The following is a 72,089-nucleotide window of genomic DNA, read 5'->3' as shown; positions in this document are numbered from 1 at the left end:
CAGCTCATTATTATGATTATTATTATTATTTATTCATTATTGACTCTTGTTACTAGTTAGTGCTGGTTTATACTAGTTTATACTAGTTAGTGCTGGTTTATACTGGTTTATACTAGTTAGTGCTGTTTTATACTAGTTAGTGTTGGTTTATACTAGTTAGTGCTGTTTTATACTAGTTAGTGCTGTTTTATACTAGTTAGTGTTAGTTTATACTAGTTAGTGCTGTTTTATACTAGTTAGTGTTGGTTTATACTGGTTCTGAAGGTCGCAAGATTTGGATTATCTTTTGGCATTTTTGCTACACCCCTGTTTCGGATTTCTCTGTACTCCACTACTGGATTTGACTCCTACACCGACTCTACAGCGCAGCGATGATGAACTTCGGGGGAGGAGCCGAGCCTCAGCACCCGGATGTGGATCCCGAGCCCGGATGGAGCGGACTGTACGACCCCTGGGACGGTGAGTTACTGAGTTTCCTCTTTTTCACTTAAGTATAAAGTCTTTTAAACACCGCGTTATTACAAAAAACCACAATCAGGAATATCGTTTTATATGATTAGATGGTTTTGAGAAATTCTGTTCGGCTAATCTTTATTCGGCTAATCGCTTTACGTACACGATCAGTATGCTAAAGCTAGCGGACAAAATGGCAGACTCCAGTGAAACGAGCAGGGAAGAAGAAAACAGTGTTCATGTTTTCAGATATGTTAACATCAGCTTTTCATAAAAGTCCCAATGTTTACTTAACGTTTGTTAAAGTTTACTAAGTCAAGCCGAGGAGTATTAGCAAAGATTAGCTAGACGGCTAGTTAGCATGTAGCTAAGTAATTGTTTTTCAGTGTTTATAGTTTTTTTTTTTGATGGAGTGAATAGAATAAGTTAAAATACTTACAATAACATGAAGTAACTTATTATTTTAAGGATTTTTCATTGTCCGTGTTTGTCGAGTTGTTAAAGCGGAGAGAGAAAGGGGCTGTGAGGAAAGGCAGCTAGCTGAACAAAACCAATCGGTACAAATAAATGGAGCTAGTGTGGCAATGTAGAGTGCAGCTTAGGCAAAAATATCAAGCTGTTTGTTTCAATTCTGTTCAGCAAGGTTTTGTTTCTAGCTGTCGTGAATAAAATAGTTAGGAGTAGTGTAATTTACGATAAAGGGCGAATTTTTGAGAGGAGACACAATTGGACTCAAAGGGGATGTGAACCACTGGAGTAAGAAAGTGCTAAAGTAATAGACTGTAATAGAAATGTATTTTAATCTGCATTTTTTGGGGGAAGATATTTTTAAGCATTGAAATAAGTGCACAGTGTGACTAACAGTGAAGCCGTGATACTGGAAGAGCCCTGTATAACACCTATAAATGCAGCTAAAATGTAAATACTGTAAATGTAAATAAAATAGTTTTTAATGCACTGTTATAGGAAGATTACAGTAATATAACTTGTGTAAATACTTCTTGTTTTGATAGTGAGGCTTTCCTGCTGTATAAAACATACACAGTGCTATTAAAATAAAACCCCATCTCCTTTGAGGAGGCCACCACCTTCAGGGAGTCCACAGCCTTCAACAGTTCCTTTGCCCCAGCCTTATTTCAATATCGATATCCACAACATTGTGGCTGGTATGTACTATGCTCCTGCCACAATGATAACTCCTGTCCCACGCCAGGGCATAAGGAGGAGGCGGGACGAAGAGGATGGCAATCAAGAAGCCCCTCTGAGTAGACGGCAGCATGTGGATCCTGATGGGGAGATGGAGTTCATCAGGATGCCTGGACTTGAGGATTTAGAGAGTTTAATCAGTCACATGTACAGTGAATTTACACAAGCTACTAATGCTACAATTAGTCTGTTTCTTCACAAATTAACTAGCTAACTAACTCACAGGTTTATTAACTTTTAAGCATTAGAAAGAAAGGAGAGAAAAATTTACAAGGTCTCTCTCTCTCTCTCTCTCTCTCTCTCTCTCTCTCTCTACTACCTTATAAATTTGGCCATTTTAATGTTTTACATTTAACAGAAAATATTAGTTGTAATTAAAATTACATGAAACTAATTTATTGCAGAAGCTGTGGATTTGCTGGGAGAATCGTCAGATACTCCCTCAGTCCTCCAGGTATGTGTCAGTAAAATATTTTAACTACATTTGAAACGTGTAGGCTGCTTTTGTCTAAGTGTGTGTGTGTGTGTGTGTGTGTGTGTGTCTTAAGGTTGTTGAGCCAATCCTGCCGCAGCTACCCACAGAAACTCACTCCACATCTTCAGCTGTTGTTCTGGTAACCAAACCTGTCATTTATTTACTAAATCTGATCTCTGGATTTTCCAAGTGACAGAATGTTTGAAAGTGTTAGTGTGAAACTGCTATGATAAAAAACACTGATGATCCTCATCTTCTACTTTTCACAGCCCCTCAGTGCTGGTGAGCTGAACAGCACCTGCTGTAATGTTGAGTACAACACTGCAGACTCCTCCAACTCCCAGTCTGGGGTATTGTACAGTGCTGCAGCTGAGATACAAACACACACACATCCTTCTTTACAAGTTCTAATGTTTAGTTTCTCTATTTCTAGGCCGTGGACGTTAAGGGATACTTCCTCGGGATGATAAGGGGTCCTGAGAGTGGATTTGCTGGTTTAAAACCACCAAGACGCGCTACTTTGACCAGCTGGTAATCACCATATTTGTTACTCTGATGAAGAGCATTGATATTAATGATTATTAGATGAACACTTTTGAGAAGTAGATCTTGAGTTTCAGCTAATTGTCATTTGCAGGGATTCCCTTATCAGACCACCATCGAGGACCATTTCACTGTCATACAGGTGAGGGATTATCTGTTGTGGCGTCACAAAACTTTTGTTAGTTGCAGTGACTAATTGTGTTCACTTCAAATTGTTCTCTTAAGGCTGAATATGGGAAGGTTACAGAGCTCCTTTCCTGTAACCGGGTGGAAACCATCATGGAGCCACTTGAGGATTATGTGGTAAATTTATTGCAATGTCATGAAGTCTTTATTGTAGATAGTAACTCTTGGAATTTTGTACACATATGGGTCTGCAGTGTTTTTATATATTTTTTTAATTTAACAGCAAACCTTTAAAAAGGTGTCCTGCACGTTCCTGCATGTGGCTAAAGATGGTCAGGTGAACACCTCCACCTGGGAGCAGGAGCAGGTTGACTCTCCCCACAGTGATTCAGAGGAACAGTACGACTCTGAGGTAATTCTGTGTTTCAGACCTGATGTGTATCTACAGATGCTGCTATTCCCCTGAATGGGAGGCTGTAACATTTACTGTGTGAGTTTTAATGATTTATTGCTAATGTGTCTTGCAGGAGAGTGAGGAGAGCCTTAGCCAAGAGGAGATGGAGGTGCCCTTTACTTGGTACGCTTCTCTTCACAGTTTAATGGTATAAAGGAGTAATGTATGTTTAATACACTAAGCATGTAAATCTTTTGTTTCTTAGGGACCATCTTACAGAGAGAGGGGTAACTGATATCGGCCTGAAGCTGCATGCTCTCCGTGAGGCGTTCGCTGTGAGTAAAACCTTTGTTTAGCTGCTGTTTTTGCTCAGGGGAAGTTCACTCTGCTTTAACTTATATTATGTGCTGTCTTATATTCAGCTTCATCTTACCTGCATCCACAATCAGAACTTCTTGTTCGTTATGGGGAAGAAGATTGTGATGCGTCTGGCAGCAGTTAACAACCAGGTGACTTCAGAATGATGATAGACTGTTTCCTTGTGCAAAATACTTTCAGTTACTGGGCTTGAAAATGATGTAGTTGTCAAACAAATGTGGTAATGAGTAATTAAGGAATAATAATTAAAATAACAAGCATCAAAAGCTAATTTTATAACAATCACAGCCTGCTAAAAAAGGACACTTGGACATTTTGGATATTAATGGACATTTTGTGGAAGCTCTGAGCAATGTCCTTCCTTCTACCAAATTCCTCTTTTCTTCCTTCTGTTCCATTTCTTTTCCCTCACTTCTTTTCTATACATTGCTCAAGCTCTCCACACGTAAGTAGAAATTAATTTTATTCTTATTTTTGATGAGCTTAATATTAAAGTATACTCTTTTCTTCCCTACAGGTCTGTAGAGTGAACCCAGCACCCAAGGAGTAGTTTTAATATCCCTCATCCCTCATAGAGCGTCCCTTATCAATCTATCCCTCTATCCTTGTCTATATAGATAACTGCTAATAGTAATTAGTATAAATAGTAGCTGCAAATAATATTGTTGTAAATAAACTTATAGTTGTATAGTGTTTATATAGTTTACTTTAATAAATGTTTTCATTTGCTCCTATTACCGTCTCATTCTGATTATTTTTAGTCATCAGTATGTCTACTGTATAACTGCAATAGTGTGAATGAGAGTACATTCCTACACACCATAAAGTCTGATCATCTTTATTTGCACTGACCTTCATCAGTGATGCTGCCACTGCTGGAGCCACCACTACTTTTAGAACATGGTTGGGAAGAAGCAGAAGACAGGGTTTCACCAATTAGAGGTTTAGGAGACAATTAGACACATATTAAGACTATTTGTACAGTCCCCTCTGAAAATACTCAATTGTTTTTTTTTATACTTTGAATACAATTTGCCTTTAAGTTCCAAAAAAGTATATAAGGCTATAGACCAGAATTCTCAGATTTCATTTCCAGATATTTACATCTAGATGTGTAAACAACAACCTGTTATTTGAAATCTCTTATTTTTTCCACAATCAAAATACTGGACATGTGACTGGTGTGTCCTGTTGCACAGATGTCCTGTGCTGACTGAATGAATGTTACTGATACTGAACAATTGGGAGAGCTGGTACAGTTCACAAAGTCTCAGAATGATTTTGCTCTCTGGTCAGCTCTCCTCATTTCTCTAGCTGGTCATTTAAACTCAGTAAAGATGACCGTTTTGCCTAGATTTCTGTATTTATTTCAGTGTGTTCAACATTTTCTCTCTAAGAGTCATTTCGGGCTCTGTGATTGGGTCCCAGCTTGTGTCAGTATTGAAGAGGGTTCTTGCTCCCCGGCCTGACCAGTTGCACTACTGTGTGGTCCTCTTACTGCCGTCTCACGTTTTCCTAAAAGTAATTCCCTTGTCCAGCAATTATTATGAATTTGGTCCCAGAATTTTGATCCATAACTTTTTTTGGCTATAAATCTTTAAATGTTTTTCCACTGTGACAAAGAAACAGATCAAGCCTTGTCCTTTGGTTGCACTTATCGGACTTCCTCCGAGTGTCACAGGTTTGTCCGGATGTTCTGTATAACTGTATATATATAATCAGAAAGAGGACATCCTTAAAAAAGAGAGATTTGATTTGAAACCTGAACTGCTATCAGGTCCATGCTGAACACCTTCTGACCAATCCAAATCAAGTATAAATTTTAATCTCAATACTGCACATAATTATCAAATAAAAGTCTATCAAGCTGTTATCCAAAAGTCTGAAATAATGTTTCTCTTAAGCGTTTTAATTCAAATCCATATTTTGGTGTGATTTATACACAAGGGTTTGTCCATTCTGACTTTTGGACGCTTTATTATGTCCATTTTATGATGAAACAGGAAAAGACTTTGAAAATCATTTGTCATTTTCTGATCATGTTAAATATCAACACAACTAGACTGAAATATACAGGTAAGATATGCAACTAATTGTAACATGAACAGAGCAAGATATAAACTGATATCTACTGGTTTCCTGTCAGGGTTGTGGACTGTTTTCTGCCCACTAGAGGCCCCCACTGCCTTTTTGTTGGTGTCCAGTCTCTGTCATTATGTCTAATAGGTGTCTCCTGTGCTTTGTTTAGGTTTGTGTATTTAAGTCACCCTTTTCCTCCACAAATACTTTGCTTAGTGTTTCCTGTACCTTGATTAAGTCTAGGTCAGCCGTGTGCTCTGTTTTATGGCCTTGTCCTTAAAAGACTTTGTGCATCTGGTATAGTTCTTTGTTTTGATTGATTGACAAGTGCTCTTTTGAATGCCTTATGGATTTATTTTGTGGACTAATTAGAATGACTTTTTGGAAGTATTGACTTTGTTTTTTGATTAGACTCCTGTGAACCTTTTGTATGCTTTTGGATTAACCTTGTGGATTTTGGGGATTTATTCTTTGGAACTACTGTCAAGTCTTTTGAGCTGACTTGGATTTGTTTTGTGGATTATTTGACCTGCATTATTATCTAATTAAAGATAAGTAAACATTTCTCCAGAACTGTGATCTGGTTATCTGCATTTGTGTTCAGCCCCCTTTGATTGTGTTCAAGTTTTCTCACTAGTCCTGCCCTCACTCGCCGCCATAACCTACTGTTCCTTCATTGGACCACTTTTGATAGATACTGACTACTGCAGACTGGGAACATGCCCCAAGAGCTGCAGATTTGGAGATGCTCTGATCCAGTTGTATAGCCATCACAATTTGGGCCTTCTCCACACCCTCATCCATTTTTTCTGCCTCTAACACATTAACTTTGAGGACAAAATGTTCACTTGCTGTTTAATATATCCCACCCACTAACAAGTGCCATGATGGGGAGATAATCAGTGTTATTCACTTTGTCTGTCATTGAATAAAAAAATAAAATAAAATATATATGTATGTATTCATTCAGAGATCTAGTGGAGATACTTCTATGGGTCAGGGCTGCAGGGCTGTTTTGGCAGCAAAAGGAGGACTAACAATATTAGGCAGGTGGTCATAATGTTATGGCTGAAAAGTTATATTTGTGTGTATATATATATATATATATATATACACACACACACACACTGTAGACTGTACATAACTGCAGAAAGGACATTGTTCATATCACACTCTTCGGTGTTTAGAATAATTTATAATCACACTCTCCGGTGTCACCCAAATGAGGATGGGATCCCTTTAGAGTCTGGTTCCTCTTAAGGTTTCTTCCTCATACCATCTAAGGGAGTTTTTCCTTGCCACAGTCGCCACAGGCTTGCTCACTAGGGATGATTTTGTCTAATCTCTAGGACTTTTTACACTATGTTTTTTGTTTCTTATGTTCTGTAAAGCTGCTTTGAGACAATGTTCATTGTTAAAAGCGCTATACAAATAAAAATGAATTGAATTGAATAGAATATGAATGCAGCCAGTCCATGGTTTGTACCACTCAAAGGACACAAGATTATGAAGAAGGGAAGCATCTTTCCTTCTAGCTGGTCACCAGATTTCCATGTAAGCCAGTCCTTTGCATGCAATGTTTTGACTTTGGCTCCCAGACAGTGTGGTGTAAATATATCATGGCCTTTTTTCTTGTCAAATAAGGATGTGGAGACACACTGGTGGATCAGAGAAATATAATATCTGGATTATTTATTTATTTGATATGATTTGAAGTACTATTATAACAAGCGATTAATTATAGAGCCATCATTTGAAAAAATTATTCATCCGTTACTTGTGAATCAAGCATGTGACTTAAATACACAAACCTAAACAAAGCACAGGAGACACCTATTAGACATAATGACAGAGACTGGACACCAACAAAAAGGCAGTGGGGGCTTTTAGTGGCCAGAAAACAGTCCACAACCCTGACAGGAAACCAGTAGATATCAGTTTATATCTTGCTCTGTTCATGTTACAATTAGTTGCATATCTTACCTGTATATATACAGTTATACAAAGCAAAAAATAGTCTATGTCAAATATGTACAGAAGAAACTGAATTTGATTTTAGAGACTAACTAACTAAATATAATCACAATCGTTTACATCAGCAAACAAAACATTAATATAAATTATGTATACACAGTGCACATACTTGATCAAGCCACAATTATAAGGACATCCTAATGATTAGACTGACCAACTATAGAAGAAGAATTCACATAATCAGAAAAAATAATAAATATAGCTGCAAGCAGCAATGACGGGCCCTCACACTATGGGCCCAATATTGTATTGTATTACTAAATTTATTGCTATACGTTATAGATTGATATATATGATGATATTATGATAATATTATTAATATTATACTAATATAATTTACATCATACTATTTTTCTTTTCCTGAAGTGTATATACATTTTTGGTTGACTCTGTATATATGAATTGTGAAAATGAAGCCATATTGTAAAGAAATTAAAATAAATGGGAAAGAGCCTCTAGTGGACATAGTCTAGTACTGCAGGAGTCAGGCCAAAACCATGTCCAGTCAATGGACTGATAAATGTAAACATTTGTTGTGAGCCGTTAGATCATCACAAAATCATGAAACTAAGCAGAATTACTCACAACCAGTTGTTCTTTCTATGTAAAATGTTTTGAAACATTAGGACTTTCCACTGTTAAGATAAAAGAACATTAATTTTTTTCTATTATGTCCTCACAATAGCAACATCATTCACAATATCACAAATTCCTTCACAGTTCCACATCAGCCATGTCCTGACATTATTCTGACTGATTTTCAACCAAATCAGGTGAAAATAAGGGAAAACATTAGAGATTTCTAAAAGTGACACACTTCCTGCTGCCAGTTGGTGGCGCTATGACCGAGACTCACAGTAGTCATGTCCCTGTGATCAGCTTTCTTCTGTTAACATAAAGTTGAGGTTTGATGTACATCACTCAATATACACCAAAGTTATTAGCCACTTCCTGTTTCCTTTTATTCGCCATAAGTTCAAGGGCTCCTCACGGCTGAACCGTTTGAGATATCAAAAATCCCTTATCAATTTTAGATCCTCAATATCTTCAGATCATATTGGACCCTGTTTGGTCAAAATCATACAAATCCCCTAGGAGGAGTATATCAAATTCCATTGATTCCAGTGCGTTTTTCAAACATCCCAAAATAACTGAGTTCCTGTTAAGCAGATCCCATGACAGGTGGATGAACGTCATTTAACTCAATGAGATCTAAATGTATACTGGGTCTCATGCATATATGTTCAAGTGAAGATGAGCTGTGCAGCTATATTTCTGACAAAGTTCCAGGGGGCGCTGTGACAGCCCTGTGCCACGCCCGGTGACCAGTCACACTGGACTTTCTCATAAACATGTACACTCTCTATGGGAAATATTTGGAACATTAGGCCTTTCCACTCGTAAGATATGAGAAGATTCATTTTCTTCTATTATGTTCTCATGTAAATCGTCACCATAGTAACACGATTCAAGGTATCAAAAATTCCTTCACAGTTTCACATCAGCCATGTCTTGTCATTATTCTGACTGATTTTGAACCAAACCAGGTGAAAGTAAGGGACAAAATATTAGAGATTTCAAAAAGTGACACACTTCCTGCTGCCAGTTGGTGGCGCTATGACCGAGACTCACAGTTGTCATATCAGTGTGATCAGCTTTCAATGCTTAACATAAGGTTTCGTGTAGATCACATAATGTACACAGAAGTTATTAGCCACTTCCTGTTTTGTTTTATTCGCCATAAGTTTAAGGGCTTCTCACGGCTGAACCGTTTGAGATCAAAAATCACTCATCAATTTTGCATTATCAATGTCTTGAGATCATATTAGCCTGGGTTTGGTGGCGGTTGTATCAATGTCTTGAGATCATATTAGCCTGGGTTTGGTGGCGGTTGTATCAATGTCTTGATCATATTAGCCTGGGTTTGGTGGCGGTTGTATCAATGTTAGAGATCATATTAGCCTGGGTTTGGTGGCGGTTGTATCAATGTCTTGAGATCATATTAGCCTGGGTTTGGTGGCGGTTGTATCAATGTCTTGAGATCATATTAGCCTGGGTTTGGTGGCGGTTGTATCAATGTCTTGAGATCATATTAGCCTGGGTTTGGTGGCGGTTGTATCAATGTCTTGAGATCATATTAGCCTGGGTTTGGTGGCGGTTGTATCAATTCTCTAGGAGGAGGATATCAAATTCCATTGGGTGCGTTTTGCAAACAACTCAAAATAACTGACTTCCTGTGGATTAGACTTAATGACATGCAGTGTGAAAGTTGTTCAGGTCAATGAGATCTAAGTGTGTACCAAGTTGTACATGGATTTTTGCAGCCTCTGTTTCTAGCCATCAGCCAGTGGGACGTGGACATCAGGGAGCCTGAGGCAGAGCGGCTCTTTTTAAGGCTTTCTGTAAGGGAGGAACTTTTTCTAATGCCATGAGATACGTTCTAAAGAACCTGCTTTAAATTCTCTGATCAATCTCTTCAGTATCATGCTGGAAATGTGTGTGTGTTTGTGTTTGTACAGAATATGCTGACAGTGCTGCTTGAGGACCTTTTCTATCAGCCTCTGGAGCTTTACAGAGATCCAGCAGCTTTAGCCTCTGCAGTGCTGAGCATCGTGAAGCAGCGTGTACAGGAGATGATGAAGACCATAGAGAGAGTCTGAGCAACATTCACACCCCTTTAACACACACACGCACACTTCTCTATCCCATTTGTCTTAAAGAGTGATCAGGACACAAATCTATTATTTGCTATTAGATATTTTAACTTTTATTAGATATTTAAGCTTTTATTAGATATTTTAACTTTTATTAGATATTTAAGCTTTTATTAGATATTTAAACTTATCTACATTTTTTTAGTGTTCATTGTGTGGAGTTTTCCTCTTAGTATTCTGATTATCTCTCACAGTCCAGTGATGTGTGGTAGGTTGATTGGCATCTATAAATTGTCCAAAGTGTGTGAATGTGTGTGTGTGTGACTGTTCCCTGTGTTGGGTTGGCACCCTGTTTAGGGTGTCCCCTGGTCCCCTTGGATAGGATCAGGCTCCCATTGACCCTGTGTAGGATAAACAGTTCAGAAAATGGATGGAAGGAAGATTCATACAAAGTAAAGAGTTTTATATACACCAATCAGCCATATGAACACTGACAGGTGACGTGAATAAGACTGATTATCTCCTCATCATGGCACCTGTTAGTGAACATTTTGTCCTTGCTGACCCCTGTGCACTGCCAAAAGCGCCAACAATGAGCACGTGGGCATCAGAACTGGACCAGGGAGCAATGGAAGAAGTTGGCCTGGTCTGATGAATCACGTTTTCTTTTACATCATGTGGATGGCTGGGTGTGTGTGTGTGTGTGTGTGTGTGTTGCTTACCTGAGGAATACATGGAACCAGGATGCACTATGGGAAGAAGGCAAGCCGGAGAAGGCAGTGTCATGCTTTGGGCAGTGTACTGCTGGGAAACCTTGGGTCCTGCCATCCATGTGGATGTTACTTTGAAACGTACCACCTACCTAAGCATTGTTGCAGACCATGTACACTCTTTCATGGTAACAGTGTTTCCTGATGTCTGTGGCCTCTTTCAGCAGGATAATGCACTGTGACACAAAGCAATAATGGTTCAGGAATGGTTTGATGACCACAACAACCAGTTTGAGATGTTGACTTGGCCTCCAAATTCCCCAGATCTCAATCCACTCGAGCATCTGTGGGATGTGCTGGACAAACAAGTCTGATCCATGGAGCTTACAGGACTTAAAGGAACTGCTGCTAACATCTTGGTGCCAGATACCACAGCACACCTTCAGGGATTTAGTGGAGTCCATGCCTTGATGGGTCAGGGCTGTTTTGGCAGCAAAAGGCAAATGGGGGACCAACACGATATTAGGCAGGACCAACACAATATTAGGCAGGTGTATATATATATATATATACAGTGAACTCCATTTCACCACACAAACCCTCCTGTTCTCACCTACTCCTGGTTTAAGCAGAGTCCAGCTGCAGACACACTGCTGACAACAGGCCAGAATTACAGCATCAGCTACATCAGCTCCCAGCACAGTGGACTGTACTACTGCACTGCTCACAACCAGCTGGGAAACCACACCTCTACACCAACACACCTGGATGTGTTATAAACCTGCCTTAATGTACTTACACAAAACAATATTTATATATACAAACATGGAGGGGAAAGAAAGTACACCCTCCTTCAATAACAATAACCTCAATTTGCCAGACAGTGTCCTTCACGTCCACTCCACCCATTTCAAGTACGTGATAAAATTGTTACCTAAAACTTTTATTCTAGTTTCAGTCACTTTCCAGTGAAGTTAATGACCTTAAGTCTTCAATGGGAAATCGTTTTGGACTTACATGGTCAGCCTTTCTACAGGCCTGGTCTCTCAACAAATTTGCAAGGGACAGACATTTTATTTTTGTCATTTTCTTTATTTTACTGAATTACTTCCAACATTCAAAACTGATTTTTTTATGTTTGTTAGTGAGAAGGTCATTTTATGTGAGTTTGTAGGCTTTCAAGTAAACTGCCACTCTGTGATAGCAAAAGGGGGACCAACCCAATATTAGGCAGGTGGTCGTAATGTTATGGCTGATTGTGTATGTATGTGTGTGTGTATATATATATATATATTTATATATATATATATATATATATATATATATATATATATATATATATATATATATATATATATATATATATATATGTAACAGGCAAAATATTGTGTTGGTCCCCCTTTTGCTGCCAAAACAGCCCTGACCCGTTGAGGCATGGACTCCACTAGATCCCTGAAGGTGTGTTGTATCTGGCACCAAGATGTTAGCAGCAGATCCTTTAAGTCCTGTAACCTTGTAACCTATATTCACTGTTTATATCCAGCTGTATCCTCAAGAAAACAAACAATTGGATATATTCCAGTTATAATAATCTATCTATCTATCTATCTATCTATCTATCTATCTATCTATCTATCTATCTATCTATCTATCTATCTATCTATCTATCTATCTATCTATCTATCTATCTATCTATCCCAAACAGAATGTTAAATTTACAGCGCAATAAAAAAAAATCTGAATTTTAACTGCAATGAAATGCTCAGAGGGCTAAAAGATTATCTGTGTCATCCAATCATAGGAGTCAGAGTGAGACTAAATCTGTAATAGGATGTTCATCAAACGGATGTGGATGTGACGGTCAGTTGTCTCAAAATCTGGACAAAAATACTTTTTTCCGTATTTTGTATATGCCTTGTTAGTACCTTGCTTATATTTATTCCCTGTTTATCCTTCCATTTTCTATACCTGCTTTATTCCTAATTAGGGTCACAGGGATCTGCTGGAGCCTATCCCAGCACACATTGGGCAAAAGGCAGGGGTACACCCTGGACATGTCACCAGTCCATCACATATAGACAGACAACCACACACACACAGGCAATTTAGAATTACCAAACAACCATGTTTTTGGACTGTGGGAGGAAACTGGAGAACCCTGAGTAAACATGCAAACGCCACACAGAAAGGCCCCTGCCTGTTTAATGAAATGAAAGAAAATGAAATCCATCAGTCCAGTTGTTTGGAGTGAGACACAGGATCTATTAGACCTGTGTAGAAATGTTAAGTTAAAACAATAGAAATCACTTTAATCATCTGTACAGTTTGACCAATCAGACTGACACTAACAGCTCTGCTGTTCTAACACTTCTAACAGTAAGGCATGTGACATGTACCCAGTGTATACACTCACCTTACCTCTATCTATCTATCTATCTATCTATCTATCTATCTATCTATCTATCTATCTATCTATCTATCTATCTATCTATCTATCTATCTATCTATCTATCTCTACACACTAACATCTATCTGCAATATAGACATGTGATATTTCCAAACGCTCAGCACAATAAGGTGAACAAGGTTACATGTACACTGATGACATCACGTGACGTCACGTGTGTGCCAACCACAAAATTATGCAGAATCACAAAATTTCTGCAACATACACATGTGACATATCAAAACATTCAGTGCAATGAAGGGAAGTGCATGGCGTGTATCCTGGTGTTGTGACGTGACATGATGATATTTTATTATGATGATGGATTTTCTGCATTTGTCATTACTATTCCATGGAGATGAATCCACTACTCCATGTAAAATGGTGTTAGAATTTCAGTCTATAATCAGACTTTTCTACAGGCTCGGTATCTCAACAAATTTGCAAAGGACAGACATTTTATTTTTGTCATTTTCTTTATTTTACTGAATTACTTCCAACATTCAATTCAACATTCATTGTTAGTGAGAAGGTCATTTTATGTGTTTGTAGTCTTTCAAGTAAATAATAATATTTTATTTTAAACTGCCACTCTGTGATAGCAAAAGGGGGACTATATTAGGCAGGTGGTCATAATGTTATGGCTGATCGGTGTAGCAGAACTCCATGATGCGCATTTTGAAGACATCACTTGCACTTATCCATTTGCCTTCAAAAATATTGGCACCCTCTCTGTACACATGCCTCCAAAAGTATAGGCACCCTATCTACCCCCTGGTATACAACATTTTTGGTGCCCTATCTGACCACCCACCTCCAAAAGTATTGGGATGCTGTCTGTCTGCTTGGGGACGAGTTTTGCCAGGGCAAGCACCACTCACATTTTCTTCAGGAAATGTAATTTATTCTTTTTTTTCTTTTAGGGCATTTACTGATGTCTTGTGCTGAATTATATTCATTGCGGCTGTGACTGGCTATGCAGTCCTTGGTGGGGCAGGTAAGATACAGTAGGAAATTACTTTTGCATTCTACTAAAACCCTAAACAGAACTGAGGTGCAAATGTTTTATGTGCATTAAAATGTTCATGGTTTTTAATCACTTATCTCAGTTTTGTTCAACAGCTTGGCTTTTTGGAAACCCCCAGTACATCATTCATGAGCAGAACTCTGCTGGAGGGTTTTGTGGAATTGGATCCAATATGTAAGTCTCTCGGAGTAGCTTATAGCTTTTTACAGATACAAAAGTGAACAGCTAGTGTATTTACTATTATATAAGTTAAAAACAACAATTTAAATAAAACAAAAGAAAACCATTAAAACATGTTAATCAGGTTTATGTGTGGGTGCAAAGCCTCATCTGTGTTTCTGTATATAACAGAAAGTTATATATTTAAGTTATATATTTAAAGTTATATATTTAAGTTATATATTTCTCTATATAACCAAAGCTACAGTACCATTGACCTCTTCAACTTAAATCGTTCTTAAGCTTCTTGATGAACTGAGGAGAACTCTCTTTTGGCTTATTTTCTCTCTCGGTGTCTGTGAGTGTCAGTCCCAGTGTCAGTAGAACTAATCATGTAGTGTATCCGGGTTGCAGGATTTTTTCATTTATTTGTTTGTTTATTTTTTTATTTAAAAAGCACAGAAGGTATCATTTGGGTATGAATCAGATCGTCTCTCGATATAGTGTCAAAAAAGACTACAACTATTCCAATCATGTCTAAATCAAAAGCCACTGCACCAGGCCAGAGGGGGCGCCAGAACGCATATCACAACATGTAGCAGCTCCGTTTAGCTCCTGGCCCAGGTGCGTGGGGTGCTGTGATCGTATAGTGGTTAGTACTCTGTGTTGTGGCTGCAGCAACCCTGGTTCGAATCTGGGTCACGGTCACTGGGCCGTGGGCTTTTCCATATCACTGTTGAACGCTAGGCATGGCTTTTGACCTCTGGCCGTTTTTCACTTGAAAAGCATAAGCAGGTATGACCCCGCTCCCCTTAAAGCTCACGTGGGCCAGTGGCGCAATGGATAACGCGTCTGACTACGGATCAGAAGATTCTAGGTTCGACTCCTGGCTGGCTCGGCTGCCTTTTAAGAGCCCAGAGGTGTGCCCCAAACTCCAGCTGCCGAATTGCCCTCCCATATGGTCTAGCGGTCAGGATTCCTGGTTTTCACCCAGGCGGCCCGGGTTCAACTCCCAGTATGGGAACGTGACTTTATTGGAGCTTGCCGCAGAGCTGGCAAGGAGTTCACCAAATCGCTCAGTTAATAACAGCCGGGAACGCTTCCTCAACAGAAACCAAAAACGTAGCGAGCCAATCGAATCTCTCACAATTTTATCGTTCTCCGCTAATCGCAACAATGGCCCGCCCACAGCAATCAATGGATCGTGCGCGCTAATGACGTGTCATTCAAGTCAAATGTATTTGCATAATTACAGTGTGGCACAGTAGCGGATTACAAACAAATTACTGCGTCAGGTTTTTTTGTTTTTTCATGTTTTTTTCAGTGTGGGATTTACCTTTTTATTTTAATAACTTTGTTTAACCTTTATTTTAGTAGGTTTGTATTTATCTTTAACGGTTGTTGTTTACACATCTAGATGTAAATATCTGGAAATGAAATCTGAGAATTCTGGTCTATAGCCTTATATACTTTTTTGGAACTTAAAGCCAAATTGTCTTCAAAGTATAAAAAAAACATTTGAGTATTTTCAGAGGGGACTGTACAAATAGTCTTAATAAGTGAGCGAGTGTGTATCTCTGATAGAAACTACTATATATTAACTGTACCAAGTCAGTGTGTTTTATGAGTATTGTTCATTTCCATCAATCTAACCTAACACTAGCCTACAATCTCCACAGAAGGTTGATCTGAAAAAGAGACCTCAGTCTGGGAATTCCTCCACATCTAAGAGTACATCCCCTACCCTGACTCCATCGCCATCCCCAACTCCTAAGCCTCTAATTGGTGAAACCCTGTCTTCTGCTTCTTCCCAACCATGTTCTAAAAGTAGTGGTGGCTCCAGCAGTGGCAGCATCACTGATGAAGGTCAGTGCAAATAAAGATGATCAGACTTTATGGTGTGTAGGAATGTACTCTCATTCACACTATTGCAGTTTACCAGTCTCTAACATACAAAAGCCAATATGGTTCTGGACCATGAACGTAGACACGGTATTCAGAAATGAACACATCTATCTACAAAATACATAGACCACCCTGAGCAAATTGTGTCAAGACATAGAGCAGGGTAAAGGTATAAACCATATCTAAGGTGTTGAATGTTCCAAGGAGCACAGTGGGTTCTATCATTGTGGAAACATGTTTGGAATCAACAGGATATCCAGCCAAACTCAGTAACCAGGTTAGAATGGCTTTGATCAGAGAGAAAACAAAAGCCCACTGACAACTTTAACAGCTTTAGAAGTCCTCTGCAGAAAAGGGAGAACTTGCTGGAAGTACAGCCATCTCAGAAGTTCTCCATCAGTAAGAGCTTTATGTTGGAATAGCTAAATGAAAACTGCTGCTGAATATAAGCACTGCTCAATATTTGGGCACTACCACTGTTATTGTGAAGCATGGTGTTGGCAGGAGTACTTCTCAGTGGCAGGAGGGGAAAGACGGGTCAGAATTAAGGGAAGGATGAATGCAGCCGAAATACAGAGAGGTTCTTAAAGAAAACTTGCTCCACAGTGGACACAGATTTTAGAGCCTCAGATTTTAAGACAAGGTTTAACCTTTCAGAACGACAACATGAAAATATCCAAGACGACCCTGGAGTGGCTTTGGAACAAGTTTCTAAATGTCCTTAAATGGCCCAACCAAATCCCAGACCACATAGGACTTCAGTGAAGCAACATGAAGATGGCAGTTACACCTGTAGCCTGTAGAGTCTTGTCAAAGTAGACTTAGAGCTGTACTCAGTAAATTGTGCACAAATCATATGTGATTTTTTCCTCTCTGTAAATTACCTGTATTGTTTTATTTACAGGTAGACATGGAGGCCTTTTTGACTCTGACTGATGGAGATCTGCAGGAGCTGGGGATTAAAACAGACGGGCCCAGACAACAGATTCTGGCAGCCATTTCTGAACTTAATGCTGGAAAGGTGTGTTTTTTAAAAACTGCTAGTCAGCGTTGTCTAATCTGGTCCCATGTTTATAGACGGTTTTGTTATAATATCATATGAATTTCAGGGAAGAGAAAGACAGATACTGCAGGAAACTATCCACAATTTCCAGTCATCTTTTGGGAGTAGCGCAGCATCCTGCAGGTTATTCACATTTTGAGTATTAAACACAAGATATAATAGATATAAGATATAAATTAAACATTATATAGATTGTAAATTTTCACATTTTTTGCAGAATCTTTGTGTACTTATTGCCATTTCACTGTATCTGGAAGCTCTAATATACTTTATATTTATTTTCTTATACTCCAGTTTGGGCAAGACATCAGCTGCATTCCTTTAACAAAAGGTAACACTTTTGGCCAGATGAGGGACTGGAGAATGGTGCCAACTCACTTCAAGACTGATCGTACCCAAAGCAAATGAGAAGTCACAAAGGACCTCACACGTTATTCTGCATAAGGGACCGCATCTTAGAATAATGCATACAAGCATTGACATAGGGTCGCATATTGGATGTGTCTATTTTGCCATCCAATTTGTGGTGTTTAATGTATTGCTAAGTTTGGGCATGATGACAAATAACTGTCTCAGATGATATGATGTACACCGATCAGCCATAACATTAAAACCACTTGCCTAATACTGTGTAAGGCCCTATCGATACAAAAACAGCTCAGACCTTTCAAAGCTTGGAGTCTACAAGAGCTTTGAAGTATGCTGTGGAATCTGGCACCAGCAGTATCTACAAGCACAGGTAATAAATAAAATAAGAAGGAATATAACAAAAAATACTAAAATACCCCAATTTAAGGGTACAAAAATATAACAAAAAATATACAAAAATATAAAGTATAAAATATACAAAAAAAAATAAAAAGTGAAGCGCAAACTTACATTTCACTGAAACGCAAAATAAAAGCAGCGTCGCAAATACATTTAAGTCATTTATATTTTGCAACTCTTTATTTTTTGTTTTAAAAACTTATTTTTTTCTAGCAAATTTCATTTTTGCGTTTGCAAAACTTTATTTTCTTTTGCAACACATGAATTCTTTTGCGAATATATGTGGCATTGAATTGACTCCATAGGGGTTCCATTTCCAGTCTCACGTGAGAACTCTGACATTTTGTTTGAATCAGATTGAATGCTACACTAGATAGTTGTGCAGTGTGAAAGCAACAGTGATCCGATGACTGTGAAAATCGTGCAGTGTGAACCCGGCATAACACCAACAATAAATCGCCTCTACTCACAAGGAATATCTGAGAGTCTGCAGCCTGTATTAGCTTAGTTGTCTGTGCCTTAGACCTCCATTGTTGTCCAAAAATCAATATAAACATAACAGCCACACCGGTTAATGTGTTTCCTAATCCCAAAATGTTTGGTGGAGCAATTTTTAAAAAAAACATTACCCTAAATACTCAGAATCACCATAACTGAAGTAAGCAAGTGCAAAAGAGCGCTATAGAAAGTTATAGCAATTATGAGCATTTTTCAATAAATAAATGTCATTCAGTGGAGCAGTGTGTCTGTCTGATGTGCTTTTAATCATTTTTTAACAACAATCGAGACAATCCATTCTTCATTTTAGTCTATGTGTAAGGATTGCTGAAAATATGATTAGTCCCGACTGACCTTTCTGACCTGCTTTCCTTTCTCGAATTTGCTAGAAACATGTGATTTTTTGTTCCCACAACATTTGTTGACCTCCAAGATGCATGCATCACAAGGTACAAGTACCACATGAGGTCACGGAGGTCAAACCATAATGCTTGCCTATGTCAATGCATGGCTGATCTCCCGCCGTGACTGTAAACTACTTGGTGTCCACAAGCCACTGAAACAAAGGAGCTTCCAGGCTGAGGTTGCAACTAGCCTTATTCTCCTGCATTCCCAAAGGGGCCGTCTATCACTCAACACCACAACTCCACCACCACCTCCCAAGAAAGTTCATGTTGGAGTTCCAGATGATGTTCATGTGGACCAGGTTGCACACTGGCCTGTGAAGTGTGGTCGTTGCAAATTCTGCAAAATCAATGCAACCACCACCCTCTGTGAGAAATGTGATGTGCGTCTTAGTTTCACTGAGGAAAGAAATTGCTTCAAATGTTTCCATTTGGCCTAGGTTATTGCCACATAAACAAATTTCATGGGGTTTCATGAGAAATGGGTCCGGCTACTTAATGCCCATTGTGACATATATGTAACATTACAGATCCCTGACAGTAGGGGGTGGTATTTTGAAGAAAAAAAAGTTGAGAAATGTGTTATTTGGCATCTATTTAATCTGTGTTATGTCCCCCATCATTTTCCCTGAAGGAGAAAGGGGTCTGGGTTCTTATGGGTTAAGGCACAGTGAACTCTATAATGTGTGCTTTAATTGTCTCTGTATTCCACAGTTTTACATTTCTACACAAACAAAAAGTTTAAGTCCACATCCTCAGATGCAAAATGTAAAATACTGCAAAATGTAAAATAATAGTTACCCACAAAAACAGGATCAAAATGTGGAGGTGAAAAGAAACTGCGCAAGATCGAAGCATGCTATCATATCTGTAAAATACGAGCCTGATGATGGAACTGCTGATTGCAGAAGCAAAATGAATTCTGAGGAGTATAGAAACATCAACTAAAGTTCAGGAAAAATGCCTCCAAACTAAAAACTTCAAAACTAAAAACTGGGAAATTCTTGTGAGAAAAAGTCAGTCACTTGATCTGAAACCTTAAGAAAAAAAGGGGGACTAGCAATAAATGCATGATATGGAGAAAATTGTGGACATGGCTGTAAATCATGAGCATCCCCTTCTAAATAATAAAACTGCTTGAAGCCCAAACTGGAGAAAGAAACAGAGTTCAGTTTTATTTATTTATTTTTTATTTACTGTACTTTAATGTACTTTTGTTAAGAAACTAGAAAGTACTAAAAACACACAAATTAAATCACTCTAGTGTTTCACTAACAGTGTTTTGGAATGACTGAAAGACAATAAGCATTCCTTTCCATTTTAAACATCTAACCAACCTTCATTTTCATGAACAGGATTTTTATTTATTTATTTATTTTGGAAAACACCTTAAAGACTACTGATATTATAAACTATTTCTTCTTAAAGAGTAACCTTGAGAGTTCAGAGTAACTGCATTATAAATGATGTGCTACAGTGGTGTGATTTGGTGTAAACTGTAAATCCACATTTTTAGTCCTCTACAATTTAGATTTTCAGATTTTTCTCTCAAGATTTCAGACTTTTTATACACAACTGTGCTCTGGATGCTTAAATGTAAATGTGCAATTCCCCAAATGTTACAGATTTTTCTACATTTTGGAAACAAACTTTAAAAGACTATAAATATCTGAATTTTGTGGGATGTTATTTGTCATTTTTCACATTTTAGTAAACCAAAGTTTCTGAAGTTCTTTAAAAAGGATTTGTATATGAGTGAAAAGTTCATTTAGTGTTGTGTTGCTTTTTAAAGGAAAATTATATAGACATACTGATGACTAAAAATAATCAGAATGAGACGGTAATAGGAGCAAATGAAAATATTTATTAAAGTAAACTATATAAACACTATACAACTATAAGTTTATTTACAACAATATTATTTGCAGCTACTATTTATACTAATTACTATTAGCAGTTATCTATATAGACAAGGATAGAGGGATAGATTGATAAGGGACGCTCTATGAGGGATGAGGGATATTAAAACTACTCCTTGGGTGCTGGGTTCACTCTACAGACCTGTAGGGAAGAAAAGAGTATACTTTAATATTAAGTTCATCAAAAACAAGAATTAAATTAATTTCTACTTACGTGTGGAGAGCTTGAGCAATGTATAGAAAAGAAGTGAGGGAAAAGAAATGGAACAGAAGAAAGAAAAGAGGAATTTGGTAGAAGGAAGGACATTGCTCAGAGCTTCCACAAAATGTCCATCATCTTCTGGACACTCTGTCTGAGGAAAGGTCTCAGTTTGCTGGCTAAGGCTGCTGGGTCTTGGTAGAACTCCGGGGGCTGAGTAAACAGCACTTCAGCGAGATCTGTAAGCTGATCCTATAGACAAATTACATCATCACTGTCACAATCCAACATAGTGTCACTGAGTTTAGGATACAATACTGAGAATTTGTGGATCACAGCATCAGAAGATATTAGACACTTACAGTAAGCACTTTAAAGTAGGTCCTTGCTGCAGGCTTCCACACGTCTACCTCCCACATGCTGATGAGCGCAAACAGGCGCTCCAAGAATCCTCCCTTAAGCTTTAGGAAAGAAAGACGACAAGCTCCATTAATATCATGTCATATCAGGGTTAACAACATGGAAAAATAAAATGAGATGAAATAAACCATGTTCTGAAACTACATTCAAGCATGGCTTTTAAATCTCCTGATAAGACTCTTACTGTCTCAGGTATTGAGCTGTTTGTAAAATAGCCGAATAGAAGCAGCTCGAAAAAGATGTCCAGGAAGTTGTAGTGGTAGACCTGCACAGAAGAGAAAAGTTACAAGAAGAAATTAGCTTTACATAATGGAGTCCTGTTTTCTATCACATCAAAATCTTTTAGATTTAAACATTTGTCATGTTACACAAGCATTTATAAGCTTACATAGGACCCGGAGAGCTCTGCTGCAATCCAGTCCTGATAAGAAGGAGTCTTCAGGAAACGAATCAGAGCCTCGTAGTCCAGCTGTACACGACCTGCATCCTGTTAAAACAAACAAACAAAATAATCACTTTGGCTTCAGTTTTTTTAACGTGGAAACTCATTTTAAACCCTAAAATGAAGCAGTATGTAAGCCTCAGCATGTCCAGTACTTTACTAAAGATACACAGATGATGTATGACATGGGCCAAATGTCCAACTACTGCATATCCCAGAGCCCTCTTCATTATGTACATTTTATTTTAATATTTATCCTAAGAATGTCCTTTTTTTAGCAGGCTGTGATTGTTATAAAATTAGCTTTTGATGCTTGTTATTTTAATTATTATTCCTTAATTACTCATATTACCCTTCTGGAAGAATGGTCAAAAATTCCCATAAACACACTCCTAAACCTTGTGGACAGCCTTCCCAGAAGAGTTGAAGCTGTTATAGCTGCAAAGGGTGGACCGACGTCATATTGAACCCTATGGATTAGGAATGGGATGTCACTTAATTTCTTATGCGAGTCAAGGCAGGTGAGCGAATACTTTTGGCAATATAGTGTATGTATATATTCATTCAGAGATCTAGTGAAGACCACACCTCTATGGGTCAGGGCTGCAGGGCTCTTTTGGCAGCAAAAGGAGGACTAACAATATTAGACAGGTGGTCATAATGGAATGGCTTAAAAGTTTATGCATGTGTATACACCACTGTTCAAAAGTTTTAGAACACCCCAATTTTTACAGTTTTTTATTGAAAATTATTCAGTTTAATGTCTCATTGCACTCTGAAATGAAAGCATAGTACAAATAAGCAACTGGAGTTAAAAAAGAAATCATGGAATCAATTTATAGACCAAAATGTATTCTAAACCTTTGACTCATCGAAGTAGCCACCTTTGGCAGATATAACAGCTGAACACACTCGTGGCATTCTTTCTACAATAGAAATGAAATATTCTTCAGAAAGTTCTTCCCAAATCTGTTGCAGAAGTTTCCATAAATGTGTGGCACTTGGTTGCTTTGCTTTCACTCTTCTGTCCAGTTCATCCCAAACCAGCTCCATGGGGTTTAAGTCTGGAGACTGTGCTGGCCACTCCATGTTTTCAAGCTTACCATCTTGTTCTTTTTTCCTGAGGTAGTTCTGGCATAGCTTGGACTTATGTTTTGGGTCATTATCTTGCTGTAGGATGAACCCCTGACCAACTAGGTGCATACCAGAGGGTATTGCATGGCGCTGCAGAATGCTGTGGTAGCCGTTTTGGTTCAGGGTGCCTCTCACTCTGTACAAGTCACCGACCCTGGATCCAGCAAAACAGCCCCAGACCATCACACTTCCTCCTCCATGTTTGACAGTTGATGCCACACACTGTGGAACCATCCTTTCGCCTACTCGACGGCGTACAAAGATCCTGCATGATGAACTGAAGATTTCAAATTTTGATTCATCAGTCCATAATACCTTCTTCCAGTCTTCAGTAGTCCAATGGCGGCGTTTCATGGCCCAGGCAAGCCTCTTTGTCTTATTCTGACGTCTTAGTAATGGCTTTCTTGCTGCAACTCGTCCTGTCAAACCTGCAGCTCAAAGTCTTCTCTTCACAGTTGAAACTGAGACTTGCTTACTACGACCACTATCAAGCTGTGCTTGAAGCTGTTGTCCTGTGAGCTGCCTATCACGCAAGCTGTTCACTCTCAGAAATTTGTCCTCTGACTCAGTTGTGGCTTTGGGTCTGCCAGACCTCTTCCTGTCAGAGTTTGCCCCAGTTTCTGAGTGCCTTTTGATGGTGAAGGAAACTGTACTCACTGACACCTTGACTTTCTTTGCAATTTCTCTGTAGGAAAGACCTACATTTTTAAGTGTTATGATGGTCTGTCTCTCTTCCGTTGTTAATTGCCTTTTTCTCGCCATTTTTGTAGCGACACGCTACTTTCTGCAGTACAATACTGTTCAACTGATGCTCACGAGGGTATGGTACCACAGTGTGTTCCAACACTGCTTTTATGCAGACAGAGGGGGTTGTAAGTAATCCAGAAAAGTTGGAACACCTGTAGGAATTAGTAGCACCAGCTTTCAAGGCTTGATCAACCTCCATTGCTGCAGAACAGCTTTAAATTGTTAACCATTTTGTGTTCCCTGAAAAAGGCCTTTTTGTATAATTCTGAAATGTACATTATTTTTCAGTTTTGGGGAACCTTACCTTTTTTTTAATCTCTGGCAGTTCACCACTTACCTTTGTACCATTTCAAGCTATTCATTGGACTTGAACGACTTGAATTGCAATAAATAACTGGAATAATTGGGGTGTTCTAAAACTTTTGACCGGTAGTGTATGTGTATGTGTATATACACACTTTACTGTGCAAACAGTGTGTATGTGTAAAAATAAGAATTACTAAGAAAGAAAAGCTCAGATATTTAGAGACAGACCTTTTTTATTTATATATCTATTATATAAGTCAGTATGAGTGAGAGTGAGGGGAATCACCTAGTCCCACCCCCTGTGAGGAGTCCATCCCCTCTGTACACCATCATGGCACCTGTTAGGGGGTGGGATTAGACAGCAAGTAAACAATTTTGTCCTCAAAGCTGATGTGTTAGATGCAGAAAAATGGGCGAGCGTATGGAGAAGGGCCAAATTGTGATGGCTATATGACTGGATCAGAGCATCTCCAAAACTGCAGCTGTTGGGGCATGTTCCCAGTCTGCAGTAGTCAGTATCTATCAAAAGTGGTCCAATGAAGGAACATAGGGTTATGGCAGCGACTGAGGGCAGGACTAGTGAGAAAACTTGAACACATTCAAAGGGGGCTGAACACAAATGCAGATAACCAGATCACAGTTCTGGAGAAATGTTTACTTATCTTTAATTAGATAATAATGCAGGTCAAATAATCCACAAAACAAATCCAACAAGTCAGCTCAAAAGACTTGACAGTAGTTCCAAAGAATAAATCCCCAAAATCCACAAGGTTAATCCAAAAGCATACAAAAGGTTCACAGGAGTCTAATCAAAAAACAAAGTCAATACTTCCAAAAAGTCATTCTAATTAGTCCACAAAATAAATCCATAAGGCATTCAAAAGAGCACTTGTCAATCAATCAAAACAAAGAACTACACCAGATGCACAAAGTCTTTTAAGGACAAGGCCATAAAACAGAGCACACGGCTGACCTAGACTTAATCAAGGTACAGGAAACACTAAGCAAAGTATTTGTGGAGGAAAAGGGTGACTTAAATACACAAACCTAAACAAAGCACAGGAGACACCTATTAGACATAATGACAGAGACTGGACACCAACAAAAAGGCAGTGGGGGCCTCTAGTGACCAGAAAACAGTCCACAACCCTGACAGGAAACCAGTAGATATCAGTTTATATCTTGCTCTGTTCATGTTACAATTAGTTGCATATCTTACCTGTATATTTCAGTCTAGTTGTGTTGATATTTAACATGATCAGAAAATGACAGATGATTTTCAAAGTCTTTTCCTGTTTCTTCATAAAATGGACATAATAAAGCGTCCAAAAGTCAGAATGGACAAACCCATGTGTATAAATCACACCAAAATATGGATTTGAATTAAAACACTTAAGAGAAACATTATTTCAGACTTTTGGATAACAGCTGGATAGACTTTTATTTGATAATTATGTGCAGTATTGAGATTAACATTTATACTTGATTTGGATTGGTCAGAAGGTGTTCAGCATGGACCTGATAGCAGTTCAGGTTTCAAATCAAATCTCTCTTTTTTAAAGAATGTCCTCTTTCTGATTATATATATACAGTTATACAAACCAAAAAATAGTGTATGTCAAATATGTACAGAAGAAACTGAATTTGAGTTTAGAGACTAACTAACTAACTATAATCACAATCGTTTACATCAGCAAACAAAACATTAATATAAATTATGTATACACAGGCCAGAGGGGCGCCAGAACGCATATCACAACATGTAGCAGCTCCTTTTACCTGCTGGACCAGGTGCATGGGATGCCGTGATCGTATAGTGGTTAGTACTCTGCGTTGTGGCCGCAGCAACCCCGGTTCGAATCCGGGTCACGGCATTGGCTTTTCCACATCACCGTTGAACGCTAGGCATGGCTTTTGACCGCTGGCTGTTTGTCACTTGAAAAGCATAAAAAGGTAGGACCCCGCTCCCCTTAAAACTCACATGGGCCAGTGGCGCAATGGATAACGCGTCTGACTACGGATCAGAAAATTCTAGGTTCGACTCCTGGCTGGCTCGGCTTCCTTTTAAGAGCCCAGAGGTGTGCCACAAACTCCAGCTGCCGAATTGCTGGCAGAGTAACACCTCCCGCAATCCCTGAAATGCGGAGAGTCCTGTACTGGGAGTTACGCTGGTTTTCTGCACCAGGAACACCAGCCCACGCTCTGTCTAGCAGCTGATTTTCCGCTGGATTGCCAGCTCGAGTAGCTGGATGTTCGGTCAGCGCTGGCCGATTTTGTGCTCTGCAATGCAAGGTTCCCATACAAAGCTCTGGATGATACCGCGCTGGAGCTCAAACTGCTTGGTGGTCGAGTAAAATGCTGATCTCAACTCTCCTGGGGCGCCCTCCCATATGGTCTAGCGGTCAGGATTCCTGGTTTTCAACCAGGTGGCCCAGGGTTTGACTCCCAGTATGGGAACGTGACTTTATTGGATTGCCCGCAGAACTGGCAAGGAGTTCACCAAATCGCTGAGTTAATAACGGCTGGGAACGCTTCCTCAACGGAAACCAAAAACGATCACTGATTGCAGCCAGCAGCATGTTGGTGTTGTGTTCATTTCGATTCACTGCACAAAACATTACATAACTGATTTGTCATCACTTATTTATTTGTAGGCTCCCCCTAAGGCTCCCATGGGCCAGTGGTGCTACCTGAAGAACGATAGTCTGGGTCAGCCGGCCAATCACAGCTCACCCGGGAAATCTTTCTCGCCCAATCACATCGGCCCGTTACATCTTTCGTCCCCAATCCCTGCGCTGAAAAGATGGACAGACAATGATGGCCGCGCCCATAGCGAGCCAATCGAATCTCTCGCAATTTTATCGTTCTCCGCTAATCGCAACAATGGCCCGCCCACGGCAATCGATGGATCTTGCACGCTAATGATGTGTCATTCAAGTCAAATGTATTCGCATAATTACAGTGTCATCCATCAATCTAACCTAACACTAGCCTACAATCTCCACAGACGGTTGATCTGAAAAAGAGACCTCAGTCTGGGAATTCCTCCACATCTAAGAGTACATCCCCTACCCTGACTCCATCGCCATCCCCAACTCCTAAGCCTCTAATTGGTGAAACCCTGTCTTCTGCTTCTTCCCAACCATGTTCTAAAAGTAGTGGTGGCTCCAGCAGTGGCAGCATCACTGATGAAGGTCAGTGCAAATAAAGATGATCAGACTTTATGGTGTGTAGGAATGTACTCTCATTCACACTATTGCAGTTATACAGTAGACATACTGATGACTAAAAATAATCAGAATGAGACGGTAATAGGAGCAAATGAAAACATTTATTAAAGTAAACTATATAAACACTATACAACTATAAGTTTATTTACAACAATATTATTTGCAGCTACTATTTATACTAATTACTATTAGAATAAGAATGTCCTTTTTTAGCAGGCTGTGATTGTTATAAAATTAGCTTTTGATGCTTGTTATTTTAATTATTATTCCTTAATTACTCATTACCACATTTGTTTGACAACTACATCATTTTCAAGCCCAGTAACTGAAAGTGTTTTGCACAAGGAAACAGTCCATCATCATTCTGAAGTCACCTGGTTGTTAACTGCTGCCAGACGCATCACAATCTTCTTCCCCATAACGAACAAGAAGTTGATTGTGGATGCAGGTAAGATGAATCTGAATATAAGACAGCACATAATATAAGCTAAAGCAGAGTGAACTTCCACTGAGCAAAAACAGCAGCTAAACAAAGGTTTTACTCACAGCGAACGCCTCACGGAGAGCATGCAGCTTCAGGCCGATATCAGTTACCCCTCTCTCTGTAAGATGGTCCCTAAGAAACAAAAGATTTACATGCTTAGTGTATTAAACATACATTACTCCTTTATACCATTAAACTGTGAAGAGAAGCGTACCAAGTAAAGGGCACCTCCATCTCCTCTTGGCTAAGGCTCTCCTCACTCTCCTGCAAGACACATTAGCAATAAATCATTAAAACTCACACAGTAAATGTTACAGCCTCCCATTCAGGGGAATAGCAGCATCTGTAGATACACATCAGGTCTGAAACACAGAATTACCTCAGAGTCGTACTGTTCCTCTGAATCACTGTGGGGAGAGTCAACCTGCTCCTGCTCCCAGGTGGAGGTGTTCACCTGACCATCTTTAGCCACATGCAGGAACGTGCAGGACACCTTTTTAAAGGTTTGCTGTTAAATTAAAAAATATATAAAAATGAACACTGCAGACCCATATGTGTACAAAATTCCAAGAGTTACTATCTACAATAAAGACTTCATGACATTGCAATAAATTTACCACATAATCCTCAAGTGGCTCCATGATGGTTTCCACCCGGTTACAGGAAAGGAGCTCTGTAACCTTCCCATATTCAGGCTTAAGAGAACAATTTGAAGTGAACACAATTAGTCACTGCAACTAACAAAAGTTTTGTGACGCCACAACAGATAATCCCTCACCTGTATGCCAGTGAAATGGTCCTCGATGGTGGTCTGATAAGGGAATCCCTGCAAATGACAATTAGCTGAAACTCAAGATCTACTTCTCAAAAGTGTTCATCTAATAATCATTAATATCAATTCTCTTCATCAGAGTAACAAAGATGGTGATTACCAGCTGGTCGAAGTAGTGCGTCTTGGTGGTTTTAAACCAGCAAAAACCACTCTCAGGACCCCTTATCATCCCGAGGAAGTATCCCTTAACGTCCACTGCCTAGAAATAGAGAAACTAAACATTAGAACTTGTAAAGAAGGATGTGTGTGTGTTTGTATCTCAGCTGCAGCACTGTACAATACCCCAGACTGGGAGTTGGAGGAGTCTGCAGTGTTGTACTCAACATTACAGCAGGTGCTGTTCAGCTCACCAGCACTGAGGGGCTGTGAAAAGTAGAAGATGAGGATCATCAGTGTTTTTTATCATAGCAGTTTCACACTAACACTTTCAAACATTCTGTCACTTGGAAAATCCAGAGATCAGATTTAGTAAATAAATGACAGGTTTGGTTACCAGAACAACAGCTGAAGATGTGGAGTGAGTTTCTGTGGGTAGCTGCGGCAGGATTGGCTCAACAACCTTAAGACACAGACACACACACACACACAGACACACACACACATACACACACACACACAGACAAAAGCAGCCTACACGTTTCAAATGTAGTTAAAATATTTTACTGACACATACCTGGAGGACTGAGGGAGTATCTGATGATTCTCCCAGCAAATCCACAGCTTCTCCAATAAATTAGTTTCATGTAAGTTTAATAACTAATATTTTCTGTTAAATGTAAAACATTAAAATGGCCAAATTTATAAGGTAGTAGAGAGAGAGAGAGAGAGAGAGAGAGAGACCTTGTAAATTTTTCTCTCCTTTCTTTCTAATGCTTAAAAGTTAATAAACCTGTGAGTTAGTTAGCTAGTTAATTTGTGAAGAAACAGACTAATTGTAGCATTAGTAGCTTGTGTAAATTCACTGTACATGTGACTGATTAAACTCTCTAAATCCTCAAGTCCAGGCATCCTGATGAACTCCATCTCCCCATCAGGATCCACACGCTGCCATCTACTCAGAGGGGCTTCTTGATTGCCATCCTCTTCGTCCCACCTCCTCCTTATGCCCTGGCGTGGGACAGGAGTTATCATTGTGGCAGGAGCATAGTACATACCAGCCACAATGTTGTGGATGTCGATATTGAAATAAGGCTGGGGCAAAGGAACTGTTGAAGGCTGTGGACTCCCTGAAGGTGGTGGCCTCCTCAAAGGGGATGGGGTCCGGAGAGGGGATGGACTGCTCACAGGGGATGGGGTCCTGAGAGGAGAGAGGCCTCTCACAGGTGGGGATGGGCTTCTATCAGGGGACAGGTTCCTCGTTGACACCTCATGTTCACCACCATCTCCAGCTTCATTTTGCTGAGCAGGTCGGCTGTTGTCGTCCTCGTTAGCGCTGAGCTCTCTGTTGTAGTTGAGCTCATCTTGTGGAAACACAAACGTCTCCCTCCGTCTCCCTGTGTCAAAGAAGATGAACAGACAATGAAACACATCTAATAACATCTCATAAAAGGAAGCAGAAAACCTTATTTTAATAGCACTGTGTATGGTTTGTAAAGCAGGAAAGCCTCACTATCAAAACAAGAAGTATTTACACAAGTTATATTACTGTAATCTTCCTATAACACTGCATTAAAAACTCAGTATTTACATTTTAGCTGCATTTATAGGTGTTATACAGGGCTCTTCCAGTATCACGGCTTCACTGTTAGTCACACTGTGCACTTATTTCAATGCTTAAAAATATCTTCCCCCAAAAAATGCAGATTAAAATACATTTCTATTACAGTCTATTACTTTAGCACTTTCTTACTCCAGTGGTTCACATCCCCTTTGAGTCCAATTGTGTCTCCTCTCAAAAATTCGCCCTTTATCGTAAATTACACTACTCCTAACTATTTTATTCACGACAGCTAGAAACAAAACCTTGCTGAACAGAATTGAAACAAACAGCTTGATATTTTTGCCTAAGCTGCACTCTACATTGCCACACTAGCTCCATTTATTTGTACCGATTGGTTTTGTTCAGCTAGCTGCCTTTCCTCACAGCCCCTTTCTCTCTCCGCTTTAACAACTCGACAAACACGGACAATGAAAAATCCTTAAAATAATAAGTTACTTCATGTTATTGTAAGTATTTTAACTTATTCTATTCACTCCATCAAAAAAAACTACGAACACTGAAAAACAATTACTTTTAGCTACATGCTAATTAGCCGTCTAGCTAATCTTTGCTAATACTCCTCGGCTTGACTTAGTAAACTTTAACAAACGTTAAGTAAACATTGGGACTTTTATGAAAAGCTGATGTTAACATATCTGAAAACATGAACACTGTTTTCTTCTTCCCTGCTCGTTTCACTGGAGTCTGCCATTTTGTCCGCTAGCTTTAGCATACTGATCGTGTACGTAAAGCGATTAGCCGAATAAAGATTAGCCGAACAGAATTTCTCAAAACCATCTAATCATATAAAACGATATTCCTGATTGCGGTTTTTTGTAATAACGCGGTGTTTAAAAGACTTTATACTTAAGTGAAAAGAGGAAACTCAGTAACTCACCGTTCCAGGGGTCGTACAGTCCACATCCGGGTGCTGAGGCTCGGCTCCTCCCCCGAAGTTCATCATCGCTGCGCTGTAGAGTCGGTGTAGGAGTCAAATCCAGTAGTGGAGTACAGAGAAATCCGAAACAGGGGTGTAGCAAAAATGCCAAAAGATAATCCAAATCTTGCGACCTTCAGAACCAGTATAAACCAACACTAACTAGTATAAAACAGCACTAACTAGTATAAACCAACACTAACTAGTATAAACCAGTATAAACCAGCACTAACTAGTATAAACCAATATAAACCAGCACTAACTAGTATAAACCAGCACTAACTAGTATAAACCAGCACTAACTAGTAACAAGAGTCAATAATGAATAAATAATAATAATAATCATAATAATAAGCTGAAATGTCCGGGAAGCCCAGGGAGTGAAGCATAGCTGAAGTTTAAGGCAGCATGTAGCTGTACAGTTAGAATTCAAGCTGTAGGACCAGTTTAAAGACGATACGACCTTAAAAAAAAAAAAAAAAACTCCTGTTTACGGCATCCACCGAAAACCTCCGAGAAAAACCGAACTGTACGGAAACCAGGAAGTGAAGTCCGTAAAAAATGCATTTACAAATTATATATTTTACATTTTATAATTTGCTCCTGCTGAACACACTCAGTGTCCTCAAGGTAGGATGATCTTTATCCTTTAATGCCACACTGTTTCTACAATAAATCATGTTAAAGTGACAGTGTTACAGTCTAATGTTATGTAGCACACACGACACCTCATCTTGCCGTGAATTAGCCTAATGCTAGTTACCGTGCTAGCGAACCTGGCTACTGGTTTAAACTACACAATAAAATCATTAAGCTCGGTTTAAGAATTTATTTTATTTCCACAATGAAATATTTACCCCATTAGAAGTCCATTCTTAACAACCCCTTCTCCTGGTTTTAATAAAATAAATCGTGCTTAGCTTTGTGATTCAGCAGCTAGCGCGCTAACGGACTTTAGCCGATTTTTAGCGATTTCAATGACAGTGTAATATTTGGACTAATCATATCTACCGAGAGAACTTGTATATTTGTTGTAATTATTTAACACTTTATTGTTTATATTAATGTGAATATGATATTTCTCCTAATAATAGTTCACCTGCTAGTGAACATGCTGCTGCTTTAAATTACACACTAAAATCCTGAACCGAGTTGATGAGCTCGGGTAACGAGAATTTAGTTTATTTCCACAATATAATATTTACCCATTTAAAAGGTGACTTTTCACACCCCTGAGTACTGGTTTTACACTAAATCATGACTAGACTAGTGATTTAGTCAGGTCTAAAGGACTTAGTTACAGATGTATGTTATCTACCTAGAGAACTTCGCTAATCATTTCATTTACACAGTTAGCATCATGCTAGTTATCGTGCTAGCGAACTCGGCTACTGGTTTAAATGACACAATAAAATCCTTAAGCTTGGTCAAGAATTTATTTTATTTCCACAATGAAATATTTACCCTGTTAGTAGGTCACTTTTAACAACCCTGACTACTGGTTTTACACTAAATCATGATTAGCCTTGTGATCCGCTAGCTAGCGCGCTAGCGGACTTTAGCCGATTTTTACCGATTTAAATTACACTGTAATAGTTGGACTAATTATATCTACATGTCTATTTGTTGTAATTTGTACACATTTTATCGGTAAATATAATATAAATATAATGTTTAGCCTAATGTTAGTTAAGCTGCTAGTGAACTTGGCTGTTGTTTTACATTACACACTAAAATCCTGAACGAGTTGATGAGCTCGGGTAACGAGAATTTCATTTATTTCCACAATATAATACTCATCCCCATTAAAAAGTCACTTTTAACAACCATGACTACTGGTTTTATACTAAATCATACTTAGACTACTGATTAATCAGCTCTCGCGCTAAAGGGCATGGTTACAGATGTACACCGATCAGCCATAACATTATGACCACCGACAGGTGAAGTGAATAAGACTGATGATCTCCTCATCATGGCACCTGTTAGTGTGTGGGATATATTAGACAGCAGGTGAACATTTTGTCCTCATAGTTGATGTGTTAAAAGCAGGAAAAATGGGAAAGTGTAAGGATTTGCGCGAGTTTGACAAATGGTGATGGCACGACTGGATCAGAGCATCTCCAAAACTGCAGCTCTTGTGGGATGTTCCCGGTCTGCAGTGGTCAGTATCTATCAAACGTGGTCCAAAGCAGGAACGGTGGTGAACCGGTGACAGGGTCATGGGCGGCCAAGGCTCACTGATGCACGTGGAGAGTGAAGGCTGGCCCATGTGGTCCGATCCACAAGACGAGCTACTGTTGCCCAAATTGCTGAAAAATTTAATGCTGGTTCTGATAGAAAGGTGTCCGAATACACAGTAAATCACGGTTTGTTACTTATGGGACTGCATAGTCAGAGCGCCCATGTTGACCCCTGTGCACCACTGAAAGCACCAACAATGGGCACGTGAGCATCAGATCTGGACCACGAAGCAATGGAAGAAGGTGACCTGGTCTGATAAATCAAGTTTTCTTTAACATGGCGTGGATGGACGGGTGTGTGTGCACATGGCACCAGGATGCACTATGGGAAGAGGGCAAGCTGGCGGAGGAAGTGTCATGCTTTGGGCAATGTTCTGCTGGGAAACCTTTTGGTCCTGCCATCCATATGGATGTTGCTTTGACATGAACCACCTACCTAAGCATTGTTGCAGGCCATCTACACCCTTTCATGGTAACGGTATTTCCTGATGTCTGTGGCCTCTTTCAGCAGGATGATGCACCCTGCCCCAAAGCAAAAATGGATCAGGAATGGTTTGATGACCACAACAATGAGAATGAGGTGTTGACTTGGCTTCCAAATTCCCCAGATCTCAATCCAATCGAGCATCTGTGGGATGTGCTGGACAAACAAGTCCAATCCATGGAGGCCCCACCTCGCAACTTACAGGACTTAAAGGATCTGCTGCTAACATCTTGGTGCCAGATACCACAGCACACCTTCAGGGATCTAGTGGAGTCCATGCCTCGATAGGTCAGGGCTGTTTTGGCAGCAAAAAGGGGACCAACAGCATATTAGGAAGGTGGTCATAAAGTTATGGCTGAGCAGTGTATGGTATCTACCTAGAGAACTTCACTAATGGTTTCATTTCCACAATATCATAGTGAGTATAAAGGTTTTAATAATTATACAGTGTAATATTTTTTATAGATTTGGGTGGTGGACAGGGGCAGGAGGTTTTAGAGAGTTTAATCAGGTCACATGTACAGTGAATTTACACAATCTGACTGCTACAATTTTTCTGTTTCTTCACAAGTTAACTAATTATCAAACTCACTGCTTTATTAACTTTTATGCATTAATAGGAAAGTTTGATATTGTGTAATTGAAGAGTCATAATTCTGAGTCACAGAAAAATAATCTATTGCAGAGCCTGTGGATGTGCTGGAGGAATCAGCAGATACTCCCTCTGTCCTCCAGGTATGTGTCAGTTAAATAGTAATATTTTAACTTCATTTAAAACCTACAGGCCACTTTTTTCTAAGTGTGTGTGTGTGTGTGTGTATATGTGTGTGTGTGTGTGTTTGTGTGTGTGTGTGTGTATGTGTGTTTTTGTGTGTGTGTATGTGTGTGTGTGTATGTGTGTGTGTGTATGTGTGTGTGTGTGTGTATGTGTGTGTGTGTGTGTGTGTGTGTGTGTGTGTTTGTGTGTGTGTGTTAAGGTCATTGAGCCAATCCTGCAGCTGCTGTCCACCGAACCACACGAAGAACCTTCAGCTGTCATTCTGGTAAGAAAATCCTTCATTTATTTCCTAAAGCCAATCAATGGATTTTACAAGGTTGTTTTTACTGTAAAGAATGTTAGTATAAATCTGATATGATAAGAAGCACTTATGATCTTCATGCTCTACATTTCACAGCCGCTCGATGCTGATGAGCCGGACAGTGCCTGCCGTGATGTTCAGTGTGTGTCTGTAGTCTCCTCCCTCTCCCAGGTATTCTACACTGCTGTAACTGAGATACAAACACACAAACATCCTTCTTTACAAGATCTAATGTTAAGTTTTGTTTCTCTGTTTCTGGCCAGTGGACATGAGCAGAGACATCATTGGAATGATGAGGGGTCCAGAGAGTCGGCTCTGCTGGTTTGAAAGCGCAGAGACACACTGCTTGACTCGCGAGGTAATCACAGTCTTTATTACTCTGATGAAGAGAATGGACATTTTTGAACTGACATGATTTTTAGAAGAGCACTTTTGTGAAATGTGGTTGTAGATCTTGAGTTTCATCTAATTGTCTTTTACAGGGATTCCCTTATTATACCAGTGATAAGGAGAGTTTCACTGGCATTCAGGTAAGGGATTATTCATTGTGGCATCACAAAATGTTATGAACTGCAGTGACTAATTGTGTTTGTGTGTTTTAAGTTTGTTGAGCCGAACATCCAACTGCTGCCCACAGAACAACCTCAAGACCCTTCACCTGTTTTTCTGTTTTTTTCTAAGTGACAGAATATTAGTATGAAACTGCTGTGATCAGAAGCACTCATGATCTTCCTGCTCTACTTTTCACAGCCGCTCGATGCTGGTGAGCTGATCAGCGCTTGGTGTAATATTCAGTTCCTCTCTGCACAGGCCTCCATCTCCCAGTTCAAGGTATTCTACAGTGCAGCAGCTGAGATACAAACACACAAACACCCGTCTTTACAAGTTCTAATGTTTAGTTTTGTTTCTCTATTTTCAGTCAGTGGAAATGAAAACATACTTCCTGGGGATGATAAGGGGCCCACAGAGCCGTCTTTGTTGGTTTAAATCCACCAAGACGAGCAGCTTGAATCACATGGTAATCACAGATTTAATTACTCTGAGGAAGAGAATTGACCTTGATGATTATTAGACGCTCACGTTTGTGAAATAGATCTTGAGTTTCAGCTTTTTGTCATTTGCAGGGATTCCCTTATGAGTCCTCCATAGAGAACTGTTTCACTGGCATACAGGTAAGGGATTATTCGTTGTGGCATCACAAATCTTTTGTTAATTGCAGTGACTAATTGTGTTCACTTTAATTTGTTCTCTTAAGGCTGAATCTGGGAGGGTTACAGAGTTCATCTCCTGTAACCGAATGGAGACATCATTCGTCGTGCCACATTATTTTGTGGTAAATTTATTGCACTGTCATGAAGTGTATCTTGTAGTTAGTAACTTTTAGAATTTTGTCAGTTGTGCTTTTATTTGTCTTCAGTGTGGATATTTTTTTTATTCAACAGCAAACCATTACAACGGTAACCTGCACTTTGCTGTATGTGGCTGAAGATGGACAGATGTTCACCTCCACTTGGGACTATGATCACAACGACTGTGAGGTAATTCAGACTTTCAGACCTGATGTGTATCTACATATGCTGCTATTCCCCTGATTCGGATACTGTAAAATTTACTGTGTGAGTTTTAATGATTTAATGATTTGGCTTGCAGGAGAGTGAGGAGCGCCTTAACCCAGAGGAGTTGGAGGTGCCCTTTATTTGGTACGATCCTCTTCACTCTTTAATGATGTAACAGTGTATTGTATGTTTAATATACACTAAACATTTACATCTCTTGTTTCTTAGCTGCCATCTTTCAGACAGAGGGGTGACTGAAATCGGCCTGAAGGTGCCCGCGCTTCGTGAGGCGTTTGCTGTGAGTAAAACCTTTATTCAGCTGCTGTTACTGCGCAGGTAAAGTCCACTCTGCTTTAACTTTTATATTGTGTGCTGTCTTATATTCAGACTCTGCTTGCCAGCATCCACAAGCAGAACTTCTTGTTCATGGCTGGAAAGAAGATGGTCATGCGACTGGCAGCAGCTAACAACCAGGTGACTTCAGAATGATGAAAGACTGTATCATTTTTGTGATGGAAATAATTTCAGTTTCTCAGCCATAGCCAAAGTGAGTTACAGAGATTTTTTCGTTTGCTTTAACAGGATGCAGTTGGTGTGCAGTTGGCCTACGAGGCCCTGATTCGATTCCTGAGGACGCCTTCCAATCAGGAATCGATTAAAGCAGAGCTCAGCTCCTGTGTAAGCTAATAAACGCCTGTGTGAAATGACAGATGTTTAAAGATAACAGATTTTGCTAATATAGAAAACAGGACTCCAATATGTAAAGCTAATTTATTTTTGTATCTTTTCTACTCTGTGCAGGACCACCACTACAACTTCCTGGATGTTTTTTTGAGCTGATTTTCTTCAGCTACTTTATAAATGGCTCAAAACCTCAGCCAGTAAGTGTCTTATCAGGAGATTTCTAAGTAATGTTTGAGTTTCAGAACATGGTCTATTTGATCTGGTTTTCTTTTTCCATATTTTTTAAACCTGATAAGACATGGCATTAATGAAGCTTGTCTTTCTTTCCAAAAGTTTAAGGGAGGATTCTTGGAGCGCCTGCTTGCGCTCTTCAGCATGTGGGACGTGGACGTGTGGGAGCCTGCAGCAGAGCTGTACTTCACAGTGCTTATTGTAAGTGTTGAATATCTTCTGATGCCACGATCCACAAATTCTCAGGATTGTATCTTAAACTCAGTGACACTATGTTGGATGTGTGTGGAATTTGTCAATAGGATTACCTTACAGAGCTTGCTGAAGTACTCTTCACTCAGCCTCTGGAGCTCTACAGTGACCCAGCAGCCTTAGCCACCACAGTTCAGCGACTCCTCAAGCTGCACGTCCAGCTGATGATGGACATTTTGGAGGAGCTCTGAGCAATGTCTTTCCCCTTACCCACTTCATCTTTTCTTCCTCTGTTTCATTTCATCTTCTTTTCTCTCACTTCTTTTTCCTACATTGCTCAGGCTCCACACGTAAGTATGAAATCATTTTATTTCTATTTTTGATCAACTTAATATTTAAAAAATCTCTTTTCTTTCCTACAGGTTTGTACAGTGAACCCCAGGACCTGAAGAAGGGCTTAACCTTAGCATTTAAGATCCCTCGTCCCTTAATAATCGTCCCTTATTAATCTATCCCTCTGTTCCTATCCCACTCCCCCTATTCCCATCAATAGCCTATAGATTGTAAATACATATATAGAATTGTTTAGAAATAAACTTATTTGTATACTTCTTATAGACTTTGCTTAAATAAATGTTTATATTTGTTCCTATTGCGGTCTCATTCTGATTATTTTTAGCCATCAGTATATGTATAAAAGTTTCCTTTAAACGCAACACAAACTGAATTTTTCACTCATATACAGATCATTTTTACAGAATTTCACAACCTTTAAATGGTTTACTAAAATGTGAAAAATAACAAATATATTATATATTTGTTATTATATTATATTCAGTGTTGGGGAAAGTTACTTTTAAAAGTAATGCGTTACAATATTGTGTTACTCCCTAAAAAAGTAACAAATTGCATTACTTAGTTATTTTTTATAAAAAGTAATGCGTTACGTTACTTTTGCGATACTTTTTCTTAAATTTGACCAGTAGACTCGTTCTCTTTTCATTTTATACACATAGAAACCTATGTGTTACATTACAAAGTAAACTCACAGTCCAAGTTAATAAAGACATTAAAGAGTGCAATATAGTCTTCCTAAAGTCATTCTAAAATTAGATCAATCTGCAAATGTTTTCTTCAGGTCTGCCTCCATTTCTATATATGCCTTGTCCAAAAAGCTTGTAAAGGTTTTGCGATCGGAGAGCACGGCCCCTGTCCATTTCCCTGATTTTGCTGATGATATTACAAAATGTCGGCGCCTTCACAGTGAAGAGTGGCTGCATCTCCTCAACAATAAATGCAGCAACCAATTTATTGAGTTCAGTCAAACTAATTGTTTTACCTGGTGGTGAACTGAAATCTAGCTTTTGTTGTTCAGCAGTAGGCGGGGTATATTAATACTGACATACATGGTTTGTTTATGTAAACTAATGTTAAATAATATCATTTAAGGGGACCATAATGTAAAGCATTATTCACTGAGACATTTCCCATATGAGTAACAGTTATTCTACCATAATTTAAATCATATCTAAGGCTGGGTTTGATTAGGAGTGGGATTATTAGATAGATGAATTCAGACCCTCGGTGTGAAACATCACCCCCTGGACACAGGTGGACACAGCGTCCCTCATTTATTCCAAGTGTAGGGTGGCTTGAGTTCAGACACCATTAGTCAGGTGTGACAGCATTAATCATACTGCAGAATTCCTCTTCACTAAACAGCTTACGAGACAGATACCCCCTGCTGAAGAAATCTGTTTGCTTCACTTTTGTTCAGTCACACAGGACAGCTGTTCTAACTGTTAGATAAGCTTTATTAACCCCACTGATCAAAATGTTTGCTTCCAGTTCCCTTTTAGTCCTACTGCCAACACCATTTTTCCATTTTCAGACAGATCACATTTATCTATGACAAGAAGCAAGATATGCCACAAATGATCTAAAAGCACACCATCAGACTGAGCTTTGTCCAGCAACTTCCATGTACATTAGTGTCTTAAAAATCAATTTCAGCCACAGCAGTATGTCAGAGCTTGAGATGCATTTCCTCAAAACACCTGGAATCAGTTATAAATGTTGCCTGCACAGACAAAACAAGGACATTTTAAGACACATTGAGGCCATTTCTGTCATAAATGAACACACTTAAATTAATACACTAGCCTTCAAAATAAGGAATGTACAAAACAGAAAAGAAATATATAAAAACTGGACACTTTATAGCCTTGCTAAGGCCATAATAAAATATATAGTGGGGTCCAAATGTCTGAGACCACTAGTAAAAATGCTTCTTTTTGGCGTTTTTTTCTAATTTAATACATCAATTTGTTATACAGATTATATTATTTGACAACAACTTTCGTTCTTTCTGCAAATCTTTGAAATTTATGCAAGATGCCTTTCTGAGCTTCTAGCATTTAGCATGTTGCCTTTTTTGCTTTAAATGAGTGTGTGCATTTGAGCTGCATGGACACCACAAGTTTATGTAAAACCTTACAAGCCATTTTAGATCAAATGCATCAGTGTGTCACTTGAACACATGCTTCAGTAAAAAAGATCAGACATGAAGAAAATCTGACCTAAATAGACACCTAGAAAGAGTACAGAATCTTAAATGAACTATTGTTTACTTTCTATATTTTAAATAGGAAAAAATGCAGTTGAAGAAAAATCCCAGATTATTAATGTGGTCACAGAATTTTGGACTTTTTTTCAGTGGACCTAATCAATACATTTATCACATTACAATTATTTATGTGAGTAATAAACCATATAAACATACTGTGATAACACTTTACATTAAGGCTCTGTTAACTTACTTTATTTACTGCATTAGTTAACATTAAAGAAATGCTTATATGAAAGCTGATACCTTCTTTATAACAGATCACCTTAGACCCTGAATCTCTTCTTGGAGCTGCATTTGATTTGTATTGTGATATGTGAACTGACAGAAACTTCTTAACAATTACTGGTATACTTATGAAGAACAATTTACTTTAAAATAAATAACAGAACTGTAGGATGGGAATAATGAGGATTTAAGTGTTTTAAACCTAAGTGCCAGAATCTCTTCACAGAGCTTTAACTATGCGGTATTTCAAGATAATCACAGCCACATACAGTGTGATGAGATGAAATAATAATTCTCTTGGACTCAAGGTCTAAGACACATGTATGACATTCACAGTGCTGACGAGACTAAGCATGCAGGGAGGGGCTATGGGTAACAGTGGGGGTAAGTACACACATGGGTAGAGTGTAAGTATAAGAGTATAGGGTATAAATACTGAAATCACAAAAAAGTACATTCAAAATGAAAACTATACATTATAGAAAACACAGGGTCCAAAGCTTTAAAGTGCAGTAATGCTTCTAAAAGTAACCTGAGATGAATGAAATTTAAAGTGACACAGTGTGTAGTAAGGTGTTAAGTCAGTAGCCTGTGTTATTCCTGCTGCCACCTCTGTATGATGGCCTTCTGTACAAGTATAAAAATAAAATTTCATTCAAGTCATTTAATTCATTTATTATTTCTATTTCATTAAGTGGTTACAGGCTGGTCTTCTTGTGAAAGTATATAAAGAGACTTAATGCATTACTTCTATACTCTGTGGTACCTGATAGTAAGTCTCCTGTATTAGGTCAATTCTCAATCTCACCACAGGATGGCAGTATCGGATACAGCTTATATAAAACAAGGCGAAACCTAGAACTACCTCATCATCATTAGATTACATATCCAACAGTGAGATTGATTTGTTGTGAGAAAGCCTAGTGCGTAAATTGATTGAAATAATAAGTTGCTGAATTTTCTCAGGAACAGTCATCTAGTTCAATTCAGTGAATGTCAGATGATGTTTGTGTGTTGCCAGGTGTGTGGTTTTTAGACCAAACAATTATTTCAGGTCTTGTGTGTGGCACATGTTCCATAATACTTCGTGCCAAGTAAGAATGTCACTTTTGAGAAGTTTTTCTCTGCTGACCAGACACAAGGAGTGAGTTTTGACCAGTACCTTGCGAAACTGCACACACTAAGTAAGACTTGTGAATTTGGAGATTTTAGAGACTCAATGGTGAGGGACAAAATAGTCTGTGGGATTCCTGATAATGGTCTCAGGGAAAGACCCTGACCCTGACCCTGACACTGGAGAAATCAGTCAATATGTGTAGACCTGCTGAAATAACTTGTGCACAAGCCAAGGAACTACATAGAGAAGATGCTGCAGTGCAGGCCATTAAAAAAGAGGAGCAAAACACATTTTGCAAAGCAAAAGCAGCAAAGAATGAAAACCCCAAAAAGTAAATGCTGAAGATGTGGAAGCGAAATCTGCAAAAATAATGTGTCTCCTGCGATGTCTTGCAGACCAAGATGACCTGTTAGACCTCCTGAAAGGCTTATTGAAATTTGTTAAATATTTCAAGGACTGGGGTAGTTGAAAAAGAAAAAGGTTGATTGTAATATCTCACAGTTAAACTGCAACTATTGTGTTACTGTTAGATAAAAGAAAAAAAAGGTTGTTTTTTGCATAAAAGTTAGTAATAGAAGTAAAGAATCCCAAAGATAGTGCTTTACTTTTAAAGTGGGGAAGATGTGATGTTATGAATGATTACATGTGATTTTGGTTCCGGGTGTGTGTGTGTGCGTCTGGACAGTTTAGAGGGGAACCGCAAGTTGTGCTATAAGAAATGTTGTGCAAAATGCTAAGTAAAGTGAAGTGGCTAAAAAGACATTGAAGCTCTCCAGCATGTTGATTAAAACATAAAAGAGGGCATCACATTTAGTGCTACATCACATACACACATATGGTCCACAGTGTCAGTGTGAAATGCCACAGAAATCACATTGTTTGTTTCTGGAATTAGCCTGAATTAGCATATTTATGTTTACATTTTTTATATATATATAAAAATATATAAAAATAAAAGTCCTCACACATCACCATTAGCCAGTGTACGGTATACAGTGAGGGAAAACATTATTTGATCCCCTGCTGATTTTGTATATTTGCTCCCTGACAAAGAAATGATCAGTCTGTAATTTTAATGGTAGGTTTATCTGAACAGTGAGAGACAGAATAACAAGAAAAACAATCCAGAAAAACACATTTCAAAAAAAGTTATACATTGATTTGAATTTTATTGAGTGAAATAAGTATTTGACCCCTTTGCAAAACATGACTTATTACTTGGTGGCAAATCCTTGTTGGCAATCACAGACGTCAGACATTTCTTGTAGTTGGCCACCAGGTTTGCACACATCTCAAGGAATTTGGGCCCACTCCTCTTTGCATCCACGACCCATTTTTAATGCCCTGGCTGAGGGAAGGAGGTTCTTACTCAAGATTTGACGGTACGTGGCTCCGTCCATCGTCCCTTTGATGCGGTGCGGTTGTCCTGTCCCCTTACCAGAAAAGCACCCCCAAAGCATAATGTTTCCACCTCCATGTTTGACGGTGGGGATGGTCTTCTTGGAGTCATAGGCAGCATTCCTCCTCCTCCAAACACGACGAGTTGAGTTGATGCCAAAGAGCTGGATTTTGGTCTCATTTGACCACATGACCTCTGAATCATTCAGATGTTCACTGGCAAACTTCAGATGAGCCTGTACATGTGCTTTCTTTAGCAGGGGGACCTTGTGGGCGCTACTGGATTTCAGTCTTTCACGGCATAATGTGTTACCAATTGTTTTCTTGGTGACTATGGTCCCAGCTGCCTTGAGATCATTGACAAAATCCTCCAGTGTTATTTTGGGCTGATTCCTCGCCGTTCTCATGATCATTGAAACTCCATGAGGTGAGATCTTGCATGGAGCCCCAGAGGAAGATTGACGGTCCTTGTGTTTCTTCCATTTGGGAATAATCGCACCAACTGTTGTCACCTTCTCACCAAGCTGCTTGGCGATGGTCTTGTAGCTCATTCCAGCCTTGTGTAGGTCTACAATCTTGTCCCTGACATCCATGGACAGCTCTTTGGTCTTGACCATGATAGAGTTTGGAATCTGATTGATTGCTTCCTTCTGTGGACAGGTGTCTTTCATACAGTTAACAAGCTGAGATTAAGAGCACTCCGAGAGTGCTCCTACTGTAATCTCAGCTCCTTACCTGTATAAAAGACACCTGGGAGCCAGAAATCTTTCTGACTGATAGGGGATCAAATACTTATTTCACTCATTAAAATGCAAATCAATGTAGAACTTTTCTGAAATGCATTTTTCTGGATTTTTTTCTTGTTATTCTGCCTCTCACTGTTCAAATACACCTACCATTAAAATTACAGACTGATCATTTCTTTGTCAGTGGGGAAACGTACAAAATCAGCAGGGGATCAAATAATTTTCCCCTCACTGTATATTTTAGTTACTTTATGTCTTGTGCAGGTGAAACGTTCAGTTCCCTCAGTTTCCAATACAGGGTTGGGGTAAGCACTATTTCTAACAGTCATGGACACCTGTCTCAATGCTTTCAAAGTACACCCAAGTTGTATAGTCTGAAGATACAGTATATACATAGTATTCTATGCATAAAAGGCTAACATCAATAACAGAAGCACCATGCTTTAAGAAAGACACTTTTCCTTCTTCTACAAAATACACACTGGCGTAGACGAACTTGTAATTGGCATCCACAACAGCCATCATTATTACAGAGAAGCTGGACTTGTAATTATGGTAAAGACTGCCACCTTTAACTGGAGGCTGTGTACGGATGTGTTTACCATCAAGCGCAATAAGCAATGTGGGAATTGCCATTTAGATTGAAAATCATGCGCTATTTTACGCCATTCTGCCTCTGTTGTGGGTCTAGCAAAAGAACAGAAGAACAGATTTGAACATTATTTCTTTGTCACAGAGCATAAAAATAAAACATTTCTGAAGCATTGCAAATATGGATTCATTACTTAAGGCTTCATTGACTATTACAGAATAAACATTAAAATACAAAAAGCAGTGACCTTGAAAATACAAATACTCTGGGACGTTATAGCTATATTGATCATCACAGCATACTACTGTTTTTTGTACATTACTGGTAATCAGTGGTGGAAGATGCATTCAGATCATTTATAAACTATACATATGTATACTTTTATTAAAATTACTTTTTAGTTATAAGTTATACATGACTGAAAACCCAGATAGTCATTTTATTGGTGACTGTTTTGTACATAAAATAATCATAATGTAAAGAACATTCTGTAAAATCATCAACTTGATATCTGGAATATTGAGTAAGGCCATGTTGAAGATTGAAATCATTACAAAATGATTGGAACAAAAAATTTGATGGTCCTAACCTCATAGTAAAATTGACACTGTAGGCTGGAATTCACAGACCATCACAAATAACTGATGCATTTTACTGAAACAGACGTTCATTTTTAAGCTAATTTTACTAAAAGTTATTTTTTACCAATGTACAAAATGTGTCCTTTAAGTACAGCATTTGAGTAAATGTTGGGAATCAGTGAGTACCTACAGGAGCAGCACAGGTCTCCATGACTATGTTAGAAATGGTGCTTACCCCAACCCTGTATTGGAAACTGAGGGAACTGAACGTTTCGCTTGCACAAGAAATAAAGTAACTATAAAATATAGCAATACACACTTAAAAGTAATACTTGTTGAATCAAATATTGTTCTGCCAGACCCACCTGTTGCCAAAAACCGCATGGTCACAGCTAGACGCTCTTTTGGGGATATGGCCCGTCTCATTTGTGTGTGCTGCTTGGTTATGAGAGGTCCAACCATCCCCAGCAAGATATCAAACTCCTCTGCTGTCATCTGCAGAAGCTTCCTGAATCCAGTATTATCGTACATCTATTTGTATGGTGAGCACATTATAGTTTATAGGTTTTTACCAGAAAAAATGGGCAAGCCTACAGTATGGACAAGGACCAAATTGTGATGGCTATACGACTGGATCAGAGCATCTCCAAAACTGCAGCTCTTGTGGCGTGTTCCCGGTCTGCAGTAGTCAGTATCTATCAAAAGTGGTCCAATGAAGGAACAGTAGGTTATGGCAGTGACTGAGGGCAGGACTAGTGAGAAAACTTGAACACAATCAAAGGGGGCTGAACACAAATGCAGATAACCAGATCACAGTTCTGGAGAAATGTTTACTTATCTTTAATTAGATAATAATGCAAGTCAAATAATCCACAAAACAAATCCAACAAGTCAGCTCAAAAGACTTGACAGTAGTTCCAAAGAATAAATCCCCAAAATCCACAAGGTTAATCCAAAAGCATACAAAAGGTTCACAGGAGTCTAATCAAAAAACAAAGTCAATACTTCCAAAAAGTCATTCTAATTAGTCCACAAAATAAATCCATAAGGCATTCAAAAGAGCACTTGTCAATCAATCAAAACAAAGAACTATACCAGATGCACAAAGTCTTTTAAGGACAAGGCCATAAAACAGAGCACACGGCTGACCTAGACTTAATCAAGGTACAGGAAACACTAAGCAAAGTATTTGTGGAGGAAAAGGGTGACTTAAATACACAAACCTAAACAAAGCACAGGAGACACCTATTAGACATAATGACAGAGACTGGACACCAACAAAAAGGCAGTGGGGGTCTCTAGTGGGCAGAAAACAGTCCACAACCCTGACAGGAAACCAGTAGATATCAGTTTATATCTTGCTCTGTTCATGTTACAATTAGTTGCATATCTTACCTGTATATTTCAGTCTAGTTGTGTTGATATTTATCATGATCAGAAAATGACAGATGATTTTCAAAGTCTTTTCCTGTTTCATCATAAAATGGACATAATAAAGCATCCAAGAATCAGAATGGACAAACCCATGTGTATAAATCACACCAAAATATGGATTTGAATTAAAACACTTAAGAGAAACATTATTTCAGACTTTTGGATAACAGCTGGATAGACTTTTATTTGATAATTATGTGCAGTATTGAGATTAAAATTTATACTTGATTTGGATTGGTCAGAAGGTGTTCAGCATGGACCTAATAGCAGTTCAGGTTTCAAATCAAATCTCTCTTTTTTAAAGAATGTCCTCTTTCTGATTATATATATACAGTTATACAAAGCAAAAAATAGTGTATGTCAAATATGTACAGAAGAAACTGAATTTGAGTTTAGAGACTAACTAACTAACTAACTAACTAACTAAATATAATCACAATCGTTTACATCAGCAAACAAAACATTAATATAAATTATGTATACACAGTGCACATACTTGATCAAGCCACAATTATAAGGACATCCTAATGATTAGACTGACCAACTATAGAAGAAGAATTCACATAATCAGAAAAAAATAAAAATTAATGGCCCCAAGTTTCAGAAAATCTGCCAGTATTGCCCTTTATTGTGTACCTAATTTTATCCAAATGAATGAAGCTCATAACATCTTACTGCCAGTCATCAAAAGATGGAGGGAGAATTTGTTTCCATAGCAGAAGAATATGCCATCTAGCTAATAATGTTACCGTTAAACGTGACTTTATTGGATTGCCCGCAGAACTGGCGAGGAGTTCACCAAATCACTCAGTTAATAACGGCCGGCAACGGAATCCGAAAACGATCACCGATTGCAGCCAGCAGCATGTTGGTGTTGTGTTCATTTCGATTCACTGCGCAAAACGTTACATAACCAAAGCTACAATACCATTGACCTCTTCAACTTAAATCGTTCTTAAGCTTCTTGATGAACTGAGGAGAACTCTCTTTTGGCTTATTTTCTCTCTCGGTGTCTGTGAGTGTCAGTCCCAGTGTCAATAGAACTAATCATGTAGTGTATCCGGGTTGCAGGATTTTTTAATTTATTTGTTTGTTTTTTTATTTAAAAAGCACAGAAGGTATCATTTGGGTATGAATCAGATCGTCTCTCGATATAGTGTCAAAAAAGACTACAACTATTCCAATCATGTCTAAATCAAAAGCCACTGCACCAGGCCAGAGGGGCGCCAGAACGCATATCACAACATGTAGCAGCTCCTTTTTCCTGCTGGCCCAGGTGCGTGGGGTGCTGTGATCGTATAGTGGTTAGTACTCTATGTTGTGGTTGCAGAAACCCCGGTTTGAATCCGGGTCACGGCATTGGCTTTTCCACATCACCGTTGAATGCTAGGCATGGCTTTTGGCCGTTTGTCACTTGAAAAGCATAAGCAGGTAGGACCCCGCTCCCCTTAAGATTCTAGGTTCGACTCCTGGCTGGCTCGGCTGCCTTTTAAGAGCCCAGAGGTGTGCCACAGACTCCAGCTGCCGAATTGCTGGCAGAGTAACACCTCCCACAATCCCTGAAATGCGGAGAGTCCTGTACTAGGAGGTATGCTGGCTTTCTGCACCAGGAACACCAGCCCACGCTCTGTCTAGCGGCTGATCTTCCGCTGGAGTGACAGCTCGAGTAGCTGGATGTTCGGTCAGCGCTGGCCGATTTTGTGCTCTGCAATGCAAGGTTCCCATGCAAAGCTCTGGATGATACCGCGCTGGAGCTCAAACTGCTTGGTGGTCGAGTAAAACGCAGATCTCAACTCTCCTGGGGAACCCTCCCATATGGTCTAGCGGCCAGGATTCCTGGTTTTCACCCAGGTGGCCTGGGTTCGACTCCCGGTAGGGGAATGTGACTTTATTGGATTGTCCGCAGAACTGGCGAGGAGTTCACCAAATCACTCAGTTAATAACGGCCGGGAACCTGGTGGTGAACTGAAATCTAGCTTTTGTTGTTCAGCAGTAGTTGTTATCATGTGGGTGTGTGTGAAAGTTAGAGAGAGACCTTTGCACACTAACCTTGATGTGTCTGAGAAAATCAAAATATGTACCTCAGCCCTCACAACTACATGGAGTACACAAAAACAAAGTGTATTTCTGCACCTGTGGCCTTTGGATGGTGAGAAGTACAGACTAAACCTATGTATGGCCTGTGTATGAAATGCTTGTCTTTTCTTGATGGTAAAGCCAGTTTGAAACTACCTTAAAATCCTTCAGCGATACACTTTTCCATTTTTTCTGTAAAAAATCTACTCTGCATCAGATTTATGAACATTGTCACCACTGCCTCACGGTGCCTTGTGCTGATGAGGATCACATTCCTCCCCCATTTCAGAATATAACTCACGACCATGGTGTTCTGCACCAGGGTGGGTGGTCTCTCTCACTTTCACACACACACACACACAAAAGCCAGAAACTAAGCTTTCTTTGCTCAGGCCTATCTAAAGGGTTAATAGTGCCACTTGGTCATCAACAGTAAAAATCACAAATTTTACCTCTTCCCAACAGGGAAAACCAGCAACAATCAAGAATGCATGATTATATAGTGTCATGGCTGTGCAGACAAAAAATGTGGTTATAATGGAAGTCTATGGGGCAAAAACAGCCACCAACAGTAAATTAGGGAGAAAAAATTTAATCTGATGCTGCAAAAAAAACTAAAAATGCATCAAAGCTAATGTTGTTACTAATCTTTCACATGTCCAAGACTGTGATAAAAAGTAAAAAAATCTCCAGTCCACAATCACTTTATATATTGTTTTTTCCCCAAATCAGTGACATCATTTATGAACTTGGCAATTAAAGAGTTAAAATCCTGGATGTTTTTGAACATTTAGTAGTTTTGAACTATTTCTATTTTTTGCAGATATATGCAGAATTCTACAGAGTTACTCGAGTTGATCTCAGGCAGATCTTTCTTAGTTACTTGGACTCACTTGCACCACGATTGATCAAGCTCTATAGATCAAGAAGTGGAGCCTTGGGAGGAGAAATTCAAATACTCCTAGACAGACTTGATGAACGGGTAACAACATCAGTTTACTTCAGATTGTGAGGTTTTAAAAAACATGACTGCATACTACAAATGTTAGCTGTAGTAAAAGCCATTTACTTTGTCCATGTTTTTCCTGCTTCCTATTTGTGTTTTAGACCACTGCTATCCTGACACACAGGAAATCTGCAGCACTTTGTGGCCTTCCCTTGTTTCTGAGAGAAAAGGAGGACAATCTACTGAGAACGTATCTGGTAATATTTTTTATCTTATCCGTCATGTCTAACATGGCTGGCCTGTGGAGACGTTTGTGAGAATGCTATCCTTTCTCAAATTGCATTTTAAGGGCATTCAGAATGTGCTATTGGGAGTGTATAGACTACAACCCAAACGATTCGCCTTAAAACAAAAATGTAAGTGTATTAAATATTTTAATGATTAGTGAACATAAGAAACCAAAACGCTCTAAATTTTACAGCAGTTGACTGACAATTTGGGTCGTCAGTAAAGTGCTGTAATATCTTAATGTTGCATAAAATGACACATAACCCAGCACACTTGCTCATTTGACTGATGTAGGATACAACTAAGCTGAAAGATAAGGGTCTTACTCAACCAATGCTGCTTGGAAGTGTGCTGGAATTTGAACACAACCTTCTGATCAAGCCTTCTGTCACTGAGCCATTACAACCATGCCAGAGCAACACCATAACTAGTTAGATTCAGCTATTTCTCCCACTGAATTAATGCCACTTAAAGATTCCAGTGAAGCAGTGCAAGCTAGCTGTAGTGATGGCTTTGAGTCTCTGATAAGAAGGTTGTGTGTTCAAGTCCCAGCACAAAACATTGATTGTACCCTTGAGCAAGACACTTCTTCTTTTTCTTATCTTTGTCCTGTATTGATTTTGACCCATAGTTTGTTGTCTCTGGAGGACACAGTCCAGAAGGAAACCTGCACTAAGGGACTCAAAGTAGATATCCTCAGTTTTGTTGAAGATGTGGCAATGACCAACCCAAACACAAGAAGTATAGCTGTGGTGCTGGAAGAGAAAATTGTGCTTGATGATGTTGATGACCTAATGTATTAAATTAGAAAAAAATGCCAAAAAGAAGCATTTTTACTAGTGGTCTCAGACATTTGGACCCCACTATATATTTTATTATGGCCTTAGCAAGGCTATAAAGTGTCCAGCTTTTATATATTTCTTTTCTGTTTTGTACATTCCTTATTTTGAAGGCTAGTGTATTAATTTAAGTGTGTTCATTTATGACAGAAATGGCCTCAATGTGTCTTAAAATGTCCTTGTTTTGTCTGTGCAGGCAACATTTATAACTGATTCCAGGTGTTTTGAGGAAATGCATCTCAAGCTCTGACATACTGCTGTGGCTGAAATTGATTTTTAAGACACTAATGTACATGGAAGTTGCTGGACAAAGCTCAGTCTGATGGTGTGGTTTTAGATCATTTGTGGCATATCTTGCTTCTTGTCATAGATAAATGTGATCTGTCTGAAAATGGAAAAATGGTGTTGGCAGTAGGACTAAAAGGGAACTGGAAGCAAACATTTTGATCAGTGGAGTTAATAAAGCTTATCTAACAGTTAGAACAGCTGTCCTGTGTGACTGAACAAAAGTGAAGCAAACAGATTTCTTCAGCAGGGGGTATCTGTCTCGTAAGCTGTTTAGTGAAGAGGAATTCTGCAGTATGATTAATGCTGTCACACCTGACTAATGGTGTCTGAACTCAAGCCACCCTACACTTGGAATAAATGAGGGACGCTGTGTCCACCTGTGTCCAGGGGGTGATGTTTCACAGCGAGGGTCTGAATTCATCTATCTAATAATCCCACTCCTAATCAAACCCAGCCTTAGATATGATTTAAATTATGGTAGAATAACTGTTACTCATATGGGAAATGTCTCAGTGAATAATGCTTTACATTATGGTCCCCTTAAATGATATTATTTAACATTAGTTTACATAAACAAACCATGTATGTCAGTATTAATATACCCCGCCTACTGCTGAACAACAAAAGCTAGATTTCAGTTCACCACCAGGTAAAACAATTAGTTTGACTGAACTCAATAAATTGGTTGCTGCATTTATTGTTGAGGAGATGCAGCCACTCTTCACTGTGAAGGCGCCGACATTTTGTAATATCATCAGCAAAATCAGGGAAATGGACAGGGGCCGTGCTCTCCGATCGCAAAACCTTTACAAGCTTTTTGGACAAGGCATATATAGAAATGGAGGCAGACCTGAAGAAAACATTTGCAGATTGATCTAATTTTAGAATGACTTTAGGAAGACTATATTGCACTCTTTAATGTCTTTATTAACTTGGACTGTGAGTTTACTTTGTAATGTAACACATAGGTTTCTATGTGTATAAAATGAAAAGAGAACGAGTCTACTGGTCAAATTTAAGAAAAAGTATCGCAAAAGTAACGTAACGCATTACTTTTTATAAAAAATAACTAAGTAATGCAATTTGTTACTTTTTTAGGGAGTAACACAATATTGTAACGCATTACTTTTAAAAGTAACTTTCCCCAACACTGAATATAATATAATAACAAATATATAATATATTTGTTATTTTTCACATTTTAGTAAACCATTTAAAGGTTGTGAAATTCTGTAAAAATGATCTGTATATGAGTGAAAAATTCAGTTTGTGTTGCGTTTAAAGGAAACTTTTATACATATACTGATGGCTAAAAATAATCAGAATGAGACCGCAATAGGAACAAATATAAACATTTATTTAAGCAAAGTCTATAAGAAGTATACAAATAAGTTTATTTCTAAACAATTCTATATATGTATTTACAATCTATAGGCTATTGATGGGAATAGGGGGAGTGGGATAGGAACAGAGGGATAGATTAATAAGGGATGATTATTAAGGGATGAGGGATCTTAAATGCTAAGGTTAAGCCCTTCTTCAGGTCCTGGGGTTCACTGTACAAACCTGTAGGAAAGAAAAGAGATTTTTTAAATATTAAGTTGATCAAAAATAGAAATAAAATGATTTCATACTTACGTGTGGAGCCTGAGCAATGTAGGAAAAAGAAGTGAGAGAAAAGAAGATGAAATGAAACAGAGGAAGAAAAGATGAAGTGGGTAAGGGGAAAGACATTGCTCAGAGCTCCTCCAAAATGTCCATCATCAGCTGGACGTGCAGCTTGAGGAGTCGCTGAACTGTGGTGGCTAAGGCTGCTGGGTCACTGTAGAGCTCCAGAGGCTGAGTGAAGAGTACTTCAGCAAGCTCTGTAAGGTAATCCTATTGACAAATTCCACACACATCCAACATAGTGTCACTGAGTTTAAGATACAATCCTGAGAATTTGTGGATCGTGGCATCAGAAGATATTCAACACTTACAATAAGCACTGTGAAGTACAGCTCTGCTGCAGGCTCCCACACGTCCACGTCCCACATGATGAAGAGCGCAAGCAGGCGCTCCAAGAAACCTCCTTTAAACTTTTGGAAAGAAAGACAAGCTTCATTAATGCCATGTCTTATCAGGTTTAAAAAATATGGAAAAAGAAAACCAGATCAAATAGACCATGTTCTGAAACTCAAACATTACTTAGAAATCTCCTGATAAGACACTTACTGGCTGAGGTTTTGAGCCATTTATAAAGTAGCTGAAGAAAATCAGCTCAAAAAAACATCCAGGAAGTTGTAGTGGTGGTCCTGCACAGAGTAGAAAAGATACAAAAATAAATTAGCTTTACATATTGGAGTCCTGTTTTCTATATTAGCAAAATCTGTTATCTTTAAACATCTGTCATTTCACACAGGCGTTTATTAGCTTACACAGGAGCTGAGCTCTGCTTTAATCGATTCCTGATTGGAAGGCGTCCTCAGGAATCGAATCAGGGCCTCGTAGGCCAACTGCACACCAACTGCATCCTGTTAAAGCAAACGAAAAAATCTCTGTAACTCACTTTGGCTATGGCTGAGAAACTGAAATTATTTCCATCACAAAAATGATACAGTCTTTCATCATTCTGAAGTCACCTGGTTGTTAGCTGCTGCCAGTCGCATGACCATCTTCTTTCCAACCATGAACAAGAAGTTCTGGTTGTGGATGCTGGCAAGCAGAGTCTGAATATAAGACAGCACACAATATAAAAGTTAAAGCAGAGTGGACTTTACCTGCGCAGTAACAGCAGCTGAATAAAGGTTTTACTCACAGCAAACGCCTCACGAAGCGCGGGCACCTTCAGGCCGATTTCAGTCACCCCTCTGTCTGAAAGATGGCAGCTAAGAAACAAGAGATGTAAATGTTTAGTGTATATTAAACATACAATACACTATTACATCATTAAAGAGTGAAGAGGATCGTACCAAATAAAGGGCACCTCCAACTCCTCTGGGTTAAGGTGCTCCTCACTCTCCTGCAAGCCAAATCATTAAATCATTAAAACTCACACAGTAAATTTTACAGTATCCGAATCAGGGGAATAGCAGCATATGTAGATACACATCAGGTCTGAAAGTCTGAATTACCTCACAGTCGTTGTGATCATAGTCCCAAGTGGAGGTGAACATCTGTCCATCTTCAGCCACATACAGCAAAGTGCAGGTTACCGTTGTAATGGTTTGCTGTTGAATAAAAAAAATATCCACACTGAAGACAAATAAAAGCACAACTGACAAAATTCTAAAAGTTACTAACTACAAGATACACTTCATGACAGTGCAATAAATTCGCCACAAAATAATGTGGCACAACGAATGATGTCTCCATTCGGTTACAGGAGATGAACTCTGTAACCCTCCCAGATTCAGCCTTAAGAGAACAAATTAAAGTGAACACAATTAGTCACTGCAATTAACAAAAGTTTTGTGATGCCACAACGAATAATCCCTTACCTGTATGCCAGTGAAACAGTCCTCTATGGAGGACTCATAAGGGAATCCCTGCAAATGACAAAAAGCTGAAACTCAAGATCTATTTCACAAACGTGAGCGTCTAATAATCATCAAGGTCAATTCTCTTCCTCAGAGTAATTAAGTCTGTGATTACCATGTGATTCAAGCTGCTCGTCTTGGTGGATTTAAACCAACAAAGACGGCTCTGTGGGCCCCTTATCATCCCCAGGAAGTATGTTTTCATTTCCACTGACTGAAAATAGAGAAACAAAACTAAACATTAGAACTTGTAAAGACGGGTGTTTGTGTGTTTGTATCTCAGCTGCTGCACTGTAGAATACCTTGAACTGGGAGATGGAGGCCTGTGCAGAGAGGAACTGAATATTACACCAAGCGCTGATCAGCTCACCAGCATCGAGCGGCTGTGAAAAGTAGAGCAGGAAGATCATGAGTGCTTCTGATCACAGCAGTTTCATACTAATATTCTGTCACTTAGAAAAAAACAGAAAAACAGGTGAAGGGTCTTGAGGTTGTTCTGTGGGCAGCAGCTGGATGTTCGGCTCAACAAACTTAAAACACACAAACACAATTAGTCACTGCAGTTCATAACATTTTGTGATGCCACAATGAATAATCCCTTACCTGAATGCCAGTGAAACTCTCCTTATCACTGGTATAATAAGGGAATCCCTGTAAAAGACAATTAGATGAAACTCAAGATCTACAAGATCTAGGTTTTAAATGAAGTTAAAATATTACTATTTAACTGACACATACCTGGAGGACAGAGGGAGTATCTGCTGATTCCTCCAGCACATCCACAGGCTCTGCAATAGATTATTTTTCTGTGACTCAGAATTATGACTCTTCAATTACACAATATCAAACTTTCCTATTAATGCATAAAAGTTAATAAAGCAGTGAGTTTGATAATTAGTTAACTTGTGAAGAAACAGAAAAATTGTAGCAGTCAGATTGTGTAAATTCACTGTACATGTGACCTGATTAAACTCTCTAAAACCTCCTGCCCCTGTCCACCACCCAAATCTATAAAAAATATTATACTGTATAATTATTAAAACCTTTATACTCACTATGATATTGTGGAAATGAAACCATTAGTGAAGTTCTCTAGGTAGATACCATACACCGCTCAGCCATAACATTATGACCACCTGCCTAATATGTTGTTGGTCCCCTTTTTGCTGCCAAAACAGCCCTGACCTGTCGAGGCATGGACTCCACTAGATCCCTGAAGGTGTGCTGTGGTATCTGGCACCAAGATGTTAGCAGCAGATCCTTTAAGTCCTGGAAGTTGCGAGGTGGGGCCTCCATGGATTGGACTTGTTTGTCCAGCACATCCCACAGATGCTCGATTGGATTGAGATCTGGGGAATTTGGAAGCCAAGTCAACACCTCATTCTCATTGTTGTGGTCATCAAACCATTCCTGATCCATTTTTGCTTTGGGGCACGGTGCATCATCCTGCTAAAAGAGGCCACAGACATCAGGAAATACAGTGATTTACTGTGTATTCGGACCCCTTTCTATCAGAACCAGCATTAAATTCTTCAGCAATTTGGGCAACAGTAGCTCGTCTTGTGGATCGGACCACATGGGCCAGCCTTCACTCTCCACGTCCATCAGTTAGCCTTGGCCGCCCATGACCCTGTCACCGGTTCACCACCGTTCCTGCTTTGGACCACGTTTGATAGATACTGACCACTGCAGACCGGGAACATCCCACAAGAGCTGCAGTTTTGGAGATGCTCTGATCCAGTCGTGCAGCCATCACCATTTGTCAAACTCGCTCAAATCCTTTCACTTTCCCATTTTTCCTGCTTTTAACACATCAACTATGAGGACAAAATGTTCACCTGCTGTCTAATATATCCCACACAATAACAGGTGCCATGATGAGGAGATCATCAGTCTTATTCACGGCACCCGTCGGTGGTCATAATGTTATGGCTGATCGGTGTACATCTGTAACCATGCCCTTTAGCGCGAGAGCTGATTAATCAGTAGTCTAAGTATGATTTAGTATAAAACCAGTAGTCAGGGTTGTTAAAAGTGACTTTTTAATGGGGATGTGTATTATATTGTGGAAATAAATGAAATTCTCGTTGGTCAAGCTCATCAACTCGTTCAGGATTTTAGTGTGTAATGTAAAATAACAGCCAAGTTCACTAGCAGCTTAACTAACATTAGGCTAAACATTATATTTATATTATATTTACCGATAAAATGTGTACAACTTACAACAAATAGACATATACATATAATTAATCCAACTATTACAGTGTAATTTAAATCGGTAAAAATCGGCTAAAGTCCGCTAGCGCGCTAGCTAGCGGATCACAAGGCTAATCATGATTTAGTGTAAAACCAGTAGTCAGGGTTGTTAAAAGTGACCTACTAACAGGGTAAATATTTCATTGTGGAAATAAAATAAATTCTTGACCAAGCTTAAGGATTTTATTGTGTCATTTAAACCAGTAGCCGAGTTCGCTAGCACGATAACTAGCATGATGCTAACTGTGTAAATGAAATGATTAGCGAAGTTCTCTAGGTAGATAACATACATCTGTAACTAAGTCCTTTAGACCTGACTAAATCACTAGTCTAGTCATGATTTAGTGTAAAACCAGTACTCAGGGGTGTGAAAAGTCACCTTTTAAATGGGTAAATATTATATTATGGAAATAAACTAAATTCTCGTTACCCGAGCTCATCAACTCGGTTCAGGATTTTAGTGTGTAATTTAAAGCAGCAGCATGTTCACTAACAGGTGAACTATTATTAGGAGAAATATCATATTCACATTAATATAACCAATAAAGTGTTAAATAATTACAACAAATATACAAGTTCTCTCGGTAGATATGATTAGTCCAAATATTACACTGTCATTGAAATCGCTAAAAATCGGCTAAAGTCCGTTAGCGCGCTAGCTGCTGAATCACAAAGCTAAGCACGATTTATTTTATTAAAACCAGGAGAAGGGGTTGTTAAGAATGGACTTCTAATGGGGTAAATATTTCATTGTGGAAATAAAATAAATTCTTAAACCGAGCTTAATGATTTTATTGTGTAGTTTAAACCAGTAGCCAGGTTCGCTAGCACGGTAACTAGCATTAGGCTAATTCACAGCAACATGAGGTGTCTTGTGTGCTACATAACATTAGACTGTAACACTGTCACTTTAACATGATTTATTGTAGAAACAGTGTGGCATTAAAGGATAAAGATCATCCTACCTTGAGGACACTGAGTGTGTTCAGCAGGAGCAAATTATAAAATGTAAAATATATAATTTGTAAATGCATTTTTTACGGACTTCACTTCCTGGTTTCCGTAAGGTTCGGTTTTTCTCGGAGGTTTTCGGTAGATGCCGTAAACAGGAGTTTTTTTTTTTTTTTTTAAGGTCGTATCGTCTTTAAACTGGTCCTACAGCTTGAATTCTAACTGTACAGCTACATGCTGCCTTAAACTTCAGCTATGCTTCACTCCCTGGGCTTCCCGGACATTTCAGCTTATTATTATGATTATTATTATTATTATTTATTCATTATTGACTCTTGTTACTAGTTAGTGCTGGTTTATACTAGTTAGTGCTGGTTTATACTGGTTTATACTAGTTAGTGCTGGTTTATACTAGTTAGTGCTGGTTTATACTGGTTTATACTAGTTAGTGCTGGTTTATACTAGTTAGTGCTGGTTTATACTAGTTAGTGCTGGTTTATATTGGTTTATACTAGTTAGTGCTGGTTTATATTGGTTTATACTAGTTAGTGCTGTTTTATACTAGTTAGTGTTGGTTTATACTGGTTCTGAAGGTCGCAAGATTTGGATTATCTTTTGGCATTTTTGCTACACCCCTGTTTCGGATTTCTCTGTACTCCACTACTGGATTTGACTCCTACACCGACTCTACGGCGCAGCGATGATGAACTTCGGGGGAGGAGCCGAGCCTCAGCACCCGGATGTGGATCCCGAGCCCGGATGGAGCGGACTGTACGACCCCTGGAACGGTGAGTTACTGAGTTTCCTCTTTTTCACTTAAGTATAAAGTCTTTTAAACACCGCGTTATTACAAAAAACCGCAATCAGGAATATCGTTTTATATGATTAGATGGTTTTGAGAAATTCTGTTCGGCTAATCTTTATTCGGCTAATCGCTTTACGTACACGATCAGTATGCTAAAGCTAGCGGACAAAATGGCAGACTCCAGTGAAACGAGCAGGGAAGAAGAAAACAGTGTTGATGTTTTCAGATATGTTAACATCAGCTTTTCATAAAAGTCCCAATGTTTACTTAACGTTTGCTAAAGTTTACTAAGTCAAGCCGAGGAGTATTAGCAAAGATTAGCTAGACGGCTAGTTAGCATGTAGCTAAGTAATTGTTTTTCAGTGTTTATAGTTTTTTTTTTTGATGGAGTGAATAGAATAAATTAAAATACTTACAATAACATGAAGTACTTAAGTAAAGTGCTAAAGTAACAGACTGTAATAGAAATGTATTTTAATCTGCATTTTTTGGGGGAAGATATTTTTAAGCATTGAAATAAGTGCACAGTGTGACTAACAGTGAAGCCGTGATACTGGAAGAGCCCTGTATAACACCTATAAATGCAGCTAAAATGTAAATACTGTAAATGTAAATAAAATAGTTTTTAATGCAGTGTTATAGGAAGATTACAGTAATATAACTTGTGTAAATACTTCTTGTTTTGATAGTGAGGCTTTCCTGCTGTATAAAACATACACAGTGCTATTAAAATAAAACCCCATCCCCTTTGAGGAGGCCACCACCTTCAGGGAGTCCACAGCCTTCAACAGTTCCTTTGCCCCAGCCTTATTTCAATATCGACATCCACAACATTGTGGCTGGTATGTACTATGCTCCTGCCACAATGATAACTCCTGTCCCACGCCAGGGCATAAGGAGGAGGCGGGACGAAGAGGATGGCAATCAAGAAGCCCCTCTGAGTAGACGGCAGCGTGTGGATCCTGATGGGGAGATGGAGTTCATCAGGATGCCTGGACTTGAGGATTTAGAGAGTTTAATCAGTCACATGTACAGTGAATTTACACAAGCTACTAATGCTACAATTAGTCTGTTTCTTCACAAATTAACTAGCTAACTAACTCACAGGTTTATTAACTTTTAAGCATTAGAAAGAAAGGAGAGAAAAATTTACAAGGTCTCTCTCTGTCTCTCTCAACTACCTTTTAAATTTGGCCATTTTAATGTTTTACATTTAACAGAAAATATTAGTTGTAATTAAACTTACATGAAACTAATTTATTGCAGAAGCTGTGGATTTGCTGAGAGAATCGTCAGATACTCCCTCAGTCCTCCAGGTATGTGTCAGTAAAATATTTTAACTACATTTGAAACGTGTAGGCTGCTTTTGTCTAAGTGTGTGTGTGTGTGTGTGTGTGTGTCTTAAGGTTGTTGAGCCAATCCTGCCGCAGCTACCCACAGAAACTCACTCCACATCTTCAGCTGTTGTTCTGGTAACCAAACCTGTCATTTATTTACTAAATCTGATCTCTGGATTTTCCAAGTGACAGAATGTTTGAAAGTGTTAGTGTGAAACTGCTATGATAAAAAACACTGATGATCCTCATCTTCTGCTTTTCACAGCCCCTCAGTGCTGGTGAGCTGAACAGCACCTGCTGTAATGTTGAGTAGAACACTGCAGACTCCTCCAACTCCCAGTCTGGGGTATTGTACAGTGCTGCAGCTGAGATACAAACACACACACATCCTTCTTTACAAGTTCTAATGTTTAGTTTCTCTATTTCTAGGCAGTGGACGTTAAGGGATACTTCCTCGGGATGATAAGGGGTCCTGAGAGTGGTTTTTGCTGGTTTAAAACCACCAAGACGCGCTACTTCGACCAGCTGGTAATCACCATCTTTGTTACTCTGATGAAGAGAATTGATATTAATGATTATTAGATGAACACTTTTGAGAAGTAGATCTTGAGTTTCAGCTAATTGTCATTTGCAGGGATTCCCTTATCAGACCACCATCGAGGACCATTTCACTGCCATACAGGTGAGGGATTATCTGTTGTGGCGTCACAAAACTTTTGTTAGTTGCAGTGACTAATTGTGTTCACTTCAAATTGTTCTCTTAAGGCTGAATATGGGAAGGTTACAGAGCTCCTTTCCTGTAACCGCGTGGAAACCATCATGGAGCCACTTGAGGATTATGTGGTAAATTTATTGCAATGTCATGAAGTCTTTATTGTAGATAGTAACACTTGGAATTTTGTACACATATGGGTCTGCAGTGTTTTTATATATTTTTTTAATTTAACAGCAAACCTTTAAAAAGGTGTCCTGCACGTTCCTGCATGTGGCTAAAGATGGTCAGGTGAACACCTCCACCTGGGAGCAGGAGCAGGTTGACTCTCCCCACAGTGATTCAGAGGAACAGTACGACTCTGAGGTAATTCTGTGTTTCAGACCTGATGTGTATCTACAGATGCTGCTATTCCCCTGAATGGGAGGCTGTAACATTTACTGTGTGAGTTTTAATGATTTATTGCTAATGTGTCTTGCAGGAGAGTGAGGAGAGCCTTAGCCAAGAGGAGATGGAGGTGCCCTTTACTTGGTACGCTTCTCTTCACAGTTTAATGGTATAAAGGAGTAATGTATGTTTAATACACTAAGCATGTAAATCTTTTGTTTCTTAGGGACCATCTTACAGAGAGAGGGGTAACTGATATCGGCCTGAAGCTGCATGCTCTCCGTGAGGCGTTCGCTGTGAGTAAAACCTTTGTTTAGCTGCTGTTTTTGCTCAGGGGAAGTTCACTCTGCTTTAACTTATATTATGTGCTGTCTTATATTCAGATTCATGAGTAATATGAGTAATTAAGGAATAATAATTAAAATAACAAGCATCAAAAGCTAATTTTATAACAATCACAGCCTGCTAAAAAAAGGACATTCTTAGGATAAATATTAAAATAAAATGTACATAATGAAGAGGGCTCTGGGATATGCAGTAGTTGGACATTTGGCCCATGTCATACATCATCTGTGTATCTTTAGTAAAGTACTGGACATGCTGAGGCTTACATACTGCTTCATTTTAGGGTTTAAAATGAGTTTCCACGTTAAAAAAACTGAAGCCAAAGTGATTATTTTGTTTGTTTGCTTTAACAGGATGCAGGTCGTGTACAGCTGGCCTACGAGGCTCTGATTCGTTTCCTGAAGACTCCTTCTTATCAGGACTGGATTGCAGCAGAGCTCTCCGGGTCCTATGTAAGCTTATAAATGCTTGTGTAACATGACAAATGTTTAAATCTAAAAGATTTTGATGTGATAGAAAACAGGACTCCATTATGTAAAGCTAATTTCTTCTTGTAACTTTTCTCTTCTGTGCAGGTCTACCACTACAACTTCGTGGACATCTTTTTCGAGCTGCTTCTATTCGGCTATTTTACAAACAGCTCAATACCTGAGACAGTAAGAGTCTTATCAGGAGATTTAAAAGCCATGCTTGAATGTAGTTTCAGAACATGGTTTATTTCGTCTCATTTTATTTTTCCATGTTGTTAACCCTGATATGACATGATATTAATGGAGCTTGTCGTCTTTCTTTCCTAAAGCTTAATGGAGGATTCTTGGAGCGCCTGTTTGTGCTCATCAGCATGTGGGAGGTAGACGTGTGGAAGCCTGCAGCAAGGACCTACTTTAAAGTGTTTATTGTAAGTGTCTAATATCTTCTGATGCTATGATCCACAAATTCTCAGTATTGTATCCTAAACTCAGTGACACTATGTTGGATTGTGACAGTGATGATGTAATTTGTCTATAGGATCAGCTTACAGATCTCGCTGAAGTGCTGTTTACTCAGCCCCCGGAGTTCTACCAAGACCCAGCAGCCTTAGCCAGCAAACTGAGACCTTTCCTCAGACAGCGTGTCCAGAAGATGATGGACATTTTGTGAAAGCTCTGAGCAATGTCCTTCCTTCTACCAACACCACAGAGGGTGGTGGTTGCATTGATTTTGCAGAATTTGCAACGACCACACTTCACAGGCCAGTGTGCAACCTGGTCCACATGAACATCATCTGGAACTCCAACATGAACTTTCTTGGGAGGTGGTGGTGGAGTTGGTGTTGAGTGATAGGCGGCCCCTTTGGGAATGCAGGAGAATAAGGCTAGTTGCACCCTCAGCCTGGAAGCTCCTTTGTTTCATTGGCTTGTGGACACCAAGTAGTTTACAGTCACGGCGGGAGATCAGCCATGCATTGACATAGGCAAGCATTATGGTTTGCCAGAACAGGTAGAGGAACCACCTCCGTGACCTCATGTGGTCCTTATACCTTGCAATGCATGCATCTTGGAGGTCAACAAATGTTGTTGTGGGAACACAAAATCACATGACCTATCACATGACCTACCAGGATGTTCAGTAGGTGTTATTTTAGGACTTCATGAGTTAAAATCAAGGATAAAGCTATAAAAGGAACTTCCCAGGACTTTTAAAGGGCTTGTGACACCTTTGTCACCGTGGGTTGTAAAGGGGAACATTCTGGATTATGGCATGAGATATACCAGACTGACCACTTTAAAAAACAGAAATGGCACAGGATGGTTTTGTTGGTGTAATTAGTGCCAGATATAAAGAGTTAAACAGCATTAAAACAAGATGCAATGGTACATGAACCTGAATGACCTTATAAATCAGCTTTCATCCTCTGGAAAAAAATCATATCAATCTCTACATATCTGTTGACTCTTAAACTCTTCCAGTAATCAGTTCTGCTGTGTACTGCATCTGCTATATATGGTTGAAGTGACAATAAACCTTCTTTGACTTTGACTTTGACTTGAAGTGGATTTTTAATTGAAATATACACACCTGATCCTGGTAGTCAGCAGCAGGTAGGGCAATGATAGTTGGAAATCAAGAAGGGCAGTGGTCTTTGAGGACCAGGATTGAGAACCCCCTGTCTCAGCACCTGGACCTTAATTTATAGCTAAAACCAACATTATAAACCAAAATAGAGCACAACCTGAGAAAGTGCAGTATAAAACCAACAACTGCCAAGAGATAGCTCATTATAATCGTCTACCATCAATGGCATCTGTATAGCTTTTAGACATGCAAGATCACCTTGAGATCACATTTCTTGGAGGATATTTTTGGTCCACTTCCTCATGCTGGCAGTTGAACCTTACTTCTCATCGCACAGCAAAATATTGCAAATACCAACATTACACATAAATACATGTTGAACCACTTCTAACGTCCATGTTTCTAGCAAATTCGAGAAAGGAAAGCAGGTCAGAAAGGTCAGTCGGGACTAATCATATTTTCAGCAATCCTTACACATAGACTAAAATGAAGAATGGATTGTCTCGATTGTTGTTAAAAAATGATTAAAAGCACATCAGACAGACACACTGCTCCACTGAATGACATTTATTTATTGAAAAATGCTCATAATTGCTATAACTTTCTATAGCGCTCTTTTGCACTTGCTTACTTCAGTTATGGTGATTCTGAGTATTTGGGGCAATGTTTTTTTAAAAAATTGCTCCACTAAACATTTTGGGATTAGGAAACACATTACCCGTGTGGCTGTTATGTTTATATTGATTTTTGGACAACAATGGAGGTCTAAGGCACAGACAACTAAGCTAATACAGGCTGCAGACTGTCAGATATTCCTTGTGAGTAGAGGTGATTTATTGTTGGTGTTATGCCGGGTTCACACTGCACGATTTTCACAGTCATCGGATCACTGTTGCTTTCACACTGCACAACTATCTAGTGTAGCATTCAATCTGATTCAATCAAAATGTCAGAGTTCTCGTGTGAGACTGGAAATGGAACCCCTATGGAGTCAATTCAATGCCACATATATTCGCAAAAGAATTCATGTGTTGCAAAAGAAAATAAAGTATTGCAAATGCAAAAATGAAATTTGCGAGAAAATGATAAGTTTTGGAAAACAAAAAAGAAAGAGTTGCAAAATATAAATTACTTAAATGTATTTGTGACGCTGCTTTTATTTTGTGTTTCAGTGAAATGTAAGTTTGCGCTTCACTTTTCTTTGTGTTTGACTTTCTGGCACTGTTTTGATGTGGGGGTGGAGTCAAGGTATTGGGGTGTGGTAAGCAGGCCTGGGCAGGCCTCCTTCGAAGCTACGTCATCAGCTGAAGACTCAAATCACAAAAGATGAAGTTAACAGAACAGAGGTCTACGTTTGGATTTATTGTTTCCTTTTATATCACTTACGTTAAAATGAGTATTGTTTGGTTAATGTCCACAGATTTTATTTACCACCGCGGTGAAGTTAGTTTGATACTCAGACATTAGACAGACATTCGGAAGCTGTATTTTAGGGACCGTCGACAAATTTCTGTACGACTGAATCTCCAAAATGTTGACAAGACTAAGTTTTATATAACATCTGAACTTTTATAACATGAAAGTAAGGTTAATAAAATAACTTAGAGAACAAAATTTTCAGTTTTACTCAAATTAGGGTGATGCAAAAATGAGTACACCCCACTGAAAATCTCTGGAGCAAAGCTAAATTTTAGACTACAAATGTCTAATATTTTTTGTTATATTTTTGTATATTTTTTGTTATATTTTTGTACCCTTAAATTGGGGTATTTTAGTATTTTTTGTTATATTCCTTCTTATTTTATTTATTACCTGTGCTTGTAGATACTGCTGGTGCCAGATTCCACAGCATACTTCAAAGCTCTTGTAGACTCCAAGCTTTGAAAGGTCTGAGCTGTTTTTGTATCGATAGGGCCTTACACAGTATTAGGCAAGTGGTTTTAATGTTATGGCTGATCGGTGTACATCATATCATCTGAGACAGTTATTTGTCATCATGCCCAAACTTAGCAATACATTAAACACCACAAATTGGATGGCAAAATAGACACATCCAATATGCGACCCTATGTCAATGCTTGTATGCGTTATTCTAAGATGCGGTCCCTTATGCAGAATAACGTGTGAGGTCCTTTGTGACTTCTCATTTGCTTTGGGTACGATCAGTCTTGAAGTGAGTTGGCACCATTCTCCAGTCCCTCATCTGGCCAAAAGTGTTACCTTTTGTTAAGGGAATGCAGCTGATGTCTTGCCCAAACTGGAGTATAAGAAAATAAATATAAAGTATATTAGAGCTTCCAGATACAGTGAAATGGCAATAAGTACACAAAGATTCTGCGAAAAAATGTGAAAATTTACAATCTATATAATGTTTAATTTATATCTTATATCTATTATATCTTGTGTTTAATACTCAAAATGTGAATAACCTGCAGGATGCTGCGCTACTCCCAAAAGATGACTGGAAATTGTGGATAGTTTCCTGCAGTATCTGTCTTTCTCTTCCCTGAAATTCATATGATATTATAACAAAACCGTCTATAAACATGGGACCAGATTAGACAACGCTGACTAGCAGTTTTTAAAAAACACACCTTTCCAGCATTAAGTTCAGAAATGGCTGCCAGAATCTGTTGTCTGGGCCCGTCTGTTTTAATCCCCAGCTCCTGCAGATCTCCATCAGTCAGAGTCAAAAAGGCCTCCATGTCTACCTGTAAATAAAACAATACAGGTAATTTACAGAGAGGAAAAAATCACATATGATTTATGCACAATTTACTGAGTACAGCTCTAAGTCTACTTTGACAAGACTCTACAGGCTACAGGTGTAACTGCCATCTTCATGTTGCTTCACTGAAGTCCTATGTGGTCTGGGATTTGGTTGGGCCATTTAAGGACATTTAGAAACTTGTTCCAAAGCCACTCCAGGGTTGTCTTGGATATATTCATGTTGTCGTTCTGAAAGGTTAAACCTTGTCTTAAAATCTGAGGCTGTGTCCACTGTGGAGCAAGTTTTCTTTAAGAACCTCTCTGTATTTCGGCTGCATTCATCCTTCCCTTAATTCTGACCCGTCTTTCCCCTCCTGCCACTGAGAAGTACTCCTGCCAACACCATGCTTCACAATAACAGTGGTATTGCCCAAATATTGAGCAGTGCTTATATTCAGCAGCAGTTTTCATTTAGCTATTCCAACATAAAGCTCTTACTGATGGAGAACTTCTGAGATGGCTGTACTTCCAGCAAGTTCTCCCTTTTCTGCAGAGGACTTCTAAAGCTGTTAAAGTTGTCAGTGGGCTTTTGTTTTCTCTCTGATCAAAGCCATTCTAACCTGGTTACTGAGTTTGGCTGGATATCCTGTTGATTCCAAACATTTTTCCACAATGATAGAACCCACTGTGCTCCTTGGAACATTCAACACCTTAGATATGGTTTATACCTTTACCCTGCTCTATGTCTTGACACAATTTGCTCAGGGTGGTCTATGTATTTTGTAGATAGATGTGTTCATTTCTGAATACCCTGTCTACGTTCATGGTCCAGAACCATGTTGGCTTTTGTATGTTAGAGACTGGTAAACTGCAATAGTGTGAATGAGAGTACATTCCTACACACCATAAAGTCTGATCATCTTTATTTGCACTGACCTTCATCAGTGATGCTGCCACTGCTGGAGCCACCACTACTTTTAGAACATGGTTGGGAAGAAGCAGAAGACAGGGTTTCACCAATTAGAGGCTTAGGAGTTGGGGATGGCGATGGAGTCAGGGTAGGGGATGTACTCTTAGATGTGGAGGAATTCCCAGACTGAGGTCTCTTTTTCAGATCAACCTTCTGTGGAGATTGTAGGCTAGTGTTAGGTTAGATTGATGGAAATGAACAATACTCATAAAATAATTATTTCATATAATGGCTCTATAATTAATCGCTTGTTATAATACTACTTCAAATCAGATCAAATAAATAAATAATACAATGCAGATATTATATTTCTCTGATCCACCAGTGTGTCTCCACATCCTTATTTGACTAGAAAAAAGGCCATGATATATTTACACCACACTGTCTGGGAGCCAAAGTCAAAACATTGCATACAAACGACTGGCTTACATGGAAATCTGGTGACCAGCTAGAAGGAAAGATGCTTCCCTTCTTTATAATCTTCATGAATGTGTCCTTTGAGTGGTACAAACCATGGACTGGCTGCATTCATATTCTATTCAATTCAATTCAATTCATTTTTATTTGTATAGACACCAGAGATGATTTGATGATACCGGAGAGTGTGACTATAAATTATTCTAAACACCGAAGAGTGCGATATGAACAATGTCCTTTCTGCAGTTATGTACAGTCTACAGTGTGATGTAAAATGTTAGTGTGTGTATTAATTAGGAGGTTGTTGTCGTCCTCAAAGTCCACATAAGGCTGGCAGCGTTGCTTTGATACACCCAAATCCTCATGAAGCAGAATCCAGAGCTGGTCCATCTCTGAATGCCTCAGGATCCTCGCAGGGTTGGCCTCTGTCTACTGCAGCTGGCACAATCTCCAGATGCCTTGGGTAGAAAAAGGAACAGGTGGAAAGGAATTAGCATTTATAATATTAGCAGAACTAGATGATAATGTGCATTTGATCAGATGTACTGCAGTACAAGGTTATTGGGTGTGTTATGTGTATGCCAGGCTAAAGAGATATGTCTTTAATCTACTTGTAAACTGGGAGAATGTGTCTGAGCCCCGAACACTGTCAGGAAGACTATTCCAAAATTTGGGAGCTAAATATGAAAAAGCTCTACCTCCTTTTGTAGACTTTAATATTCTGGGAACTACCAGAAATCTGGAGTTTTGTGATCTTGAAGAGCGTGGTGGATTGTAGTGTGTCAGAAGACTGGTTAGATACGTGGGATCTAAACCATTTAGAGCCTTGTATGTAAGTACTGCTAGTTTATAATCAATTCTGAGAAATGTGAAAAGAACAATGAAAATGTGAAAATGTGAACTCTGCACAAATCTCATGCTTACTCTCCCCATCTGGAAAGCATCCGATCTTGAATGGGGAAAAAAACATGTATTGTGGAGCTGCATCTGTAATATGTATATAAAATGGGACATTAGGTGATATATTGCAGAAAGTATTCAAAACTGTTTCCTTGTTTTTTGATAGGTTACACCCGTATTCTGAAACTAAATAAATTCTCCAAAAAACACCATAACAAAAAGTATAGTGTTTCACATATGAGTTTAACTTATAAGTATGTTTTGTAACTGTTTCACGTTTCTCTCCATTCCTCCTCCCAGTCCCTGCTATGTACAAACATCCCCACTGTGTTATTAGGGGTTGCATTTGTCCCGATACCGCCCCTAAATTGATACCATCCTCCCCTCGATGACGTCAATTTTCCTCCTCTCCAGTTCCCCTTATTTTTAGGCTAAGTCAACAATTTTATAAAAAATTGGCGCTTACTTATAGGCGCCACTTCCTTATTGACTTCATTTGACCGTCACCTCTTAAAGGTGCTTCCTCGGCTCATCCTGACCTCGCGCGTTGCCCTCCACAACAATGTGTAAGTACCTTGCTCTCTTCCTCTATGTCATGATGACTTTTCTCTCTACCTACTTGATCTAAGTTTTGTTTTACTAATTTTAAACTAAGCTGTGTCATTAAGCTGCCTCATATCCTTTTCTCTTTTCATCACTGTTGGTTGCTAGTATTCCAATGCTATTGTCTCCTCTACCTGCCTATCACTGTCATGTCACAGTGACCTGGCCTACTTCCCACACTGTGTTCCTTTTGCCTTAGTACACGCTCTCTTTTGCTGATTACATAGTCACGCAATATGCACTTCACTCATCTTCACTCATCTCTTCCCATTTCCCATTATTTCTCCTAGCTCAGTCAGCCCGCCACGCTATCTTCCGGAGAAGTCCCAGGGGTGCTCTGCGACACTATCGCCAGTATCAGCTATCCTGTCTGGCCATTGAACTTACTGGTTTCCTGGAACACCTATCTGAATCCTCTATTCCTGACTCTATTACCTCGCTCACCATATCGTGAGGGATACCGTCTGTCTTGATCAGAGCACCCAATTTCACCCCACAACCTGTGATCAGTCTACTCAGACCTTCTACTGGCATTGGACACTCAAGGCGTCCAGACTGAGGATTTCCCTGTTGAGATCTCCCCTGATGATTCTTCCTCTGACTCTTCTTCATTTCCTATTTCCCCTGACATTCCCCAACTTTCTCCTGAATTTGTGCCTATGCCTTACAGTGTTCATGATATTCCTCAGTCTTCTCCTGACTATTCGCCCCCAACTTCTCCCACTGATTACTCTCCAACTTCTCCTCAGGATCCCGAGATTCCGTCTTCTACAACTGACCCTCCAGTCCCAACGATCCCATTGGATAGGCTGGCTGACTGAGTTGTAACTCCTAATGTTTCAATAAATCTCTCCTCTTTTCTCTTTCTTCAGTCCCAGTGTGGTTATTACGCTAGCATGCTGCCATTAATATTTTTGCATGATTATTATAAAGACTATGAGGCTATATATATATGATTATTATAGCTATTATTAATCAAAGTTAACTACTTACTACTTAATCAATGGCTAAATAATTCTTGATAGATACACACTACTCTTAGGCAGAATATTGCTAAGTCAGAGCTTAGAGCATTGAGTACATTATTACTTAAGCTACTTTTAAAGCTAGGTATATAATTCAAAGCTGGGTATATTATATTTTCTCCGACACCGGCCAGATGATGAGCAGTGCCTTGTTTCCTCTAGAGGTATGAATATCAGTACCTATAAATGTCATCTACACCTCTATTAGTTCAGTAGTAGCTGCTGAGAATGTGCTCCTTGTAAGGTTGTGACCGAAATGTTGTGTGGTCTGTGTCTTATTACTTTACATGTTTATATTTGCAGCCTGGCTAGCTAAGCATTTAACTAACTGGTTCATGCAAGTTTTCCTTCACATCAGGAGAATTGTATATAAAGACAAATAGGGTTATAACCAACTGATCCATTTTCATTTTTATAAAACTAAATGCAAAATTTTTACTAATTTATTTTAATTGGTAGCCTATAAACTATATGGTTGATATGAGGTGTGAGATGATGTGTTCAAAATGTCATGTGTGAGTGACTTTCCTGTTCCCAGTATCTTAAATTCTAAGGGTGAATAGAGTGTTGTTGCTTGTAGATTGAACTAAATGTAAAAGAAGACATGATAGAAGACTGGTGATAAACCAAGCTAAACATTAGTTGATGAATGGATGAATAGTTTGTAGCTGCCTTTAGCACTATAGGTGTTCAGAGAACTGTGACATTTGCATGAAAGTAATATGATTAAAAAAAAAAAGTATAAAGTCATATCCATTTTTTCATCAAATAGTTGTTTTAGTGCAATGAACAAAGCAGACATGTACACTAATACATTTACAGATATACAAGTCACTGAATTATGTCTAAAGTCAGGATATTAGTCATATTCAAAAAATGATCAGTTAATTACTTTGAAGACAAATATGATCCTAATGATCCTAATTGCTAATTTCTCATTTTTACATCAGATGTCAGAACTTTTAGCTGAAAAGTATTAAAATATATCAATGGTTGTCAATATGTCAGTGTCAATTGGACTATCAGTGTCATGGTGCAAAATGCAAACAAATTCTTGTGTGATTCTTTTAATTAAAGAGTGTAGCCAGTATTTCATGAATGAATGAATGAACTCATTTCTTTAGCTTCCTGTTAAACTCATATCTGTATCATAAATGGCAAATGGAAGGAACAGTGACTTTTCTGCCTGGTGCATTGTTCAGACTCGGTGGAATTTGATGCCCATCACTGTGTTGTGGCCTCGAGTGTCAAGTTTTAAATGGTGACTGGATGTTGGAGGATTATTGAGCATTCTGCAGCTGTCAATGACTGGCTTACCATTATAATATAAAGGTACAGTGCAGTCAGAAAGTAAACAGACCCCTTGATTTTTCACTCATTTTATAACATTACAGTCATACTCTAAAATGGATTGAACTCATAAACAGGTTTTCATGAGGTTTTGGAATAACACATTTCAGTAGATAATTTAATTAAACAAAGTTAATTATCTGTGGTGCTAAAATTATAGCTTAGGTACCTGTGATTTCCACTGATCACACTTGAGATTTTTCTAAAACTTCATTAACAGTCATAACAAAAACACATCATAGTTTGTAGACCTAAGAGGCAAGATTCTGCTGAGGCACAGATCTGGGTATTTTCATCATCTTTGAAGGTCCCTGTGACTTAAATACACAAACCTAAACAAAGCACAGGAGACACCTATTAGACATAATGACAGAGACCGGACACCAACAAAAAGGCAGTGGGGGCCTCTAGTGACCAGAAAACAGTCCACAACCCTGACAGGAAACCAGT

The 72,089-nt window shown here is 38.9% G+C and overlaps 6 non-coding genes across 6 annotated transcripts; all 6 read left to right on the top strand.

Annotated features, from left to right (window-relative positions):
- The first annotated feature begins 15,509 nt into the window (after positions 1-15,509).
- On the top strand, positions 15,510-15,582 carry trnar-acg (transfer RNA arginine (anticodon ACG)). Its single transcript has one exon. It is a non-coding gene; the product is annotated as a tRNA-Arg (tRNA).
- Positions 15,583-15,636: 54 nt separating this feature from the next.
- On the top strand, positions 15,637-15,708 carry trnae-uuc (transfer RNA glutamic acid (anticodon UUC)). The gene has a single exon. It is a non-coding gene; the product is annotated as a tRNA-Glu (tRNA).
- A 10,583-nt stretch (positions 15,709-26,291) lies between these two features.
- Positions 26,292-26,363, top strand: trnah-gug (transfer RNA histidin (anticodon GUG)). Its single transcript has one exon. It is a non-coding gene; the product is annotated as a tRNA-His (tRNA).
- Positions 26,364-26,472: 109 nt separating this feature from the next.
- trnar-acg (transfer RNA arginine (anticodon ACG)) lies at positions 26,473-26,545 on the top strand. Its single transcript has one exon. It is a non-coding gene; the product is annotated as a tRNA-Arg (tRNA).
- A 328-nt stretch (positions 26,546-26,873) lies between these two features.
- trnae-uuc (transfer RNA glutamic acid (anticodon UUC)) lies at positions 26,874-26,946 on the top strand. Its single transcript has one exon. It is a non-coding gene; the product is annotated as a tRNA-Glu (tRNA).
- Positions 26,947-48,671: 21,725 nt separating this feature from the next.
- Positions 48,672-48,743, top strand: trnae-uuc (transfer RNA glutamic acid (anticodon UUC)). The gene has a single exon. It is a non-coding gene; the product is annotated as a tRNA-Glu (tRNA).
- Positions 48,744-72,089: the final 23,346 nt, after the last annotated feature.

The sequence above is a fragment of the Hemibagrus wyckioides genome, unplaced genomic scaffold, assembly GCF_019097595.1.
Source record: "Hemibagrus wyckioides isolate EC202008001 unplaced genomic scaffold, SWU_Hwy_1.0 Contig6, whole genome shotgun sequence".
NCBI classification, from domain to species: Eukaryota; Metazoa; Chordata; class Actinopteri; order Siluriformes; family Bagridae; genus Hemibagrus; species Hemibagrus wyckioides.
This window is presented reverse-complemented; position numbering and strand designations above follow the sequence as displayed.